At 46.2% G+C, this 70,663-nt stretch overlaps 4 protein-coding genes across 8 annotated transcripts; 2 read left to right on the top strand and 2 right to left on the bottom strand.

Annotated features, from left to right (window-relative positions):
• The first annotated feature begins 11,607 nt into the window (after positions 1-11,607).
• On the top strand, positions 11,608-20,983 carry KCNE1 (potassium voltage-gated channel subfamily E regulatory subunit 1). The gene is made up of 2 exons (XM_074929098.1): positions 11,608-11,776; positions 18,331-20,983. The coding sequence occupies exon 2, from the start codon at positions 18,379-18,381 to the stop codon at positions 18,757-18,759; it is 381 nt and encodes a 126-aa protein (XP_074785199.1). The 5' UTR covers positions 11,608-11,776; positions 18,331-18,378; the 3' UTR covers positions 18,760-20,983.
• Positions 20,984-44,294: 23,311 nt separating this feature from the next.
• Positions 44,295-45,034, top strand: C1H21orf140 (chromosome 1 C21orf140 homolog). Its single transcript, XM_074929085.1, is given in 3 exon segments — positions 44,295-44,539; positions 44,541-44,804; positions 44,806-45,034. Coding segments are annotated over 3 exon segments (738 nt in total).
• Positions 45,035-52,779: 7,745 nt separating this feature from the next.
• SMIM11 (small integral membrane protein 11) lies at positions 52,780-61,885 on the bottom strand. Of its 5 annotated transcripts, none has more exons than XM_074929044.1 (5): positions 61,549-61,585; positions 60,567-60,628; positions 56,521-56,636; positions 54,691-54,870; positions 52,780-52,949 (listed from the first exon to the last, which is right to left on the bottom strand). In XM_074929044.1, the coding sequence occupies exons 3-4, from the start codon at positions 56,539-56,541 to the stop codon at positions 54,703-54,705; spliced, it is 189 nt and encodes a 62-aa protein (XP_074785145.1). In that variant the 5' UTR covers positions 56,542-56,636; positions 60,567-60,628; positions 61,549-61,585; the 3' UTR covers positions 52,780-52,949; positions 54,691-54,702. The 5 variants fall into 5 exon arrangements, with proteins under 5 accessions (XP_074785145.1, XP_074785154.1, XP_074785171.1 ...); XM_074929053.1 differs by lacking the exon at positions 61,549-61,585 and adding an exon at positions 60,995-61,518; XM_074929070.1 differs by lacking the exons at positions 60,567-60,628; positions 61,549-61,585 and adding an exon at positions 61,848-61,885.
• Positions 61,886-63,238: 1,353 nt separating this feature from the next.
• Positions 63,239-64,303, bottom strand: KCNE2 (potassium voltage-gated channel subfamily E regulatory subunit 2). The gene has a single exon (XM_074929023.1). It carries the CDS (start codon positions 63,830-63,832, stop codon positions 63,455-63,457), a length of 378 nt encoding a protein of 125 aa, XP_074785124.1. The 5' UTR covers positions 63,833-64,303; the 3' UTR covers positions 63,239-63,454.
• Positions 64,304-70,663: the final 6,360 nt, after the last annotated feature.

The raw sequence follows: 70,663 nt of genomic DNA, 5'->3' as shown, positions 1-70,663 counted from the left end.
ATGTACAGGACAACCAGGTCACCAGGCCCAGTCAGCATGGGTTTATGAAAGGCAGGTCCTGCTTGACAAACTTGATCTCCTCCTATGACGAGGTGACCCGCTTAGTGCATGAGGGAAGGGCTGTGAATGTTGGCTACCTAGACTTTAGTAAAAGCCTTTAACACCATTTCCCACAGCATTCTCCTGTAGAAACTGGCTGCTCATGGCTTGGACAGGCATACTCTTTGCTGGCTAAAAACCTGTCTGGATGGCCAGGCCCAAAGATTTAAATCCAGTTGGTGGCCAGTCACGAGTGGTGTTCCCCAGGACTCAGTATTGGGGCCAGTTCTGTTTAACATCTTTATCAATGATCCAGACAAGGGGATCAAGTGCACCCAATACCAAGTTGGGCAGGAGTGTTGATCTGCTTGCAGGTAAGAAGGCTCTACAGAGGGATCTGAACAGGGTGGATAGATGGGCTGAGGCTAATTGTATGAGGTTCAACAAGGCAAAGTGCCAGGTCCTGCACTTGGGTCACAATAACCCTGTACAATGCTACAGGCTTGGGGAAGAGTGGCTGGAAAGCTGCCTGGCAGAAAAGGACCTGGGGGTGTTGGTTGACAGACAGCTGAATAAGAGCCAGCAGTGTGCCCAGGTGGCCAAGAAGGCCAATAGCATCCTGACTTGTATCAGAAATACTGTGACCAGCAGGACTAGGAAAGTGATTGTCCCCCTGTACTCGGCACTGGTGAGGCTGCACCGTGAATACTGTTTTCAGTTTTGGGCCCCTCACTATAATAAAGACATTGAGATGCTGGAGTATATCTGAAGAATGGCAACCAAGCTGATGAAGGGTTTAGAGAACAAGTCTTATGAGGAGCAGCTGGAGGAACTGAGATTATTTAGTCTGGAGAAAATGAGGCTGAGACCTTATCACGCTCTACAACTGCCTGAGAAGAGGTTGTACAGAGGTGGGTGTTTGGTCTCTTCTCCCAAGTAACAAGTGATAAGACAAGAGGAAACAGCCTCAAGTTGCACCAGGAGAGGTTTGGATTGGATATTAGGAAAAATTTCTTCACTGAGAAGTTGTCAAGCACTGGAACAGGCTGCCCAGGAAAGTGGTGGAGTCACCATCCCCGGAGGTACTTAGAAGACATGTAGGTGTGGTGCTTAGGGACATGATTTCGTGGTGGACTTGGCAGTGCTAGGTCAACAGTTGGACTCGATGATCTTAAAGGTCTTTTCCAACCTAAACAAGTCTATGATTGTAATTTCAGAAAGGCATAGGGAATTGTCTGAAAACATGTGGTGTTGTGCAAGGAGTGCCTATTGCAGCTGTGGCTGCTGGTAGCTGAGAAGCCCTGTCAAAGGCTGCTTAGCTTGACACTAGTTTCTTGGTGGTGTTCCCTAAACGTGCTCTGGCCACTCAAAATATTGGGCTAAATGAAATCGACCAGTTATGGCTGTTTGCCTGTAGGAAGAGCCGGTCAAGGTTTCCTGGAAGAAAAGAGGCACAGCTTGTACCTTTGCTTCAAGGCATTTCAGATGCTGAGTGCCCTGTCTGATATTCACGTCCTCTGAGTCAGCTCACAACATTTTGCTTTTTCTCCCATGAAATGTGTGTGTCAAAGCAAAGAGGAATCTGGCAGAAAATGCTGGCTCTGGGTAGAGTAAAACCACTCTTATGCTGATTTTTCTGTACATTCTGTTCCTAAGCCTCAGGATTTAATTTCCTTCTGTTTGGTTGTGATCAGAGAAAAAAGATAACCTAGGTATTAACCAAGGTATGATCCTCATGTACTAACCAAAGAATTATCTTGCCCTTTGGTTTATAAAGCTATAAGCAAGTTGTTACATAACCTGAGCAGCTATCTAATGTACAGGGCCCTGTGGCATCACTTCTGTTGAAGAAAATATGGGTAATGCAGTTCACGCTTGCCTTTGATGTCTGGTTTAATATACAAATATGGAAAGCCTTTCCTTGACCTGTGGAAGGACTGAGCAGCAGGCAATTTTTTTGCTTACCACTTCCAAATTGCAGAGATGAGGAAGGCAGAGCCACGGCGTGAGAGGTGCCAATGGGCTGTGAGATGCCAATATGGTCAAAGGCTCGGACTGTGCCCAGCATTCACCCAAGGCAGAAGAGGGCAGGACAGACACCAGAAAGCAGGTGCTATGTATTTCTGTTGTGCAGACCCTTGTTGGGATGATGGCAGCCAGGTTTTGTGCTGGCTGAACTGTTGTGGTACGGCAATGAAGAGACCTGCTTCACTGACTTGTCCTTGTCAGGCTGATCTTGTTCCTCTGCTGCTGCTCAGGAAGGTATTTCGGGAGCAACTGCAAAAGCTCTGGCTGTGCCCTCAAGCTGATACGTGAGGTCTGACTTTCCTGACACCAAACTCTGAGAAAATTTACTCACACTAACGTGGTTAAATCCATGCAAAATTGGGGTAAGGAGAGATGAGATGCTCAGAACAGTACAAATCTGTGCCAGTTCTTTGGTAAAGGCTGCAGGGGCATAGCTGCACATCCAGAGAAAGCATGTCCCAGGGGCAGCCCTGGCCCTCTCGCTCTGCTCTGGGTCAGTGGACCAGAAACACAAAGGATCTCAGAGGTTTCTGAAGGGTGGCAATTTGCTCATACTGCTTGCATCTGGTGTTTGCTCAAGGGGAAAAATAGCACAGCAGGAAGATATGTGCGGCTGCTTCTGGAGAAAAGTTTATTCTGTGCCTCACTGTAAAACATACAGCTTCCTTAGAAGAAGAAAAAAGGGGAAAAAAAAATCAGAACTAGTGCTACCTGTGAAAGACTTCCTTGATAATGCAGCCAAGGTTGGACCATACGTGATGTGCAAGCGCAGGAAGCTGTGGGTTGCATGTGTGAGAGAGTGAGCGTATAGCTTTCATTATTTTAGCTAAATTAATGGAAAGGTATTTTTCACTTTTGCTTCTCAAGATACAAGGTTTCTTTTCCCCTATGACCTGGCTCTTCTCCTGAATGGGTACATTTTTGAGATTGTCCTTCCTAGTATATGGAGAGCCCTCCTCTCCCAACCTTACCTAGTAATTTAGTAATTTAGTGCAAAATCCTGGGAGATTAGAGGGGGCATTTAGACAGCTTGCTCTTTCTGTACCATTAGGGGATCTTTGCTTTTTCTTTCTTCTGGCAATACTGCCAGTGAAATTGGTTTCTGAGCATAAAACATCTCTGCTTCTTGGTGTATTGGGAGATCTGCTGATAAAAATGTGGGTGTAAAATGCTCTTTGAGTTGGTTGGATTCAGTGGAGGAAAAGCCAAAGGTTCAATATTATCTTTGCTTAAGCAACACACTGCTAAAGGAGAACAGGAGAACAATACAAATCTGTCAGGTTTTCAGTACTTTAAACACTGGGAGAATGAATAAACGTCCAACAGCGTGACGATGCTGTGGTGGCTTCCAAAAGCCCTTCCTGTCTGATGCCATGGCTCTTCGTGGGTCATTGTGAATACAAACCCTCCACTGCCCATGCAGGTTTTGGGCAATTGGGTGGGGGTTTTTTTGGAGATCAGTACTGAGTGATCTAGTTTGATTAGATGTGCTTTGTGAATATAACCTTTAAGTTTTGTCACATGATTGAGTTGGGATTGTGGTTTGTTAGGCCCACATTTTCCCCCCCAAAGTGAGGGGAGGGGAGTGGGCACTGTAGAAGGATGGAGTAGTGAAAGGGAGCATCATCTCGGTACCCCTTGCTTAACCAGGGGTGCTGCTGTGCTTTAGGGAGAGGGGGCACAAACCACTGACTGCTGTCCTGTAGCATGGATATGCTGTGTCCTTTTGGGTGCTAAGTTTGGGTTGTGATCAGCATTGCACGATATCTGAAAACCTCCAGCTTCCTGCTTCAGCAGCAGCAGAGATTGCATGGTCAATTGCAGATATAAATATAAGCAGGAAAAGGGATTTTTTTCCTCTTTGTACTATCATGTCCTTATGTGGTTGGGTGGAACGAGTGACAATGAATCCTGCTAAGGCATATGGACTCATTTGGTACTTGGTATGTCCTGAAACCTGTATCTCTAAGGTGTGTGCTCTCTTTGGAAAAATGTCATTTTTATTTCTTAATGGAATCTGACATGGATTTTGTCTTCTGTGTACTGCAAAGAAGGAGAAAATTTATGGTATTTTCCACTCACCAGCATCAAAGTATGGAGGGGTCTGTGGTGCTTTTCCACAGCACTGTTTTCATAGACTTTTTTCTCATAATGTTTTATTTTTATGAGTTTAGCTTTTGTAATTCCACCTGGTTTAACTGAGATCCTCTGACAACATCTTTAAATCCTCACTCAAAATATGTCTGAAGTGCTGTTTTAGTTGTACTTTGTTCAAGATAATCCTTCCTTTTGAAAGATGGACCTAGTCTCACCTTTTTGTAAACTGACAGCAAACATGTACCTAATCCCCCTTAGACAACCTGGAGGAAAAGTAGATGGTTCCTTCTGGCTGTGCACAGGTGGTACAGACCTTGCTTGTCCTCACTCTCCTCCATAGCAGTACAGAACAGGGCCTTCTAGTGTGCTGAACCAAAACAGTGATCCAAGTGAGCCCTGGAGGTGCCCAGTCATGCTCAGCGGCTTCTCGAGGAGAGCTGCTGCAGGGTGCACCAGAGTGGACCAGGAGACACACTCCTGTGGAAAATATCTCTGAGCTTGGGATCCAGAGTCTTGTCCATTCTTCCTCTGCCTAAATCTTGTGTACAGTCCAAGGGGCATTTGCAGGATACACCTAACACAGGCCAGGAGGTAGGATTGAATTTATTCTAAAATATATTTTTGGCTGCTTGCATGGACAGGTTACAGCAATTATATAGGGAATGAAAGACAAGGATTTGGTTGCAACCTCAAAACATTGACAACCGTGTCACCTGCTTTCCAAGGCAGCACCTTGCAGACTGGTCTAGGTGTGCCTCAGCAGATCCACAGCATCTCAGACCTATGTCACTTTGGCTGAATGCAAAAAATTGAGACAAATGCCAGAATTCAAGTCTCTCCCCTCCCAGGACAGGGTCCTCATTCACAACTTGCAGCATAGGAGACCCTCTTTCCTCTCCTGTGGAGTCAAGGGGATGACGTGACCCAGCCTTGGGAGGAGAGAGCACCATGTGCGTGGCGAGAGCAGCAGCCTGCTCTGTGGGGCCGTGTCTGAGGAGGTGGGTGGCAAAGGCTTGAAATGCTTTGGGCCAAGGAGACACTTGCTCTGGGGCCTCCTGCACCTCTAAAGGCTTTGAGTGATGGGGGTTGGGGCAGTGGCATGGCCGACTCTCCCAGGCATCCTCAAGTGTGGTGGGCTAGTGGGCACACGGAGGACATGGGCTGGGTGCTCAGAGGTATGTGTGGCTCCAAGGGGCACTGCTGGCCAGGTGACCCTTGCTGGGAACACAGGTGGGGGGCAGCTGGGGGCTGGCAGCAGCAAGGCATCAAGCTGCTGTGGACCATTCTGGGTGCACACATGTGCCCCTGCCAGGGCATGAACAAACCCAGCGTCAATGAGCAGATTAGGTTGGGTACCTCAGCAGTTAGGCAGCAACTCATCTTTTTGTTCTGATTTGTTTGGGTTTTTTAAATGACAATTTTGGATGAGTTTGGGCAACACGCCAAGACCACCTAGGAAACCTTTGAAGGGTTAAGGGGCCCTCAGTCCCAACCCAGAGTTTTAAAAGAGCAGAATATTCTGAACAAGGCAGAACCAAAGATCTGTGCAGAGGAGTACTTTTTTTTTTTTTTTTTTTTGTCTCCCAAATGGGTGCAGAGTGAAACCAAGAAATACTTGCCTGCACACGTGTGGTGACATTTCAGGGGTGTATTTATTGTCTTGGTGGCAGGACACTGTCCCCCACCAATGCTCTGTGGTCAGAGACATGTTGCCTGTGACAGGCTAAGAGCCTGAGCCTAAAATGGGTATTCTGCAGAGAGAAGACCCAGAGACCTCCTCTGACAGATAGGTGTTGAGGGGAGATGGGCAGGGAGGCAACGCTATCTCCCCTCAGCTGTTTCTGGCTTGTTGCCCTAACTCTCCCAATGGATGAGGAGCTGATGGTACCAGCAAAAGCAGAGTGCAGGGCAGGCTGGCCTGATCTCCTAATCAGCTAAGGAGCTGCTTTGTGAGGCACCACTGGGAAACACCTGCCTCCCCCTCTGCGTCGTGTCTTCCCTCACCTTGGCACATATGGACACGCTTCTCCCAAGGAACAAGTGTGCCTCTAGAAATGAAAGTCACGCCTTTGCAGACCTTTTAGGCATCATCTATGCCCTAAATGGACGGGGAAAACAGTCCCTGTCAGCAATCACCTGGCAGTGTAAGGTGCCCTGTGAGCAGCACATGGAGGACTTGTGATGGTGCAGGATCCATGCCAAGGGAGGGATGTGGTTAGCCGTGCAGATACCTCTGTTAGTGCACCCAGGGCAGCACATGTGTCTGAGCCAGCTTCGGAGCAGACTGATTTATCCCTGCAAATCTGGAGAAGGGTGGAAAAAAGAGTCTAAGCATCCCTTGGAGCAAAAAAGCTGCCTGTATCACTGCTCTTTCTCAAGGAAACATGTGATAGTTATTCCTCTCTCTTGTTAATGCATTTTTCTAATCTGTGGAGACAGAAGCAGCAGTGTACGCAGGCAGGCTGTCTCCTTCTGGGAGCAGGAAAGAAGAAATGTGATGGCTCTGTCACTACCTGGGCTCCTGTATCACTGCTTGGGGCAAAACTTGGCCTCCTCTTGGGGATAGCTTCAGGGTGAGGGAAGGGTTGGGGGACTGTTACCCATGGAAACAGCACCTTTAAAAAAATCTTTTCATGGGACTGAATGTTTGTTGGGGGAGTGCGTTGGGTAAATTTAAAAAAAAATAAAAATCCTGTTTTTTACTTACCAGATTCATTTGAGGAAAAAAATTAACTATCATTTGTTAAAAAATGGAATTGAATATTTTTGTGAGCAATGTACCCAGCTGCTAGGTTCCAAGGGCCAGTGCTACTAGTGACTATTGAGCTGTGGCCACCTGCATACCCAGCACTGAGCCGAGACCATTTAATGTGATTACTGTGCTCCTGTCCGGGGAAGCGCTCATTCCCCAGCAGTACCGGGGCAATTGTGAAACAACATTGCTAGCCAGTAGGAATGTGCCCAGGAATTTTATGGCCATCTTTATGTACCCATGGAGCATGACTGTGATTTTTTTTTTTTTTTTTAAAGGAGGTTCTGCTTATTGTCAGGTAATCGTGCTGATTTTCACGTGTGTTTGCAGCAGTGCCTGGGTGACTGAGTGGTGGGGACAGTCGAAGTGTGTTACATGGTGGTGAGAAAAGGAGTAGGTCCTTTCCCCACAGGCACCAGTCACCACAGATCACCCAAAATGCTGTTACTGGGAAGGGGCAGAAGTCACAGCACAGGTACTGTGGGAGGTGATAATCATGGCTTGCTCTCAGGAGACATAGTCTGGCGTGAATATGAATTTGTAACTACTGGTCTAGCCTTCCCACAATGCCCAGTGAACAGTCAGAAGAATAAAATGCAGCATCAGTCACTGCTAAACTGAATTTCCCCTGTCTGGTCATTAAAGCAGTGAGTGCTTGCTGATTGGAGATGACTCATCTGAATCATCATCATAAAAATATAACACTACAGCCTTTGTGCTTCTGCCAGCTTCTATGAATTACTTTTAAGTAAGGGAATTGCATTTAACCTTGTTATGGGGGTCAGAAGCATCTCCATACAGTGTCTCTTCAAACACTGCAGGTGTCAGCACATTTTTAATTTAACATTGTGGGTTTTTTCAGTCTAAATTGTGTTTCAATGGCAGGCTGTAAACTGCAAGCCAGTTTCCCCAGCTGGTGTAAATCCACACAGCTCTGCTTACTTTGCTGCAGCTCTGCCAACTTGTGCCAGCTGAATTTCTGACCTGTGGCATCGCCCCTGGTGCTGCAGCCAAGCAAACCTTTATTTTGCAATTGCTTAATAGGAGAGGTTGTGCAAATGTAGGGGAGCAGGTGGTCCATGTCCTTGCTTTTAGGAATTGGATGTGCTTTCATTAGTGCTGGGATACCAGCAAGTCCATTAATGTCACCCTCTTGGCCAGGTTTGTTAAATGTTATGTGCAGTTCTGGCTACTTTTATTTTTGACTATCCAACTCAAGCTTCACCTGCAGAAAGCCAATGCTGTGGTTTTCCTGAAAGCCCATCCTTTGTAACATGATTTGTATAACCCCCAATCCAAGGTCACTTCTACAGCATTTGGGCTGAAGCAGCGGTCATGACCCAAAGCAGCCGGCCAAGACCTTCAGACATAGAGCCATTTTGTGGGAAGACATTCTTGGGATGGGGGCCAGAGATGGAGAAGGGCTCGAAGCCCCATTCATCTTCCCATTCCCTTGGCTCAGCCATAAGGAAGCAGAGGCAAGTGGGCAGCTGCAACCTGGTGCCTGCCATAAGCAGAGCTCAGCTCAGTTCACTGTGGGACCAGAGGAGACCAAAGGCACTTTCTGAGTTATTTCTCCCTCCCCCTGGGCTGCCCTGTGCAGCACTTTCATTTTTTGCTTGTGACAACAGCAAAGCTCTGCAAGGGTTTGCATAACTTTCTGGTGCTTTCCCCTGATTTTGAAGGATTAACATGATATGTATGGGAAAGTGCCAGAGATAATGATCTGGACAGAAACATGTTAGATTTCATCTATTTATGTGCAAGAACCACAGCAGTAACCTTTCTAAGAAAGAGCAACGATTCATTGAAAGAGTAAACTGTATTATCTACACCCCATACCTACTTCAGTATTTCTTTCCCCAAAACAAAGGTAAGATCAATTTAAAAACAAAAGACCTCCACACCTCCACCAGGACTATGGTTTCAAGAGATCTGCAAAATCCTTGTGCTTGTGAAATGTCCCTTATCACCTTCCAGAGAAAACCTGCATTTTCTTTCTGAGAGATCTCGTCACTCTACATGTCGTCATTGTTCTGAAGGAAATGAAACCTTCAGCTACTGACAGATCCATGAGGGCAAAGAAACTTCTTGCCTGGAGGGGTTTTGTAGAGTTGAACCTAGCCCTTGTATATTGCCATTGCTATGTAAAAACAATACTGTCCCTGTCTGATGCACTCTCAGGTCCCACCAAAGTCAAATAGAAGTTATACAGATGCTTCTAAAAAAAAAAAAAAAAGAATTTGCTCTTGCCTGATGATGATATAATCCTCCTATCAGCTGCAATGGAGCCATGCTGGTGTGACGGCAGCAGAAATGAGGTCCCACACAGACCCTGAGATCTCTTAAAAACAACCCTTGCTTTGGTTTGCCCAACTACACAGCTTAGTACTCCCTGGAACTGCATCACCTGGAGTGGTTTCACCAGAGGTTACTCCAGTGCTTAGTGGTGTGAGGAGGCTATGAGGTGAGGGAAAGCAGGGGTTAGTCACTGTGTTCACATTTTTCTTCTCCATCACAGGGTGTTAGTCAGTGGGATCCTGTTCACAGATCTCTTGCTGATTTTAGGAATATGACTGCAAATATCAACTTTCCATGATATAACAAAAAATAAAGCAAATCCCAGAGGTGCAACAGTGTTTATATGGGGTTGAAGGGAGACTTGCCCCTTGTTCCCCTCCAGAAGGTGTTCACTCCCTGCCCATCACACCCCTTATCGGGTTGGTAACCTCCCTGCTGCATTTGGGGTGGTAGGTTGACACCACACCCTTCACCTGCCCAGATAGTGGTCAGGGACTAACTCATCACCCACCGGCTGCTGCTCCCCATGACGCGCTCCCACCTTCCCCAGGAAAAAGTCTCTTTGCTTGTTTCAGTTGTGATGCTGCCCCAGCATGGGTTTAGGTGATGCTGCTCCAGCACAGCTCAGATCTTCTCCATGGCCTATCATCCTTCGTGCCAGTGGGGAGCCCTACCTTGAGGGGAGGTGACAAGAAATGGGGCTGCTGCCACTAAGCCTTGGCTCAAAATGCCTTCCTTGGGCACCGGTGCCCAGCCTGCCTCATGTCCCAGCAGCTCCCTTCCTATGCCTGTCCCCCTTCCAAAGGAAGGGAGTGGCTGCCAAGTCCACACCAAAGCATTCTCCTCTTCCCCAACACCTTCACAGCTATTCAGCCATGGGAAGAGGAAGGCTGGGCCAGGAAGTGATGTGATCTAATTTTGTCCCAAATTTCCCCTACAAGGAGGAAGCAGGGCCTGACTACTTGCTTTCTGCTGTCACTGACAATGCACGTTCTCCTCTCCTCCTCCTCTTCCTCTTCTTCTTCCTCCTCCTCCCTCATTCCCCTTTGGAACCTCTCCAGGTTTGAGGCAGCACCTTTCAGCATACTCAAGCTGCCCCAAAGTGGAGTGAACCTTTGCTGCCCTAACCCTATTTTTGATCCTTCTGCATTGCTGGAGGATCTAATCAATTTATTTATCAGGAAGTGCAGTTTTCCTAGTTAACCACAGCCCATCCTTACAGACGTGTCTTTTCCCAGTAATGGGAGTTATCCCATTTTGTTAACAGCCTGCTGCCTCATTTGAATGCAGCAGTGTCATGGGCAATAAAAACATGGGCTATATTCCTCACCGCATCAAAAACACAGAATGAAGCTGAAAGCAGGCATGCAAGAAAATATCAAGATACTGTTTTCATCTATTCATTTAAATACCTCAATCACTCCCTAAATTCTCCTCCCTGGCAGCCATCCCAGCAACAGCACCTGGTAAAGCTGAGGAGGGGCCAGCTCTGTCCCTGCTTGCTGCTGGCTGAGAACTGTCAGGGGCCACATGACACACCAGTGCCGGTCTGTCACAGCCCCAGGGATGCCGAGAGTATGTTATCCCACATCACCTGCATCATCTGAATGAGTTTAAATGCAGCTGCCTTGCAAATTCTTTGTATAGGTTCCAGATGGAACACTCCCTTTGGCTAAATGGTGTCTACAGACACTTTTTTCTCAAATGAAAAATAGTTTTTTTAGGGTTTGGGTTTGTTTTTTTTTCCTTTTAGGTGATGGTTAGGAGTTAACCAGGGCTCCCTGTTGCGAGTTGTTTGTGTTAGGTTTGAGGGGCAGCCCTGGAAATGGCTCCTCCCTTCCTCCTCACACCCCAAAGGTTGCAATGTCACTGTAAGACTGACCTCACCTTACATCATCACAGCTCCTAATCCCAGGGGATTTTGCTGACACTATTGCTCTTTCTAAAAATGCCTCCATATGTGCCTACCTGCACAGCTGTGGTCCCTTGTCTAGACCCAAGGACACGTGGGGCACGGTGCGTTTGTGGGTGTGAGCCTGCAGGGCAGCGGGGAGGCGAGTGTCGGGGTGCACGGGCAGCTCGCGTGGGGCCAGGGCAGCAGGACTGGTGATGCCCCGACACCCGGGCATGCCTCTCCCGCTCCCCTTGTGCTGGCCCTGCCCGCACCCCGCGGTGCTGGGGCCTGTGTCACCCCGAGGTGCCGGCGCGGGAGCCGCCCCTGTGCCCCCTCAGCGCCTCCCACCTCTGTGCCCAGGGCTGGAGCCGGCACCTGCAGCCTGCAGCGGGAGGCCGGCTGACAGCACCCACGCCACGGGCTCCTGCCCTCCCCCAGCCTGGTGAGGCTGGGTGTTTTCCTGTTTGCCTCTTACCTTTTGCACTGATCCCGGGGACAGGGGACAGTGACAGCCAGGCTGCTGTCCTTGCAGGAGCCAAGGAGCCAGCCTCTGCCTGCTCACACCCCAGGGGTATTACCCGGGAGAATTCCAGGGCTCACATCTTCCTAATTCTTTTTCCCCAGGAGGGGCTGGAGCCCTGCACCCAGCTGTCCTTAGCTGCCAGGTCTGTACCGACACTCAGCGCAGAGGGGCTGGGGACGAGAGCGGGGGGTGGCGGAGAACTGGGAGGCTGCAAGAGCCACGGAGCTGGTGAGCCACGGAGCTGAACTGATGGAGGGAGCAGGGGCTCTGCCTGCCAGGTGTTGTTTGCTGTTACAGCCGTGCCAGTGTTTGACTGCTCTTTTGGGCTGGGTGCAAGCCCAAGGCAGCTGCATCTGGGAGGATAACCTTGCTTGCATATTGTTTGGGGGGATTGCTGGGTTTTACGATTCAAAATAGTATGATACAGCATGTATAAGAGGACTAAATTTCTGTCTTACGACCAGACAAAACTAGTGCTTTTAGGAATAAATAAGTGTACTCCCCCTGCATGAGTATTGCTTTTTAAAGCGGCACAGGGACCTGAAATGTTGCTCAGGTAGGTGGGGATGGATGGCCCTAGAACTCTTTGGGAGAGGCTATAGATTTGCTGGAGAAAGGCAGCGACTGTGGAAGGTGTGTGCATCTTGTGTGTAACTGCAAATCTAATCGTACAACCCTGCTTGCTCCTGGGCTGCACTGTTGTCCCATCTCTGCTAGGATCACAGTGTCCTGGATGCTGCACTGTTGCAAAATTTCCAGGAGCTGGAGGGAGAAAATGGGTATGTCTTGTGCAATGCTCTGGTCTCCAGAAGACTGTCTGACCTACTCATCCCTGTAATGAACAGCCAGGGAAATGAGCCAGGGAGGTCAGTAGATCCATTGCTTTATGGTGGTGGAGAAGCATGTCACTGGCAAAAAATATGGGGAAGTGGGCAATGTGCTGTGCTTTCTGCCATGAGCACAGCACAGGCTTTTTTTTTTTTTTTTTTTTTTTTGTCATTGGTTCATGAGAAGTTGCTAGAGTACTGTATTTTCTACAGGTATGTATTCCTCTAGACTCCCTGGGTTTCTGGTGCTTGGTTACTGATGCTTTTGGCAGCAATATGAGAGAGAGAATGTTGAAGATGTTTGATTAGTATAAATTTGAATATAGGTCCTTTGATTTGTGAGAGCTGAGAAAATTATATTAGGAGATGAGCATCTGTAATTTAATGTCCACCTCTGTTTACATGATAAATACCACATTTTAACCTCAGCAGGGAAGGAAAGTACAGCTATCCAAAGCAAATCTCTTTGCTCACCTAACACTCGAGGACAAAACTCCCATTAAGGTCCAAAGCTGAGTGTCACATCCTCTAGGTACAACACATGACAGAAAATTGCCTCTTTTCTTTCTAAACCCTAGCAGTCAACTGGTACTTAACAACATCTCACAGCCGAATCTCAGCTGTTGGCAATAAGCCCGACTCAGACAGGGGCAGAAAGGACCGTACTAGAGCTGGCGGCAACGGCTGGGTTGGGTCCACTGCCCTGGCAGCAGCATCCAGGCTCACGGAGCAGCTCAAAAGAGCAGATAGACCAATCTGGCTTTGCCTTTGTTGGGAACCAATGAGGTGTAAGTCAGTTCTGACATTTATAATGTAGACAGAAGTTATTAAATGCCAGATGCTCTGCAGCTGCTAATCACTCTACTTGAACTCTAATGTCAATTTACAGCTCTGTAGTGATACGCCTGTCACGGTCCTACCTCCCCAGCAGCAGTGAGTGTGACTGCCTCGGCAACCAGACAGGCACAGCATGCTCTCCTGTGGCTTAGTTTGGCCTCTCTTCAGACTCAACCAGGGAGGGTCAAACTCCACATTACACAGATGGTCTCATGGACTTGCATTTTGTAGGTCCAGCACTCCATAGCTGTAAGCATTTGGTTGTTCAAGAGATTAGGAGTAAGTCTCTCATAGCATGGTCATACTGGAGAGGCATGGCCTCAGACACACTCGGGGTGATTTCTGAGATGGTAGATAGACACAATGCACGTGAAGCCTATTCACACTTGCGCATGCATCTCCATCCTCCAGCCCTACAGCATGCCCTGTTTTATAGCTCCAGAAGTAACTGGGTCTTCCCTGAGCTTGGCCATCACAGCCCTCCATCACATCCGGACATTTTTAAACAAGAGCCTTAGTGTTTTAAAGCTTTCTTCCCTAATCCCCCCTGTTAACTGTGAAAATGCAGTCTTGACAGTTGTCCTCTGCCAGAGAGACCTCAACCTTTACCTTCAGGAGGTGGCTCTCAGGGTTGATGCTGGGCCAGTTTTCCTTCCACCCCAGAGAGAAGATACCACCATGAACAAAGTGGCTGACAGAGGTTTATTTTTCACTTTTCCTTTCTAGAGACCTGCTTTCCATCTCTAGGAGGTCTCCCTTCCCTCGCTGCACCCCACAGCTCTTGCCCAAGCCGTGGAGATTCAGGGGAGCAGCAAATACTCCTACAGGGATTGTGGGAGATGTTGAAGGGTTGAGCAGTGTGAACAGACTCTGGTATGCTTAGAATTAAGAAGAGTAGGACTCGTTCTTCTCTACACAGGGGACTTTGGGGTGTATGAGGGAAGGGGGTAGTGGGTTTGATTGCTTCTTCCCCACCAGTGGAGTGTCCCCACTGCAAGGAACAGCTCACCTGTGTAAGTACACCCCTGGGGAAACTTTCGCATAGAGCAATGTCCAGGTTAAAGGCATTCCCAGCAATAACAGCCAACAGACAGAAAAAGCAAACACTGTCTAGGATCCTCAAATATTCACTGATGTTAGATTGAATGCATGGTTTTACACCTCCCGAGAACCTGTTCATTTATAAGCAATATTTTAAAATACTTTGGAAAGCGTGGTTAAGTTGACTTCAGATGCTTTTCCTCCCTCAACTGATGGTAGAATCTGTAGGCCATATCCAGCTGACCACACAGAGACATTTATGGGACAGATCTGTCTCCTACAGTCCTGCTTTTGTCAGTTCCTCAACTCCAGAAACCTGCCTGTGGCATCTTGTTTGCCATCCTAAACCCACGGTCTTCATGAAGATATCACCCAGAGGAGGTCCCTCTCCACCTCCCAGAAGAAATCTCTGGCATGAGAAAGAGGGCAAATGGCCAATGACAGTGAGAAAAGGGACAAGGCTTGGCAAGCAAGGGCCAGCTCCAGTGGTGCTGCTTGGCACCATGGACCATGGCCAATGGGGCAGTGCTTCAGGTCATTGCTGACACCTGATGGAAGATGAATTTGGGCAATGCCAGTAGTACACCGGCACTGCTGGGAAACCCATGTGTTGGAAAACAACCTGCACCGAGCCCATTGCTTTTGCTTTGAAGATCTGTCACCTGTATTTAGTGTAATGGATGGAGAAGCAGCAATGCATCTTAGAGCAGGATGTGGCCCAGGCTGCTGCCAACTTTGAGGAATTTGCTCTGAATCACTGGCCAGTGAAAAAGTTGCTGAACTGTTCAGTTTTGCCCCAGGTCATTTTTAACACGGGCAGTTCACTGTTCCCTTCCCAAGAGAGGTAGGAGGGGGTGATTCCCCGGCATGCACTGAAACCTCCTGTGAGATGGGGTGGGGTGGGAACCACCAACCCAAGTGAAGTCCCGGCTTACCAGGATGCAACCTGGGTAAACCAGGATGCTGATTTTGGGCTGAGCATGATTTTACTCAGAGCTCCTTGGGGAAGATCCGCAAGGAGACTGATCATGGTTTGGAGCCCATCAGCAGTCATCTGGGGAGACTAGTGAGGAGCAGAAAGCCACTGTGGTTATGGCCAAAAGAGAGAGCTTTTGGGACCATGAGATGTGACCATCTGTCATGGAGTAGGCCAATGATGCAAGTGGTTCTTCCCCTCCTGTGTACTGCAGCTCTAAACGAGTTCCAGAATGGATTTCACTGGAGTTGCACAGGGCTTGTTGAGATTTCAGGAGATTTAATGGAGAATGGAAGCGTGCCCCTTCCCTCCCTTAGCCTCTCCTGTTACTGCCATCTGATGTGGTTACAAAGATGAGGCTGCTCAGTTCCCTGCAGTTTCCAGCCCAACTGGTGTGCAAGCAACCCAGAAGTGGGCAATACCTTTCAACCCTCAGAAACTTCCCCAAAAAATATAGAGAGGTAGCTGAGAATATCCAGCCCTAAAATGCCAGTTCATCAGCACCTGAAGTGTCTTCAGTGCCACTGCTAATTATTATGAGAAATGATTGCCTGTCTTTCCGGAAAAAGTCAAGAGCACCAGTGTAATTCTTCTTTCATTGTCTTAAAGTTATCACAATGATTTGTTAGCAGCTTTACATTTTACAGTGTCAACACGTTCTACATGCTTAGGAGGAGTAATCTCAGATAAAGGTTTAAACTTCTTTTTCTCTTCCTTTCCTTTTTAAAGGATCTGAAAACAGCTGTGAAATGTGAATAGATTTTAACTATTAAGCCCAAGCTGCCAAGACGCTATTTCCTGTAGCTTTGACTCATGCAACTGAAGAAATAAATTGGATCAGAATATTGTTTTATACTGGCAATTTTTGTCTCCCTCTGCCACCCCCTGGGTCAGCTCTATTTAAAGTCAAAATACCAAGGCATACTTTCATCTGTGTTCATTTTTCCTGCTGGCAAGGGACCCCATCACAGGACCTGCTTGTTTGGAGCAGGGTGAGTCTGAGCCCACAGAAGCCTGACCTGGGCTTCCAATTGTCACACCCTCATCAGGGGAAGCAGGCTGATGTCATCTGGCATGGGCTGGTGCCACTCACATCCCCCAGGGTTGTCTGGTGAGAACAGGGCTTTCTCCACAGAATTTATCATCCTGGGCTGAGCATCTGACTTTCAGTGAGACTTGGCCCCAAATCCATGACTGCACAGCTGGGAGGTCTAGCAAAAGGGTTCAGACTAAAAATCAGCACATGCAGTTACATTAGCAATTAATTTATGTGACTGTGTTTCATCATATTTATGTCTGCATTAACTATTTCATTCAGCTGCCAACAGCACCTGCTTACACAGAACACACTGGGTAAATCACTGCTCTTTGTCTGAGGGGTGGCAGGTCACAAGATCAGTGTCCTCTTCTTGCTTCCTCTGTCTCAGCATCTCCTTTTGCAGCATTTATGCCATAGCAAGGTTCAGACAATTCAAAGAAGCCTCCAGATACATCTCATTACTGCAGTGACATTGCTGGCAGCTGGAGGCTGTGTGCACAGCTAAACTCCCTCTCATGCAAAGGTCCTGCACAACATCTATGCATCATTAATGTCGCCCTCACAGAGGGGTGTAATTGCTGCCTAGACCTTTTGGTGGCTTTCTGCCCAAGGGTTCATTTCGTTCTTGATGTATTATAAATGATTATAATGTAATACCTTTAAAAAAAAAAAAACCAAAAAACAAACAACAAAAGGTAAGTAAGCTGGAGGAGCTTTTGCTAACATGCTGGCCTGCTCTCACAGATTTAAAACTGTAGAAAGCACTGACAGCCATCTTATGTGATTACAAGATTGCTGTCACAGAAGTCACCTTGAATAACAGTACCTCATTCAGATGTGCTAAGGGCAAAACCAGAGGGAGACTGTTGTCTTAATTTTTCAGGAGACATTAAAATTAGGCATTGTAGCGAGATTGTCAGTCATGTTACCTGGCTGCTGAGGTTTTGGGACTGCAGTGCTGATAGGATCATTCTTACTAACTGATTTACAGCTGACATTGGAAATGGGAAAAGGACCCTTCAGCATCTTGTGTAAGACTTGTCAGTGTAGAGTACTGTGGTTAAGAGGCTTTGGACATCCAGGTGCTTCTTGGTATAACTGTCTCCTGCCCTGTTCCTGACCTGTGGTGCTGCTGGTGGAAGTCCTTCTAACCAGACAACAAAACACTGGTTGCATAGCAATTTAATTTGGAGGGGAAAGCAATAAACTACCTGGGAAAGATGCTTTTCCTTTCTACTGCCATATAGGCAGTTACTATAGACTCCATCTGTGTCCACTCCCTGGTCAAATTCCTGCTGTGAAGTTGCATTAAATTAGTGTGGGATACATTTCTGACAAGGTTTGGTTGCTCAGTTTTGCATGGTGTATGTCATGATGAGAGCTGCAGAAGAAAGGTAAGACTGATCAACACGGGTGTACAGAAGGATCTTGCTGCAGGTACTGATTTCCACTCGTTGAAGATCAGGTACAGAAGTTTTGTTTCCAAATTCAATCCTTAAGCTGAAAGTAGAGGAGAGAGGACTGAGGGCAGCCATGATCACGATCTTCAAAGCCAGAATCAGTTGCTGCAGAGTGGGAGAAAGACACTTCTCATGCCCGTGGGGGCTCCGGGGAGAAGTCACGGGCTTTAAATAACAGCATGGGAGGCCTGAGTGAGGTATCTGAGTGAGTGGCCAACAGCTGGGGCAGATGTGTACCATGACAGACCATCTGTGAAGATTGAGAAGGTTTTGTAAGGCAAGCATTTATGGGCGATGGACTCAGCCTAGCTAGCCTGGCTTGGAAACAGGGGGTTAAGGTCCCTTCAGGCCTGTCCAACTACCCTGCATCTGTGCTGGCCCTGAGGTAGCTTTCTCCCTGAGGAGGTGAACCAGTAAAGGGAGACAGAGAGAAGTGCATCTTGATCTGTGAAGTGAAGAGACAGAGAGAAGTGCATCTATCTGATTGGCATGTCCCTTATTTTTATTCTTTTCTAGCTAAACAATAATTAGGGAAAAAAGAAGTGCGAAGAACAGAAGAACAAGATGTTGGTGTTGTCTAACGACACAGCCCTGAATTCACTCCTCTCCAAGCTTCTTCAAGACTACCTGGAGCAGACAAACAGCTCTGCAGCTTCCCAGGTCAAAAGTGCCAGCAGCAACCTTGAAATCATCTACGTGCTGCTGATGGTCGGCCTCTTTGGCTTCTTCACAGTGGGAGTCATGCTGACCAACATCCGCGCCAGGAGGCTGGAGGACTCCCGCGACCCCTACAATACCTACATTGCCACAGACATTTGGCACAAGAAGGACAGGGAGTATTTTCAAGCCAAGCTCATAGAAAATTACAAGCTGTGTTGTGTCTTTGAAAACCAGTTGGCCGTGGAGCAGCCAAGCATGCAGATTCCTGAGGCAAAGTCTTCCTAGCAAAATGGGAAAGGATTGCATTTTGCACGGGGACAACCTGACTGATACCTGGTATGAACCAGGCTAGCTGCTTGCCCATCTGCAGAGCCGCAGGTGCTGGCCTTGGCCAGGCTAAATAACTGTGGACTGATGGTGAAGCTGACAGGTCTGTGATGGCCCTGGTGCAGCAAAAGTGCCTGGCCATCAGTAGCTGCATTCACTGTTGCATTCCCTGTTGCATTGTTGCAGTCACTGTAAGGTCGAGGAGGGGGGACACGCAGAGGGAGTATCATGGACTCATCAGCTTCACCTATCAAAGAAAGCAAATGTTGGCGTTGCCAGTGTGAACATTTGCAGTAGTCCATGTAATTAAAACCAAATTGGATCAAACACAAGCTAGAGGTGTGAACTGCCAAGTATGGTTTAGGCAATCAGTTGCAAGTAAAACCAGTTTCTTTCAAGAAAAAGTAGCTGAGAAATTCCATTTGCATTTTTGTCCAGCATAGAATAATAATTTTATAAATTGTACAATGCTGTGGATTATCTATTTCTTTCAGAATTATGCACCTTTTTGAGATAAAATTTTAGAAAAATATTTCAATTTTTTCCTGAAAACCATTTCTGTAGAAAAATGCAGACTTTGGGGAAAATTTTTAGTGACTGTCCCTAATTTCTAGCAGGTACCCCAGTCAGCCTTGCTGACTACTTGTGGTTTTCCTTCTCATGGATGGGGGTTGATCCTGGCAGCAATAGCCACCCTTGTACAGCACATGGGGTCTATGCCATGCAAGTGTGTTATGTTTTGAGAGTTTCGATCACATTTAATTATTGAACAAGACCTGCTAGCCCTTGGTTGGAAGATGAATTTCCACTCTGTGAAGAGCAGTTCCGCAAAGTGTCTGATATTTAATCACTGACTCAGCTTATGTCTGTGCTTAACTTAAAGCCTGTGAGCAGTTCCTCCAGCTCTCAAGAGCAGCCTGCCTCAGTATAGCTGTTTATCTATTGCAGTATCCAGTGTGAGGTCCATGCCAGTAGAGTTTTCCTGCCCTTGGCCTCCTTACTCCCTCCTTCAGCAGGCCCTGTCTGCCGAGCTGTGGGGGTATGATGGCAGCCAAAATCAGCTTCTGGGGCAGCAGCTATCATCTGTCTCTGTTAAAAGGAAGAAATAGGGCTCCCCAGGACACTGCATTACTCAAAATAGCAACTTTGCCAGTTTGAAGCCTGTTTTCGTGTTTGGGATCAAAGAAGCGATGGTCTGGGCAGGAGGGGGGGTTTTATTTCTGCTCTGCAGATACACATCCCATTTTTAGCTACTGGAGAGGAAAGAGAAGTGGGAAAGGCTTGAAAGAAAGTCATGCAGAGCAGCCGCTTGAAAGGCAAGGTGAGGGCAGATAGCTAGCCAAGTATTTGGACAGGCAAGCAATACCAGGCACAGCATATCCCTTTTCCACACATATGTATCTCTTTAGCACTGCAATTTCATTAAATATCATAGCCATATTACATTGTGTTCCCAGAATACTTAGGATAATTAAAAATGCGGAGTTTTGGAATTTTTTAAAAGGTATTTATAGGGTGCCTAACATTAAGCTGAGGACAAGATACATGTTTTCAGTGTCTTGAACAGCTTGGAAAATCTCCATCAGCTTAATTATCCAAGTCACTTTTTCCTCTAGAGGAATGTAAACCAAAGCCAAGCTTTGGAAAAATGTTGACTTCTCAGCTTGGGCACTGCTCTTTTGGGATCTCACTGTGCAGTCTGTTTATTACTTTCATTTCCCTCCCCCTGTGAGAGTGCAAATGCTCTTGCTTGCTGGTTCTCCAGAGGCAGGCCCGTGCAGCATTGCTGACAATATTTAAACTTGCATCAAAAATGGCCTTTAATTACATTAAAACCTTGGAACATTAAGCTTGTCAAAAGGGCTCCCTCCTGCAGCTCACTCTCCACGCCAGGTGTTTTCAGGTATTTTGGGTCTAGGCACTTGCTGGTCACCTTATTTTAATAACCCTGGTGTAGTTATTTACGACAAAGGTGATTGTCAGCATTAGTTGGCTTCCACCTTTTTTTTTTTTTTCTTCATCTCTGTCATTTTATTTATTTAAAAAAGGGGAACCACTGTGCCTTAGTCATAACACTTCCCCATGTCACTAGGCTGCAAATCAACCTTCAGTGGCAGTTGTGGACTCCCACTATGGGCTTTCACATTACCTTTAAGTCTTGTAGTTCTCATTTTTCCCCTAGTTCTTCACTTGTACAAAGCAATAAAATATGAATTACAAACTGTGCTTGTGGCCTCAGATGTTTTTTTCTCCTAACCTGTTTCACAAGCTCACAGAAAGAGTGCTGATACTACCTGACGGGCACCCACTCACCCGTCCCCTTTCTACACCCTATTAACCAGGGCCAGGCCTGGGTGCTGGGATATCTCTTGGTACACCTAGATCTGGAGAAATGTCAAAATGTTAGGAACAATTCCTCACCTTGAGTAAACTCCCAGGGTTTGCAATACCCCAGGCAAGCTTGTCGTGTGTTTGGCGCAGTGATCCTGGCTGCAGGCTTTGGGCACACATTGCACACAGCTGTCCACTGTGGCACCTGCCCCTGGGGAGCCTGGGTTTTGTGGCACCCTCCAGGAGAGACACTGGGCCCAGTAAAAAGGGAGAAATAACTGTAGGGTAGTAGTCCCCCCAACAAGAGAGGAAGGTTTTGTGCTCAGCTGGAGCCCAATGGCTCTGCACAAGGCATTGGGTAGCTAGCCCTCAGGGATGCTCTGTTGATGCAGATTTTTTTAAGGCTGGAAAGGATTATTCTCATCACAGGAGAGTTACAAGTACATAACAAGTGATCTTAAGGGTTCAGGTCAGCCAGGTCCCTCTGCATGCTCTCCTTGAAAAAGGCTCTGAAATCCCTTTCTATATAGCTCTGGATTATGTAATAAGAGTTTTGGAGATGTAAAGTGTGAGCCAAGCTGCAGCCTGCATTGCCGAGCATCCTCCAGGGCTTGTAAACACAGCTCCCACTTCCTCTGTCATTATCACTGACTCATGTAGGATGGCTGACACGGGACACATCTCTGATTTCATGCAATAGGAGAAAGAGCATTCACCGGCCACTGAGTGCCTAGAAATGTGTGATTAGTTCACTCGCTCATCATCTTTGCCATAGACCAAAGGCCAGCAACAAACCTGTAATATAATTACCATCACACAGAGCTCACATTTTCCAATTTCCTGCTTGTTGGGGAGATAGAAAAATCTTAAACTCATTAGTCAAGTGTTGCACTTCCTTTGGCCCAGACTTTAAGTTTTTTGCCTAAGAGACACAAAATAGTCAGGGAGACTGTCAGATTTGTTTTTCTCCAGTCCCCAGTAGCTAAAGTCTCTGGCTTCATCAGCTATGGCTTATTCTGGTTGGTAGCCTTGCTGCTGGTTGGCCTAATGAGCATACATACCTCCAGGCACAGGTATTGCTCTCTGGCTACTTATGGTTTTTATAATAGAAATCGCGCGACATAGAAATGCCAGCATTATATAGAAACAGCATTTTGAATTTAAGCCCTACATTATTCATAGCAATGTGATGGTAAAGCACCAGGGTCTCAAGCAAAAATCAAAGCCCAATATAGCAAGGTCTCTCCTGTATATATTTTGAGAGATTCTGTTTTGTACAGTTGCAGACTAATAAACTAGTTGTGTGGTACAAAGCCAACAACAAAAAAAAAAACCATTTATGAATAACTGTGGTACAGCACAAATGCAGACAAGATTCTGTGTTGCACCTCTTGGAGGGGAAAGTTAGTCCTCAGGCCTTGGAAGAAGAAGCTCCAGGGCAGTGTTTCACTGGATGGCCACTGACTCATGGGGAGATGAAGTCGTCCTCTTCTCCCCTTTCCTGCCTGCCCTGGAAACCTGTCTGGGTTGCCCAGACTCTGGGCAACTTTGTGACTACTGCAGTCCCCCCAGCCTCAGGCCATGTCTGCAAAGCTGTTGCAGGAGCATCATCTGCAATGCTTCTACTGAGAAGACTTCCCCAGCCATGCATGGAGCAGAGTGCAGCTACCCTCCTCTGGCAGCATGTAGTCATTTGCTGGAGTGGGAGTATGTTTACTTGAGGGTATGTCTGCATGGGTTCACACAGAGAGTGTATGGGTGTCCAGATGCCAGCTCTGGCTGTAGGAAAGCATGGGTGAAGTGCTGAGGTTGACACCAATACGCCCTAAGCAGTGACTAGAAGTGGTTTACATCCAGGCAGCACAGAGCTCAGGGGAGCTGGGCTGATCTGTAGCTGCTCTGTAGCCTGATGTACGCAACCTTTTCGTAGGAAGCCCAAACTGAGAGCTCACCCTCTGCCTTCACTGCAAAACCTTCACTTCTCTCTTGCCAGCCTGGAGAGCTTCAGGCCCTGGTTCTTATTTTCCATCATTATACCCAGCAGAAACCTTAGAGCTGCAAGTATGAGAGATCAAACCCTAGTATTAAGTAGTCCATTTGGAAAACACTTAACAGTCAAAGGCAGCCCAAGTGTGCAAGCCTGAAGTGAGTTCCCCCACCTCCTCACTTTATAGTTATCAGTGTTATCTTTATTTGCAGTTGGTTGGGTCAGACCTGCTATAACGGGAAACGTCACAAAGACAAGCAGAAGGAAACCGATAAAAATAGAAGATATGAGCAATCAGAAGCAAGTAGAACATTCTTTACAACCGATAACTGGAATTATCTTATATAATATTTCTATGGCATCCTGTTTCATTTTTACACGTTGTTATCACTATGCCAAACTCACTCCCTAATCTCCTTATCCAGCTGGAGCCATCAGCTATGCATGTGAAACCTCCACGAAGCCTTTCTCAAGAAATTGCTCAAGGGACCAGCAGAAATGCAATTGCTTTTCAGAGGAGGCTGTGAAAGGTCACGCTGCCTTTCACCAGTGAGGTGGGCAGGAGCCTGCTCCCTGAGACCAGACCAGTCCATGCAGCTGTCTTCATGGACATGTTCAAGCAGAGAAATGGTCCCAGTCAACTGCCTTCAAATGACTAGAAGCAAAGGCCCATAACATACTGAAAAAGCCAAGCAAAGTACTTAATTCTTGGTAGTTCTAGGGCAGGGCTTGAAAGGAGGGTTGTTTCTAAAGCAAGCTTTCAACTGTACCCACAAGTGTCCTTGAGATCAAATGAAAGATGTATAAGTATTGGTGGAAAATGCACAGATGCTAAATCCAGAAGTGAACATTATGACCATCTGATCTGATTTAGCAGAAAGCCAAAGACTCTAAAGCAATACTTTCTCTAGGCGGGCCTAGAGCTTCTGTTTGGGCTACAGAGTGTTATTTTCAGAGGCACACTCAGGCTCGCCAAAATAATTGCTCTGCTCAGTCCACAAAATCCATACACTGAACCAGGGGCCACTGATCTTCCAAGACCAAGAGCCAAACAAAATAAAACGTGACACTATAATGAGAGAGCACTTGCTTTAAAAAAAGCTTAATTTAGCATTGGTCTGATGAGTGTGATAGTTTTACAACAGGTACACCACACAACCCGAAACAGTTGACCTTTGCAGAAATACACTGATTTTGACTGATGTCCAGTAAATGGATTCTCAGTATATGATAATTCTGATTTTGTTTCTAGATGCAGTAGCTTTCATACCTTTCTACAAGAAAAGCATAGCTCGTTTCCCAGCTGTGAGCATTCATTCTAATTTAATTCTGAGGATCAGGGATTGATCGTCAGCTGCAGTTCAGCACAGCACACTGACCTGCTGGGAGGTAATGCTCATTTGGCACAGCTTCTCAGCAGTCCCTCTTCTGCCTCCACCTACTGCGATATTTATTCTTCTCCAGGTTTCCCTCCAAACCACAACCTCTAGCCTTCAGACCTTCCTCCCCAGCCTCCCCCATGAGTCTGCAGGTAGAAAGGAGCATAACCCCTCTGCCTCAGCAGAAGGGATCCCTATCAGTGGAGGATCTAACCCATTGTTCCCAAAGCCTGAGCTCCGATTTCCTTTTTCCTTGTGACCTCCAGCTTCAAGTGGCAGGGTAATTTGTCAGGGGAACAGTTGATTCAGCAGCTGTTCTGGTTCACTGTTGTGCACATAAGCCTCAAGCCTGTGGTCTTTATTCAGACCCATGGCAACAGCAGGCTTAGGGACCTCCAATCTGATGGGGCTTTTTACCCTGGCAATATTTTCTCAAGCCTTTATTATTAGCTTCCCACCTAACAATGCAAAATGAATCTGGGAAAAGAGTGCAAACAATAATCTCATACCAACTCTGCACCTGCAGGTGAGATCCCTTCTCTGGGCTGCTCAAACCAAGCTCACCCCACAGGTGACTGCAACTTCATTCTCAGCAGTCCAGCTCCTGGTGTCTCAGGGATGGATCTGACCCTGAGCCGCATGCAGAGAGCAGAGGACTAAAATATCAAAACCTCCCCATACTTGTATTTATTTTTCACCTTAATATGCAAGTGTTATGGTACAGGAATAGACAAACCAGCACACTTACCAGTTAGGCACCCTCTGCCAGCCAAGGAGCCACAGATATTTACCCTCAGGCAGCCTGTGGCAGGTCTGACACCTAAAATTAACCCTCTGCTATGCTTCTATTTATTTCCTCCCCTTTTAAAAAAGTGAGTTATCTCTCTGTAACAGCAACAGCCCAATAGTCTTTCCATCCAAATCCTGTCCTTGAGAAAGGGATTGCAACAGAATAAAATGCAATTTGAATTAAAGCAAGCAGATGAGGATCATACTGGTTCATGTTAATCCAGATTCCTGGTGGTGTTAGCTAGCTCACTGCAGAATACAGGCAATAGAGACAAGGTCTTCTTTATTTACAAGAAATTATTTAATCCTATACATGCACTTTAAACAGTCTCTTCTGGATTTCTTTATGTGTGTGCTGTTCCTTATTTCTGTTCATAGAAGTCACTGAAATGCAGAAATTGCCAGGCCCTTGGAAGCTACCACCAGGCATCTCAAGGGCAGACTACCCCGGCTCAGATTTCTGACCTATTTTTCTCTCATTTCCCACATCCCTCCAGGGTAACATGACTTTGTCCATCCAGTCTATGTGGGGCAGCTCTCCTCCCTGGAGACCCCTCTGGCTAGGCTTGGGCAGGAGTAGAGGTAATGGTAATGTCTCTACTGATGGCAGTGCTGATATTGACAGCAGTGGGAACAAGATCTTGCCCTGATTTGGACTCACCAGGGTCAAAGAAAAGGGCATCACCCTATAGTATAGGGCATCACCACATTCCAGCATGTGGCTTGTGAGGGAAATGATCTGGTCTGGTCTGATGTAAACTGTTACCCTGTGCTCTGGTAGTGTGAAAAAATGAGCTAAACTATGGTGTGTGGTTGGCATTTTGTGGCACAGCATAACTGCAATAACAGCAGAGGCAATTGTTGGTCAAGTTAACTGGCAATGAATCTATCCAGTAGCGGCTCACAGGGGCCAGCAGTCATGCCAAAACCCTAGTCCTGCTTCCCAGCTCTCCCACTAAGACACCCAGGACCTGGGATACCAGGGTCATCACAGCCACACAGATGGCGCCATCTTTTCCTTCCTTCCTTCCTTCCTTCCTTCCTTCCTTCCTTCCTTCCTTCCTTCCTTCCTTCCTTCCTTCCTTCCTTCCTCCCTCCCTCCCTCCCTCCCTCCCTCCCTCCCTTCAGTGGAAAATGACACAGGAGGTGCATTACCCTGCATCCAGATTCTCCTCTTTATTTATCCACTGAAGCAGCTGGCACTTTTGGGAATCTGCAGAGAATTAAGTAGTCTGTAAAATTTTAGAAAAGGAGAAAAGGGATGTTGCAACCTGATGTGTTTATCAGAAGTGTTTGTCGTTTTATTTCACGTTACAGTTTCCATTCAACGAGGAGGGAAAGCCTGCACCTACTGCAGGGACCAGACTGGTGTGTACCAGTTGATGGCCAGCTGTGTGTGTGGGTGCGTGCTCCTGGCCTGCTCTGAGGAAACATGTTAAACCCCAGTGCAGGTGGTTCAGGCTAACACATTTTATCTAGAAATCTTTAGGGGAGGGGGAAGAGGAAACAGGCAATTACAGTGGCAGCGACAACATGGGGCAACCTGTCAAACTGCCTGGCCCGCTGCCATCATATGTGGCCATAACCAGGTGCCTCCTTAGATCATGGCCCTACACAAATAATTCTCCTCTGCTGGCACCTCCTTCTTCCATTTTTGGGACATTATGGGCAGATCCCAGACAGCTGTTCCCAGCTGCCCAGCCTATGGTTTTAGAAATGTCCATCTCAAGGTCAATGTCTGAGAAGCTCATCACAGCGATGGTTCAGAAGTAGCACTCTGAAGGTAACCACCCTGCCACAGCTGCATCTTTGCCAGTGGCTGCAGTCACAGGGCAGCAAACACAACTTCTCTTCCAATGTTTTTAGCCCTCTCCCTACCCTCCTCTTGCACCTACTCTGATAGCTGACTGCAATCAGGAGTGAAACATGGGAGAAAATAAGGTCTTTGTGAAGTTTCATAGATATTTTCAGCACTCATCATAGATTATGCCAGTCTTCAGTGTCCCGCTGCACTTGGTTTATCTGCTCCAGCTTGCCTCCTCCTGTGGGGAGGGCACCGCTTATCCTCTGGTGTCACCAGCAGCCACTGCCGCGGGCTGGCTCAGGTTGTCCCAGGGTGATGTTGTCTCCAGCAAGAGCTCCTTAATGTGTAGCCTGTGGTGGAAACAGGATGTGAAGCACAGGATGGGAGTGGCAATTGCTTTTATTGCTGTCCTGAAGGTGATAATACTACTCAAATCGTCTTACCATGTGCTTGGACAGGAGTCAAAAACGTGAACCTCGGACCACAATAAATGTGAATCTTTTTTGCTTCACGGTTACAATTAAAGGGCAATGTCCAGAATTTTACTGTCAGTAGGTGAGTCACAAGTGGCAAAACCTGGTGTGGCTCTGAGACAATCAACTCCTGAAGCAGTTACATCTGGGGACAGCCTGCATGTGAAATGAATCAAGTGATGAAGCATGGATGAGTCTGCAGTGCTTGGCAATGCCTGTCTGAAGTGCATTCTGCTGGGAGAAGACAGGTCCCGGTGATGCTGGCTGCTACAGCTGCCTCCTGGTGATTTGGGATAGCAGCAGCACTCAGTGTTAGAAAATTAGATTTCCTGGCAAAAGGAGAGTCAGATAATGGTGAGAGAGCAGCAGAAGCTGTGGAGGTCTGCTGCACTAGAGTACTGAGATAGCTAAATGCATTTTGAAGGATCAGCCAATAAATGTTGGAAAAGCTAGAAAAAAGGAAGAAAGAAACAAAGAGCCTAAACTTAACTGCCTGAGACTTTTGTCACTCATAATACAATGTCTAATAGCATCATTTTTGCCATCTGGCTCACACTGCATATCTCACAGAAGGCAGAAGCTCTTTTCTTTCATCTGATGTATTTAATGTGCAAGTAGCTATTCAGGGTTTGCCCCTATTGCTGAGGAGTATTGGGAAGATCTAAAGATCCTATAGGAAAAAACAGTTAAGGAGAAAGCCATGTGACTGCAGTGCAGTGCATGGGCATGGAGCAGAGACTTCTGAGCAGATGTGCCAGCACCATGCTGTTTCCACTTAGTCCCAGTATAGAATCAGGGCTGCAAAAGTGTTTTGCAAAACTAGTCAAGGATTCAGGTGAGCTTTTTCTCACACCTACACTTGAGCATGGAAAGAGAGAAACAGGTCAGCAGATAACCAGGACTAGCCCAAGGCCTGTTATTGCAACAGCAAAATGAAAGCTCTGGCTCATTCGCAGCCCCAGAAACTTGGGCAATGCAATTCATTACATGGTCTGACCTGCGTGAGAGGCGACGTGTGTTGCCTTGCTCTGGGGCCATTACCTGCAGCCCTCACCCTCTGCGAGTGCCCCTTCTCAGTCTCTTCTAGGAAACCAAGATAACTCAGCCAGCACCAAGAGGAAGCTGGAAGAAGGATGTGGCAGATTATCACTCTGCCCAACCAGGGTCCTAGGAAGGGATTTTCTACATAAAATAGCTCAGTGTTCTAACAAATCTTTCCCAGCTCTTGCCTAACTCTGCAAACTCAACACATTTCTCCTCCAGCCATGGCTCCCCCAGTTCCCCGCAGAGCAGGTCTCCTGTCAGTGCTGCAGCAGCGTGCCAGCCTCCTGGGCATTGTGCCCCTGCCTCATGGTCAAGCTAGGGCCACTTCAGAGACACTTCGGGGCTCTCCAGCTAACAGCAACCCCCAGCAGGATTGCTAGGGAAGGGGCGCCTCTCAGCATCCCTGTCTTGGGGATGGCTCATTGCTGGAGAAAATGCCTGTCAGAGCATGACCTAGATTTTTTTTGAGGAAGTCACAAGGCTTAGCATGCAAGGAACCACATGGGGTTTGGGTGCTTAGTACCCAGCTGTCCCCGATGACCAGTGTGGTCTGTTTGCAGGGCTCAGTCACGTGAACAACACTCTGTCACTCATCTTAGATCCAGACATTCCTTCATCCCACTTCCTCCAAGGTAGGCAGGTTGCCCTGGCTCAACAGGAAATATCACTTGAAGACATGATCCACCTTGTATCCCATGGGGGTGAGGGCATGGAAAACAAGCCAGCACGCTGCAGAGGAAAGTGTGCATGGGAAATGCTTCAAGTCTGAAGCTCATCTGGGCTTGTCCAGGCACTTCAGTAGCACAATAAATCTTCTGTTCCTGGCTCATTCCAACCCACAGGATTTTAAAGACATGTCTGCCTGTTGTGGTCATGTCCTGCATGTGCTTCCAGGTGTCCTTGGTCCTGGAAGAGGGGAAGCATGGAGATTAGTTCAATTTCCAACAGCTCCTAAAACCCCTGCAGGGCTTTGATTTTCACTATAGAGTTGGCAGCACTCTAAAATCCAACATTTGTGAAAAAAAAAAAAAAAAAGACTAAAATAGCCTTGCTGATGTGTATTGTTTCCGTATGTTATCTTTTTTTAAAAAATGAGACTTCAGTAATAAGAGAATCTGATCCTCAGCTGATGTGCCTTGGCCTATGTCCTATAAATCTGATAGAAACTTCTCAGCTTATTCTGGGGACCATAAGCCTTCACTGAAAGACTGTCAGATTTACTTCTTCTGGCCCTGCTGTTATGTTCATGCTCCAAACCTGTTCCCTCATCCTTCATTCCTTTTTAAAAAAAAGGTGCCACCTGGCACCTGCACAGACTTCCAGGGCTGTGGGTGGAGGAAGGAGGCTGTTACCCTTAGACAGGTGCTGGGTGCTTGTTCCTGGTCAAGGGACATGGCTGAGGTTGCATGCCTCTCTCCATCCACACTGCAATGGGATCCAGTCCTGTGACACACTCCCATAATTTCTGCCCTTCCCCTCACCTGGACATGTACGTTACCCCAGCTCCTTCATTCTCATTATTTGGAATCATATCTGGATGCTTCCTCTGGGTGAGTGGGATCCTTGTCCTGCCTTGGAAGCAGGAATCCTACATCTTTTGCCTTGGTATGACTGAGGGGGGAGTCCATCTTGTAGCACTTTTACTGTCATCAGGTTAGAGGCTGACACTAATCACAGTCATTAGAAAGCAAACTCCTCTTGAGGGCTGCCTCTCCCCCTTCGAGTAGGGAAGCTCCCCATAGAGTCCCAGGCAGTGAAGCAAATCCTACCTTTGGTGTATGCTTGAGCCTGTATTGTGCAGGTGGTCAGATGGCCAACATCACCAAGGGGTTTGTTATAGGTGTTGATCCTTTTACATTTCCATTTGATTTTGTTTCCAAGAAAAAAAGACCATCAAATCTAGGGAAGAGGTGTGAAAAAAGGTGAGTTTTCCATCTCCACACTCCAAATCGGTGGGGATAGGAGCCACAAAGGAGCTATACTTGATGGGGTAAAAGGACAAGGTATGAGGGTCACCCTTCCCTAGCCCTGACCACACTTCCTCTGAAACTGAAAACAAGACCGCAACTTCTAGTCTAGTGCTGGGTCTAACCTGACAAGTCCTGCAGAGAAGCTGGCTAATTAGCCATGCTGTAGGGCCACGCCGACCCAGCCACACAGCTCCCTGGCCCTCTCTGGCATCTCTATCTGGCTCAGCGCTGTGCCCTGCTGCTCATTCACAGCCAGCCTGGGTCTCTGGCTCTGCCTGGTGCAAGGCCAGACAGACAGGCCTGCTGGCATTTTGTGCCTACTTCTGGATTTTGGCTCTTAGAGGGATGGGGACTTTAAACGAGTAATACTCTTAGCGCCACGTTTTGCTCCAAGAGCTGGAGGCTAGATGTAAAACAGCTCTGGCAGTCTGGCAGCGGTGGGGGTTATACATGAATGGGGGAAGGTACATAAGGGAGTTTACCTAACCTCTCTTTCCCCATCATTCGTGCTGCCTGGGAGTCCTCAGGTTTCCTTTCCTCTGATCAGTAGCTGCCTGCTGATTTTCTTCCTTTTTCTGTGTTTGTTAGCCAAAGGTGCAGCTTGCCTAACAAGCTGCTGATACTTTCAAAGCACTGTGTGTTATCCAGCAAAGATTAGACCTGTGAAAAAATTAGTAGTTTGAACTGAGTCCCACAGCAAGATTTATGAATCTGTCTGGCCATGATTTAATAGCAATAGCTCCTGTCGCTTTCTGAAGGCAGACATACCCTGCTGTTGTGGGGCCCTGCTTACGCTCACCTTTAACTGTCCCCCTCCCTCCTGCCTTCCACAGAAGGAAAACCAGCTGACTTTAGCCTGAGTTCTCCTCCTCCCTCAGCTGCCTTCAGTTGTTCTGGTTTCACAAACTTATCCCATGCCAGCAGTCATCTGTGGCCCCCATGGCAAAGTATGAGTTAAATTAGAGATGTTGCAAGTCACAGCTGGTGTTATGTGTTCGTCTTGAAAGGGGACTTGGCTGTCAAGAGGTACAACTCGTGCTGTTTTGCCATGGAGAGGGTGTATGAATGGAATAAAACACCCATGCCCAGCTGGCAGAACAGGATATAAGAGGTTGGGGCAGGAGGATGCAAGATGAAAGATAACAAGGTTACTTCATCCAGCATCCTCTTTCCTATTCCTGGCTACTTTCTTTCCCCATCCTTTCACCAGAAGGGTAAAGCAGGACAAGCAGGGATGTAGGTGTGCACTGAACAAGGAGGGACAACTGCATAGCCTCTTTCCTCTGGCATGATGGGGTGGCATCAGCCAAAAAGATCTAGGAGGCACTAGGACACTGATATTTTCTTACCACTTCTGAGAATCACTTTAAAAAGTGGTTTTAAAAATGACAGAGCTATGATAACAGAAATCACCCCAGGCCCACAACCTACTCTTACACAGGCTCTGTCCAGTGGCAAGCACCCTCCCAAAGCAGCCTTTATGGTTTATTTTGCTCAGTATTGAGGCAACTGAGTCCTCGTCCATGTTATTCTCATCCTCTATATGATAAGGGAACACATATGGCCACTTGCCTGGAGCCCCCATGTAGTAGGAGCCTCATAGGCCCATAGTATCCTGTTACCACATTGCTTTGCTGACACTCCCTTATGCATAATGCGCCTGTGATTACTTGCTAGAGGCAAGAAGCAGAGGCCACTCCTCTCCTATGCTCCTTAAATAGTTAAATGCATTGGTCAGCTGGGAGCAAGCCTGACAGCTGAAAGAGGTGCTGCTCCCAGGACAGAGCCAGGTCTGCATGTAAGTAAGCTGTTTGATAGGTACAATATTTCATAGCCGTTGTTATACTGCCTGGGGTGTCTGCAACTTCCTCTACATAGTGATAAGTAGGCACTGGTTTAAATGTTCATTTCTATTTTTCCATTATTTTGAATATATTTACTGGATTTTTTTTTTTCCTAAAGTGTTGTTCTCTGAAAATTATCTCTGTTTAACATTCAAGCTACCAGTAATTTAAAAAAAAAATAGCTAGGTATGGCATTATACATGTAGCTCTGTGGGTGTTTTTATATTTTAGCATATGAGTGTAGGGAGAGGAGAAGTTTATACACACATATTTGTGTGCATGGATTTATGCCTACTTATGTGACAGACAATAGTGCTGTGTATCTCTAGTTGATGTGTGTGGGACACACCTTTGCACACACAGAGAAAATGGTCAAAATAGAAAAACAATCCTTAGGTTGTGGAAAAGCAGTGGAGAGGGGAGTTGGTAGAAAGGGGAACAGATCCATCCTGGAAAAAAGGCTGATTTCTAACCTGTGTATCTAAAATGATGAGGAAAAAGTAGCAATACAGATGTTGGAAGCCTGGAGGAGTGCTGATGTGGCATCCCAGTATCTTTCCAGCATTGTCTGGGGGGGGTGAATGTGCATGTATACACAGACCTTACTTGTACAAAGCCATCTGAAGACTGTTCTCTCCTAGAGGCCTGGTGTGGCACAATGGCAGCCACCAATTCTTCCCCTAGCTGCCACTAAAGGCAGATCCTACCCTAGACTTCTTTCTCATTTTGGAGTGAACACTCAGGTTCTGCCTTTCAGTGGCGTTGCACTTGTGCTTGGACCCCACAGCCTGCTGGTTAAAAATCCTCAGTGTGCTGTGTGCCTGGCCTGAGGAAAATTAGGCAGCTGTTAAAGTTAACAGGCAATACTCTGCCCTTTCGGCTTGTTATGTCATTTGCGTGAAGCCTCTTAATACTGTTTTCTGGGGATTGGTACCTGTTGTGTTGTTTTTCTGTTTTATTTTGTATGAGAGGGAAAATTGTTAGAAAAGCATAAATGCATACTCTTCCCTCGCCGTCCCCCTCTCCCCCCATGTTTTCTGTACAGGCAAGATGTTAATGTAGTGAAGGAGCACATGGCACCGTGATACCCACACTTGCAGATATTGTAAGTGCCAGTCCAACATTTAACTAGTTTCGCTGTTCCAGAACAGAAAATACTGTATTCCTTAGAAAGCAGTGTCTGAGAAACTGTGTATCAAAGCACTGAGCTTTTGTTTTCAATTTTAAAAACCCAACAATTTTTACACATTGCTAAAGGAGCAGCCCCACTCCAGTGGTGGCAGGAATTGGAGAGCTCATGCCAAGAAATTCCAAAGGGCAGCACGGAGCTGTGGCTCCCAACTGGAGATCATCTTCCTGAACGTGAGAGGGATGGTCCGTCTAGCTGCTGTCCTATCTCCAAGGTTCTGGAGAAGAGCTTGAGTTGACCCATAAAGCAATACAGTGAGTGAAGAAGAAGGCCCTCAACAAAATGCAGGCAGTGTAGGCACTGGAAGTAATAAACATGGGTAAAAGCATTCAAAGCTTAGCCTCACTTTTATATGATAGCAAATGAGCATAGTTGTGGCAACTGGGTACAGGATAGTCTAGGGGTGGGCAGAGGGTGGGTTGTCTGGGTTTTTTTGCAGTCAGATTGCAAAAAGTTAGGAACTCCGTCTATCAAGAAGACTAAGGACCACTGGTGTATCTCTGAACTTTGGTCCTCTGCAATGTGTTGTAGCTTGTCATAGTCAATGACAATGACTAATGAGCCACAAAACCCAGGTCAGCCAGTATAGCAGAATAGGCTGGAGAGGCAGAGAAGGGAAATGTAGGTTTGGGGAACAGAGAAAATCTTGTTCTAAGGAAGTCAATTTACTTTCCGTTAATCTTTTTCAGAATAAAACTTTCACCTAGTATTCATAGATCACTTTTTTCAAGTTGGGCCCTCTGAAAGGGGAACACCAAGACAGATTTCGCTTCTGCGGAGTACTGTGATCACTGATTTTTATTGCAGACAAGTAGATGTAGCCAGACTTGGCTGGGGCACAGAGAAGAGAAGTTTTGTAATCTACAGGCGGTTTACTTGTATCTGGCTTGGAATCTGGAAGGAATCTTGCCTTTCTATTTTTCTCTATAGATCAAAAAATCCTGGTTAGCTAAAACCTATACTCTACCTGAACCATGTGGTCCCATACACCTACTGTTGATGCAATTAATTATATTCCCTGGTGTTATCTCCAGCTCCTGTGCTGCGGTTGTAAATCTCCTCACACCTCTGCGAATATATCCCATGTAAGCTCTACACTCGACTCACGCAGCCGCCTGTTGTGGTTATTTGGCTATTAATAGATTCCAGGCAGACCAGTCACAACCCAGCCAGCAGGGTAAACACATTCATTAAAAGGTAATAGTTGCAAGAAGGAGGAAACCTAACCAGGAATAGCTAACCTTAATCATCCAGGATGTTCAAGCAATTTCAGACACCCAATCGGCACTTCAGTGGTCCAGTGATGGGCTCATCCTAGCTGGAACAGAGAGGAAATGCCTGACTTCCCTGAGTCAGGTGTAGTGAACATCCCAGTGTGAGGCACAAGGAGGGAAGATAGAACATCTCCTGCCACCAGTGCCTGCAAGCAGGATGAGAAGGGGAAGAAAGCTGCCAGCTGGGGATGCCGGCTGCCCTGACCTGGGGTTCAGGCCACTATTTTTTCCAAGGGTAACCCTTGTTTTAATACTACCAAATGTCTCTGGGGTGACTGGAAGGCAGAGCTGCTCTGAGGGACCTTTCTCTAGGCTGCATCAGAAATTTTTCAGTGTTTTCTATTCTGTTATTCATACCTAGCTCTTTAAATGGTTTCTTGTATGAGATTTAAAGGGAGTGATCAAATCCTCGGGTATTTTAAATCACCAGAGCTCTTGTTGCAATATGTGGGACTGCTGCCTCAGTTTGTACAGACCCTTTGCAATGGGAGAGCTACACAGATTAATCAGTGCTGCCTAAAAAGCAAGGAAAACTGCAACAGGGAAAGTGAATGACTTTAAATTAGTAAAAGTTGCATGTTTGGGATGAAACTCTTGGCTTCTATTTACAGCTCAGCAAGACGTTATAGGCAGATTTGCACAAGGCTTTTCTAAGATTATCACATGCTTGCCAAAGAAGGGGATTTCGGAGAACCAAAAATTATCCATAGATTTGTATCAAAATTGGAAAATCATTGCTGCCAAAAGAAAAAGCTTATCTTTTTGGATGTGGGATTAGGAGATGGAGTCAAAACTTTGTATCTTGAGATTTTTCAGAATGGAAGGATTCCGTGGTTTGCTTAGTGGCAATGATTTAAGTTCCTCTTGTGCTAAAAATGACTTTGGAAAAAGCTCATAGAGAAGACAACCTCAAAAAACATAATTTGGCAGAAGATAATTTCTCTCTCAAGTTTCTTTCTCAGCAAGATAACAAACTTACACCAGTTTGGGTTCATTTAGTTCCTTCCCACAGCTCTTTTTCAATTCAGCAGGTTTTTACTGTGGATGATTTAGTGTGAACGGCCCTTCCACTCAGGAGCCAGGGCTTTAATACCATTACTATTGTCCTCTCCCCTTAACAGTGTTATTGTTTGAATTATACTGGTACCTAAGAATGAGTAATCCTGTTTCCATTGAGATAGTCGCTGGAATTGGCAGCATTATTCCTGTGTCTTGATTTTGACTCTACGTCACCAGCAAAACAAAGTCAGCCTAAGGGAGTAGTATGTGCCCGTGCATGTACATGCACGTCATTCATGCAGAGAGCAACAGCTTTTGATTCTCTGAATTCTTGTGCTAACTTGCCACCAACTTTCACCATGGCTCCCTGCATGCAAGACATGCAGCTAGATAGCTGAGTGCAGTTAGCTACACAGCAGAGGAGAGGAAACAGTGTGAAGGACCTGAACCAGAAGACACGAAAGGGCAGGTGTGCATTAACTAGCTAAGTTGGTTCTTTTGTTTTGCTTAGCTTTTGCAGACAGAGTGGAAGCGTAAGATGGCTTTCAGCAACCACACAAACAGCAGTTCAGTCTTGCCGAATTTACTCCACATGTTTGTGGAACAAAAGAAGAACCTTCGGTTCAATAATTTCAGCAACCCAGCCTTGGAGATGCAAGAGGAGATAATGGCCTCATTTTATATCCTCATCATCGTTGGGTTTTTTGGCTTTCTTCTCTTTGTCATGATGCTCAGCAATATTGTTTCCAGCAAGCCTGAAAACTACATTGACTATCTCTATTCTGGGAAGCTTAACCATCAGAGAAGCAAGGTGGAGCTTCCAGGAAAGGAGAGCAAAGACACTTTTTTTATCATCAACAGCACAGCCTTACTGGAGCTGCAAAGGCAGGACGGCAAAAACAACCCTGGATCTGAGGTGCCAAGCACAGACACAGTCCTGAGGAATGTATGAAAACGGATTCTTTTTATTATCATTCTGTTGTGCATACGGAGCCTAAACAGGGATATTTTTCATTCATGAAAGCAAGAAATGAGGAGCTGTGCCTGGACAAATGCAGACTGGTCTTGTGCAAGCTTCCCACATGCAGCTGTGAAGGTACCAGAGTGCAACCTGTGTTATTTCAGCCCCAGGCTGTTGGAGAAGAGGCTGGAAATCATGTCCTTGCTGGCCTAGCTCTTTTATGACTGTTTCTATCATGTGTTTTTTGTGGCTTGCCTCTTGGGAGAATGGAAGGCCTGCCTTTGCATGCTGTTGCTTCAAGCAGGGCCAGTACGTTTCCAGCTGGAACACTGTTGGTGTGCCTGCTTGCTGTTATTATTTATTCATTTATTTATTTGGGGGGTTGGAGCTGCCAGTGAGCCCATTGGGTGCACACCCTGCAAGCAGAAACAGCCACGACAGCCTCTGTGTTCACCCTCACCGCCGTGCTGGTCATACAGAGGTGGAGGCAGGCTGACCCATGCCCAGCCCTTCTGGAAGGAAGGTTATTTCAAGCGTCTGGAGGCACATCTCAGACTTGAACTTGTTAGCTCGCTTGGCAGGCTTGGTCTGCAGTGGGTTTTTGACAGTGGTCATGCATTTCTCAGCAGCTCTCTTCCTACATGTCAGCCTGTTACCAAAGTCCAAGACAATGAAGAGGGCCAAGACATCCTGACATCTCCTCAGGTTCCCTCCCAGGGCTCGCCTGGACAACATTGGGGCTGACAAGCCACAGCTGTAGCCCCGAAGGTTGTGCCACCATTGAGTCGATAATCCCAAACAAACTCTTTCAGTGTTTACTGCTAACCCCCTCATCATTAAAATCCACTGAGCCCTCAGCTGCTGCTGCTTCCTCAAGTGGTAGACAGCAAACAGAGGGGTGCTGTGGTAGTTTTAGGGTGTCTTCTGCAGGCCACCAAGCCTCAGCATACACAAGAAGGAGGGGTTTTCCCACCACATGGCTAAGGGGTGTTCAATCCATGTCCTGTAGAGCCTTGGCATACAAAAGTCCAGGATGGGCAGCTGTGGAGAGGCAAACGTTGGCAGTGGGCTTCAGCTTGCCATACTCGGTCCACGCATTCACTGGAAAAAGCTCTGGAGCCTGCAAATCAAAATGGTTGGAAACTGGTGGTGCAGATACTCCAAGATCTTTAAGACATTTTGTTACTGAAGCAAAATCCTATGAAAACCTATCAAATTGTATGCCTGTGGGATGGGTCTTGCTGGTTCCACTGAGCCTCCTTTATGTTGCTTTGTATGTTTGCTTTTTGTTACTGTTAGGAAAAAAGTTCTCCACAATTTTGTACCCTAGGAAGCATTATTTCTTAACTTTTCTTAAACAGCACTTTACTCTATCTGTAGCTTCATGTTTTGATACTATGATTTCTTTCTTTTGTTTTTATGTATCCTTTTCTGCCATGATACAGTAGTATTATTGTGGGATTTTGCCAGTTTGGTCCAAGCCAACTGCCTGGAAATGATTTACTTCACGTGGGTTGTATCCTGGGAGTTTCCAGAGCCTGATCTTGTAAGACATATTCCAAGGCTGATATTCCAGCTGATAGCCAAGATGAAATCCACACCACTCTCTTGGCTTTCCATGCTGCTTCTTTGAATTCCAGAGATTCAGCTTTCCAACACAGACATCTCCTTTTTTGGACAGGTACATATTCCCCAGACACTGTCTCCAGCAGAGGCCAATTAGGCAGTTGAGTTAGTTTTGGACTCCATTGCCTTTGGCTTCATTACCATGTCTGGTTTAATAACTATGCGGTTTGAGCCAGGATCCACTGTTTATGCTCACTGCTCCTGACTGCACTCAGTAGCCATGCTCCCATTGCTTCAGCTCAGCTATTCAGATCTGAAAAATGAGAGGTGTTTTAGATAAAACATTTGTAGTTTCAAGTTTGTTCCTTCTGCCCAGCACGGGTGTTTTCCAGAAGGTGGCGGGTATGACTGCCCATTTTGGAAAAGGATCAATTTCTGCCCAGTGCCTGCTTTGTAGACCCAGCTTATCATTTTTTCCAGTCATGCAAATGTGTCAGGAAGCAGAGTCAAATTCCTCTTTCTATCATGAGTGTTAGATACAGGTTTCAGACAACCATCACCCATGCCAGGTTCTGTGCAGTGAAATTTCACCTCCTGCTGCAGTGGCTGCTGCTTTTCTGATGCAAGGAAAGCACCAGGCTGGAGGGTGAACTCCACAGCCATGGGAAGTGCTCTTTGCCTCTCTGCAAACCAAGCTTCTGAAAACTAATTCACTGATGATGTATGACAGAAGTCTACTGATATCCCCTTTGGTGTCCCCTTGGGGACAAGCCCATTACTGCTCACACCCTTACAGGTAAGCAGCTCTTGCTGGCAGTCTGGGGTGGGGATGAGGTGAGCCCTCCCTCTCCCTGTGTTCACACTGCAGCAGGGGCTCTACATCCTGTATTGAGAGCTAAAGTCAGACCTCTACGACTCAGGTAATGGAGCTAATCGCTCTGTCCCTTTCCCAGACTCAGGCACACCCCTCAGCAATATGCCAACCCCTTGGCCTTGAAGCTTTCCCTTATGTTTTTCCTTCCCCACCTCAGGGACACCCATATGTGTCTACATACGCTTTCAACAACATCTGATGAAAAGCTTGAACTCCTAAAGATATCCCATTCATACAGAGTCTAGGCAATAGATGGCCGAGTATTTCTACCTGAAATAGTGGCTGTGGTTAGGCAGAAGCTGTGACTGTGATGCTACCAAGGGAATGGCTGATAAGCTCAATGCTGGCAGAGAGCCCCTAATGCTGGCAACCAAATTTCATCAGTTTTCACAAGGTGGTCTTTGGGGGAAAATGCCAGCAGTTGTACTAGCTCCGTTCTGAGAAGTTTAGGGTTCTTACTTACATATTGGCTTAATTTATTTTCGGAAGTTTACACCTTTTTCTGTTTCCATCCTGAGGCCATCTTTGATTTTGGTGAGTGCTTCTCTTACTGGTTCCATTGTGGATCAAAAGCTAAAATTACACACTTTTGGAAAGTCTCATTTGACACCAGAAATACTACTTAGCATGGGACTTCATCTGGTGTTCAGGACTTCATCAGACAGCTAGGAGGGAAAGTAGATTATTTAAATTGGGTATGGTATTTGTTAGAAAAAGGATCCTATTTTTTCTTACTCCATATAAGACTGGAAGATAACCAAATTCCCTGTAGAATAATGTTTTCAAGTGTTGGTTTTGGAAAAAGAAATAATTCAAACTTACAAAAATTTTAGATAAAAATAAAATGTAAAATTTCAAAATTAGCAACTTAATTTTATCTGCTACATGTAATATAATACAGCAGTAAAAGCATCCACTGTTTGCCCAACATCATGCATACTCTTTATGTGTATTTCATTATGTTCTCTATTTCATTACGGTTTTATCTGGCATTTTAAAATAAAGGGTTTGTGATGATTTTTAGCTTGCGTATAGAATGTGGTGACTGGTAACCTAATAACATAATTACTACTGAAATGAGTAATTGGTATGTAACTGATAATTGGTATCCTAATTGCTTCATTAATAGGGACTTTGTTCATGGTAATTGGTAAATTTGTTATTTAGCTAAAAGTGGTACAATAGAATTTGGTGAAGCACCATAAAAGTGCATGGGGGGTGTGTGTGTCACTGCTCAGCCCCCACTTGTGTACACAGGCAGTGATGGAGGAGCTGGCAGCAGGCCTGGGCTAGATCTCCCACCTCCTTCCCAGGGGGAACAGGAGGCCACTAAGCCTGGACACCCCTGTGAAACGCTCTCTGTGCTACTGAGCCCACCTCCCCACACCCACAGACAGCCTGGGGGGCAGGAACCACCCACGGCCAGTGCCCTGCGTGTGGGGTGCGGGGTTGCAATGGCTGAGTGCGCTGGGGGTGGTGGAGAAAGACAAGTGGTCCCAGCGCTGATGCCCAAACCCCACCCTTCAGGGCACTGCCTTACTGCCAGGGGCAGGTCTTGCTGGTAGGTCAGCAGGGCGAGAGCAGGAGACTCTGGTGCAACGACTGAAGGGTAAGAGAGCAATCGAAAGTGCCTTCTCCCAGATCCCAAGCGCACTTGTGGGGCAGGGCCTATGCCCAGAAATTTTGCACTGTGTGGCCTTGATAGGGAATCTCAGAAGTCTAAAATGACAAAGTTTGGAAAGGTCCCTGCCCCAGCGTGCTCACTGGCTGTGTAGACATGTGGTGGGAGGGAAAAGAAGCAAAAAGTAACACAGCAGCCTAATGGTAGCACAGGAAATAAAATACATACTTTTGCATCTCAGTCCACTGCCTTATGTCTGCTGCTCAAGTTTTTTAAACGATGTTGAGATGCTGGGACCATGAATAATAGTTTTTAAAGCAGGTTAACAGGGGAGTTTATGCCCTATATGTATGGGATAGAAGAGAATACACTTCTCAAGTAGTTATTCTGAAAAGGCTATGAAAGCAGTCCATCCCTCCCATCTCTCTACATATCAGCTGCATCACCATTGGTAATTTCGTAACCAGTTAGTCTCAGACCAATTCATGGGGGTTTAAGGAGACAGGGCCATCCAGAGACGCAGGCACAGTGATGCTACCTGACAGCATAATAGCATCACCATGTCCTTCTGGGATAGCGCCACAATACAGTAACACAGACCTCGCCTGTGCCTAAGGCCTCAGAAGCAGAAAGGCTGGTTTGCACCTCCTTCATCCACCTTGCAAAGTCCCTTCATCGGCACATGAAAGCACAGACAAGTGCTCAGCCTAAGGAACCAGGCTGTCTTTGTCACTCTGCATTTGCCTTGATGTTGCAAAACCACAAAAGCCTGGAGTGATAGAGCAACGGTTTCAGGTCTGTTCGCTATAGGGGGTCCAAACTGATGAACATCAAGCCTGATTTTCCTGAGCAGCCCCAGTGGTACCTACATGGGTGGGCCAGTTCAGAAGAGGACTGCGCTTTTGAAGCGCATCTCCTGACTGCTGCTGCTGTGCTTTGTGTTGCCTCATGGAGCAGTCTGAGACCACACAAATGGACTGGGCACCACAGCTTGCAGCCTGTGAGCAGCTCGTGGGGGATGGCAGCACAGAGCTGCTGCTCACCACTAGTGACAGGGGCAGGTCTGAGAAGGACAAGACAGGCAGTGTTAGAGCCATCCTTAGCCTGGCACAGCCAGGAGGCCTCAGGGACAAGCCTGGAGAGGCAGGAGGGAATGGGGAAGGAGAGGGGAAGCCCTACCTCACTTCTGTACTCAGGGACACTGCCTGGATGTTGTTCCCCTGCCTTGTTTCCTACTGGCATCCATTCACAATCAGAAGGTAACTTGAAAGCGAGAGTGCTAAAAGCAACATGCTCTTTTTGTGTCTATCACTTCCATCTCATGCACAATTAAGTAAATCCTTTCTGGAGAGCAGACAAGGAAAAACCACCTTCAATTTAGCTAACAGGAAATATGATTTGCAGTTCCAGTGGGTATCTTGGGTGGGATGCTTGTCACAGGCACCTCTTGATAGTTGTTTCGACACTTTACATCCAGTTCTTGAACAGTGAGGTCTCTAAATCAGCATTTTGGGGGACCTCAGGAACTAATCAGGCCTCTAAACCTGAACTTTTCAAAACTAATAAGCACCTCATAACTCCAGTAGGACTACTCATGTCAGTATACCATTATGCTCCTGTTATACATTTATTAAGGACAAAAGCTAACAAAAAGAGAAAGGTATACCACAGTGTGAAATAGTAATAGAGATGAGTCAATATTATTTCATGTTGTATTCTCATATGAATAGGTACTGCATATTCAGGAATTTTTTTTCATGTGTGTACAGTCTGAATCTGCCATAATTTTGCATCTGGCTAACAAACCATATAGGCTTCATTCTGGGGATATACCCTTCTTATATCAAATTTTCAGACTTCTGTTCTCCACATGATGATGCTAACATGGTGTGCCCCATCATTCGTCTGCCTCAGCAAGGAGAACATCCAGACAGCTGTGTTAGACCCCGCTGGCCATATTAATTTTCAGACATTTTTTGACTTCACAGTTTTCCACTGTGTTAGGGGGAAGGAAAACTAATCCAGAGGGGATAACGCAGACCGTGGGGTGTCTCAGTTTCAGAGATGGGCAAGGATGCATGCCATCATCAGAGACTGACACATTTGTGCTGTTCAGCTCCATCTGGCAGGCTGATGATGCTGCCAGCATTCACTCCCAGCCTTGTAGGTACAGCTAAGTGTGAGCAGTTTAACAGTCTTGTACTAACAAGCTTGTTCCTGCAGTAACATCCTGCATGTGCATCTGCAGGAAGGAGACACAGCTAAAAAAACCAAATGGGTCAAAATAATCTTCATTTTCTGCTGCTCCACAGCTTTCCCCAGCTGAACACTTGCTGCTGTTGGTTTGCCTGTGCACACATGCACATGCGCACACATATGCACACACACACATGCACATGCGCACACACGCACATCTTCCCCTGGCTGTTTCAATCTCCCTGGGCCAGCTGCATCCCTATTTTGCCACATGTTCCTGTGCCCCTGTTTTACTTGTCATGACAGCAGGGTCGTACCTGTCCAGCCTTCTGCTCTGACCTTCATTTCAGCCTGTATGTTCATATAAGACCACACGAGAAATTTTCTTTTTCCCCCATAATCCCTTCTGTTTCTCTTAAGGTGATGCTCACCCTTGGAGGGGGTGATGGTGTTGGTGTTGGGCTCAATGCAGATCCCTCAGGGGTTTGTCAGTAGGGCCAGCACAAAACGGAGGAGTGGTTGAACAAAGTGGGAACCTAAGAGGACTCTAGAAAGCAAATTACTCCTAAAAATGCCTCACCTCAAAGCGATGTCTGAGGCATCACTTATTTCTTTCCCCTCCAAGGCCTGGAACTGGGCAGGTTTAGCATGATGGACCTTGCACAGGCTGCTGTGCTGTGCTCTGTGGGGGTCCAGAGGTCCTCCTTCCCCCCATAACAAGACAACCAGGGTTCAAGACCCCTCCTCCACTTGGGAGGATTTCAAGGCCACATCTTCCATCAGGCAACATGCTCGGCAGGGAAAGAGGGAGTGGTTTCTACCACTGGTCTCAAAGCTCAGGCACTGGCTCACTCTCCATGCTGACTTTGGGCAGCTCTTTCCTCCACATGTCCATCCCCCTGGACCCCTTTTGGCGGTGCCTGGCTGGCCCACAGATGTACACAGAGCCCAAGCACTCACCCAGTGCTGTGAGAGAAGGAACCACGATGTTCAAGATGAGCAACGCCCCAATGCCAGAAGCCGCTAGCTGCACAGCTGCAGCCTTCCCATCCTGATGGGACCACTGTTTTCCAAGATGCCTTTGGATCAGCCACCTGAAGCCCCTGCTGATGCTGTTCTGGTTGGGTGACACCAGGGCAACAGGTGCATTGTGAACTCTGCAAGCATCCTTCATGAGCCCTGAGACATCAACATGCAGCGCTTCGCAAATCTGCTCCTCAGGCACGTAATTCATAGGGGCTGCTTTGATGCTGCTTCAAAGAGGCAGTGCCTGCAGTATTTAAGAGCTCTGAGGATACTGCAGCTTAATGGTTTCAACACCATTTTTGTAGGGGAAACAGATATTCCAGAAAGTCTTAAAACAGGAGAAATAATATCCGAGGAGGCCAGACCGTGCTGGCTGGTATGGATGCTTGTTCATGCTGGCAACAACCAAGGGCAATAGAAAACTGCTATTAAGAAGTGATCTGCCCATCCAGTAGCAAAATGGTATCTTTCAGGAGTTGTGTGAATCTCTGACCATGTCCTGTGGGAAGTGCATAATTGTGATGAGGGATAAAAATGCAGCTGATATGTATTGGAGAAAAAGGTGGCAAGGAGCCAGAGACGGGAACTCTGCCGTTCCACCAGAAGTCTACATGTCCAGCATTGAGTGTTGCCCTAAAGTTGCTAGAGCAAATAGCCATGAGCTCCTTGTGCCTTTTTCTTAGGCATCTCTACCCTATGGACATTGCCTGGTTTTCTTTGAAACAGTTTATTATAAACAGGAAAGACTTTGCCCTGAGGTCTATTGAGAGGACCCAATCCTCTAGGGATATCCTTTTCAGTGACTCATTTGTTAAAGGAATAGAGAAGATGAGCCCAAACAAATGGAAGGTAGCGATTAACAGAGTGAAGAGATCGGAGGACTACTACCTTGACACACCTTCTTAAATAGTTCTTCCTGCAAGTCAGGCTTCAAATGTGATTTGATTGGTGTTGAATGAGTTACCCTGCTTCAGCCCTGCCGAACCCTTTCCTTCAAATGGTGTAAACCAAAAAAACCCACAGGTTAATAGCATTGATAAAAGAGATAACTTTAAATCCAAATGTTTCACTTCAGGTGTATTCCATGACTAGGTTCATATGCGCAATACTTGCACTGGGAAGGGACGGTTAATTTGCCTTAACACAAAAATGGGCCAAAGTGTACCTAAGATCCAGATTAGCCAGCCTTCTGCACAAATTCCTCCATTATAGGAGTCATGAGACCATGCCTCAGATGTAAATGCCCTCAATTTCAAGAAAGACTGGGCTGCAAAAGGAATTCTGTAGGTCAAGCCTGTCTTTGACCCCAGTGGGAGATCTGCTCTTGAGCAACGAATATGCTAGACCGTGACTCACACCAGAGTCCACAGCTTAAAGAAGTCTGAAGAATTTAATGCAACTTTCCCATCATATTCACATTAAAATCTGATATCAGCTCAGTAGTTCATTATATTGAGTACCTTGCTTCCAACAGTGGTCTACAATAAACATTTCAGTGACAGGTAAAAGGAATCTTTCTAAACGGGAAGTTCCTTTCTGAGACCTAACAATTAGTAGTTGGTTCAGGCTTTAAAGCATGAAGAGTTCAGTGTCTCAGGATAAAATACAGCACTCATAAGTGGAGATTTTCTTTAACCATGACATTGATTACTGAGATATAATGATTTTTCACGGAATTGAGTTCAAAAGATTATTTATGAGTGATGCAAAGTACTATATCTCAACAGCAGTTTTTTCAAGTTCACTGAACATTTTCCTGGGTTTTTGAGAGTGGCTCCCAATTTACATTCTCTGTGTTGCTCATTACTGGGTATATGTTTATTGTGTACTTCCTAGAGAACTAAGACCATAAAACCATAAATAAGTTATGAGACAATTTGCAGGTTCACTAAAACATCTCAATACACTGAGGCAGATCTGTGCAGTTTTTCTCCTGAGTGTGGAGACCATCTAAATGAGCATTGTAATTTGGTGTGGCAGAGAGACAGCTAAAAAAGGGAGTCTCATCTACCTACCTTCAGAAGAATCCATGCATGTGATTTTCTAGAGCTGTGAATATACAAATAACTATCTTTTCTCAGCTTCATAATCATCAGCAAAAATCTGCTCATTTTCTACAAATATGGATGTAGCAGAGACTGGAAAATTAGGTGCTTCAAATGCAAGGAAGAAACAGTGGGGGAAAAAGGGGAGACTGAAGAGGGGCAGGAATGTTTTTATTGTCCTGGTATCAGGGCCCTGAACATAATTTCACATTGGCTTGAAGCAGCAATTGCTCCACTAAATATCGATGAATATGAAGTGGTGTGAAATCAAGCATGAGGAAAGAAATAGGTCTGCTGTCTCTTTACCACAAGGGTAGGCAGTAATTGCATAGTAGCTTGGTTTTCTTAAGAAACAAATGATGCACATCCCATTTTCCCAATGACTGTTTACCTTCACCCGATGACACTGCACTATACTACTGGGGAGAAGTAACAGTGCACTATAATCAAATCAGCACAAACCGCATGACTTCATTGCTGTGTTCTGGATTCACGTGAAGAAGAACGAGACCAAACCTGAATGGAGCAGAGTCCTGGACTGCTGCCTCACTGCAGCTCAGCCTTACCAGTCTCTGCTGCCATGGCTTACGCAGATGCAGGTTTAGGGCTGGACTGCAACACTTCTTCACTGGTAGGGTGTGTCTTCTGCCATCTGTAATTCACAGTGGAATCCATGGGACCAGGCACAGAATCACCTGCTTTCCATCCATTTTAGCAACAAGGAAGTATTTGTGTCACAGGAATTTATCAATCTTTCCTGTTCTGTATTCTTTGCTAAAACGAGGGTGAAGTCTCCATGAAGGGTTTCACGGAAACAAGCATGAGGAAAGAGGAAGTGTTTGGTGCCGCGTCTCCCAGAGAGCGAGGGAGACGTCCCTTTCTTGTAAAGGGCTGGGAAAGCCATGATAAACACCTTCACTCTTCCCAGCCTCCAACTGGGAGGCTGAGGGCTGTCAAAACTTTTCTACCCAGTCCTATTTAATGTGTATGGAAACCCATGGGCAGGAAAAAGAACCGAGTCTGAAATCAAATGAACTTTGGTATTTTATATAAAATCCTCTGAGATGAGTCCTCTTCTTTCTTCCTCCCTCCCCTTTGCTGCTGCATAAGGGTAATTATAACTCATGTTTTCTACAAAACGTTGTAACCCTTTGTACTGAAGAAAAATATTATGGCTCATACAGTTCTGACTCAACTAGTAATTTAGGATGACAAGCAATTCCTTTAACATATGACTAAACAAGCTAGGAGGATGTTACCAAATAGCAGGCACCTTATTCAAGAGCACTTGAAATAGCACACATGAGTCTAATATCTTCTTGGTAGGCTTTTAAATACCTATTATTTTATTAGGTTTGCTAGCAATAGCTCTTGTAGTGAGGCTCAGTACACTTGACCATTGAAGGATGTAAAAACAAATCTCTTTGCTCCCACTCACGACTCTGTGACTGAAATGTGCCACTAGAATAAAATGATTAAAGTATCTTTGCATAAAAAGGAGAGGCAGATGCAAATGCATATGTTGATGAAGAAGCTTGTCAGATGTCCCTCTGCTCGAAGCTAGCTGGAATGCAAATCACCTGAATTTTCATGATGTCTCATTGACTAATTAAATCTAAATGCTTTCCCAAGCCTCATCTTCATGGAAAAAAACATCTCTTTTCCTCCAGCACATGAAGCAGGCCTGTAATGACTGGCTCAACATTTTTTTCCCCTATTTTCAAGTCCTCCGTCTAATAGCATGCTGCAATCCCAGGGTAAAAGCCAGGGATGTAATGACGGGACACAAGGTGTGAGCTCTGTGACTGAGCAGGCGGAGTGGGGACCATTCTGTGTCATGCCTGAGAACTGGGAGAAGGCTGGCCAGGTAGTGGAAAGGCAACCACCATTGCCCAAAGCCCAGCTTCTGTCTCTGTGAACTTGTTTCTTGACATTTCCTTCTGCAGTGACCATGTGGAGGAGATATGGAGAGAAACGCACAGAGGAAAGAAGGAGGGGCACAGGAACAATATTCTATGCAACAAATGCAAAATAAGAAAAGTATTTTAGAAAACAAATACATGTAAGGCCCCATTTATATGACTCAAACTGCACTTAACTGTCAGCATCTGGCATTTCTTGTTGGCTAGCTCTAAACCTCCTCAAATTGATGAGAAACACTAAGCCAGGAAATTAGCCTGAGTTTAGGCCAGAGGAATATGAGTCACAGCAAATCAAAAGGGCCATAGGACTGGGAAAGTGCCACACCATCAGAATCTGAGGCACTGGAGAACAAAACCAACCAATATGAGGAAGTCCAAGGGAAAAAAGAGACTAGTAAGAAAGGATAGTCACCCATGCTGTGTTTCTAGTGATCAGCAGGAAGCAGCTATATACATTCTCTCCTCTGTGACAGCCATCTCAAGAGCCTTTGGATAGACTGGAAACAGTCTCGTGGTGAAGTAGCCTTTGATGCTGGTACACACAGACATATTCAATAGCTCTCTCATCAAATTCAACGTGGGATAAATCAATGCCATATGGAGATACACATGAATACATGCTTAATCACTTCTTTTTGCCCAAACAAACTTTTTCTCTATAGGAAAATATGAGGAGTCCATTGCTATGGGGATAAGTGTTCTGGTAACTACCAGCTATTTCTGTTATCAGCTGGAGAGGGGCCAGATGGTGCTCTGATTATCCCTGAGATTGGTACACACATATGCCGACCAAGGTCCAGCTAAGACTAGATGATATGCTAGGATTGCTCCAGTAGCCAAGACAAACCAGCTTCAAAAACCAAAGCCACACTGTGGCGTGATGTGGGTTGTGCGTAAACATCCAGCCCCCTCCAAGTCCCCAGACCAGGTAGTCACTTACTGGCCGCCTATCTGAAAATGGCTTTTGGCACATGTCCGGGGCGGAAACATCAACTCAGGTTTTAGAAATTTTACCTGATCTCTCTTCACATACTCACGTGGGTTGTACATTTGTTTGTTTTCCACATGATCGGGAGCATGTCAGACACAAGACTGTCACAGGGTAGTCAACTCCTTCATTTAAGGTCTATCAGCCTCTCACTAAACTTGACTTGAAGGCTGAGGTTAACACATAGTTAATAAATAGGGAGAGGATGCAACAGGCTAACGCAACTTTGGAAGAAATGTTTCAGACTGTAAAGAACTGGTGAAGGCTGAAACAAGTGAGGTTTGTTTCAGCTTATTCTACTGGTTTCTCCAATGACACAGCTGGAAAGGGGGCTTTGAGAATGTTCCGCAGTGCTCCTCTTTGGCCAGAGCTGAGGCCAGGGGTTGACAGTCTCCAGGTAGGCAGAGATGCTGACTGAGTGTCACAAGTTAGAACTGGGATCAAGGAGAACTGTGAAGGACTCTACCCCCAGACAGAACATTTGCAGGACCTTTACTGAGAAGAGCAGGAAAAAACAGCTGGAATTGCTGAGCCCCAAGAGGAAAACTGAGGAAGGAAATGTTGGAAATAGTTGTTTGCATGTGAGGCTCTTGGAAGAGCTGAAAAATACTTAGCTCCCTGACTTGCAGCAAAATGGCTGGAGAGCACTCTCTCCTGCTCTGGGGCGCTGCTCAGGGAGCTCTGCCTTCCTCCAGCACCAGTGCTGTTGAGTTTCTGGTAAAAGCCTCGTGGCCTTCAGACTGAAAGCGTTCAGTGATACTAAAACCAAGCTGAGTTCATTTCAGCCAAAGTCGAAAATGAATAATGAGAAAACAGTCCCGTATAATGCTCCTTCACTTATTTTTCACTTTAAGGACCATAGGTATCCCACAGCCACTGACCTCCTTCGAGCTGGAAGAGTCCTATTCCAACAGCCACTTAAATTGTCTCAGAACCTGTGAGAGATTATTTTCCCTTGAAATCCCAATGGCTCCTTCCTTTATTACTACACAAGGATTTTGGCTTTCGTTTAAAAACAAATGGCCTTTATATAAGTAAAAGAAAGCTTAAAGGTACAAACACTAGAAGTGTCAAAACCAGTAACCATTTCTTCAGCCTTCAACACTTGGCACTGGTGACAATGACAACATCCAACAGTGTAAGACCTGTGCAAGTGAGACACTGAGTAAGATTAAGCTGCCCATCTATACAACATGAATCTTCTTTTTGAAAAGAGTGATTTTATGCAACAGGTGAGAAGGAAAGGCTCTGTAGTTCTGTAGACACCAGAAGAGTGTGACCTGGCTTGCTTTCTGGGATGGGAACATCTACAAGAGGATTCTGCGTAGATCCCCCGTCATCTAACAAGCTGCACACTCATACGCACTGAGCATGTTAAGGTTCTATCCTTGCTGCCTACTCTCACTGGCAGAAACTCGATCAAATTGAATTCTCTATTCCTCTTTTAAACTTGCCAGGACTAATCGTATAAGCAACTCTTCTTTCAGTAAAAAAACAGACTCCGAGGTCCCCAGCTGGTTTCTAACAAGAAACTGAAACAAATCTGAGCTGCTGTCTCCCCCCAGTGTCAGCATATTTTCTAGTACAAGGCTGCAACTGTGGCACATAGGATGCCCAGGGATAAAAAATACCTGCTAACCCATGCGGTAATAGCATAGATCAAAACTCTACCCTGGTATGTCAGAGAACAGAGATTGGTTCAGCTTTGGGGATGGATAAGATCTCTTCTTATTTTGGAAATCACAAACTTAAGGGGTTATCTATGCTGTAGCACTACTCCAAAGTCACTATAGGATATCAGCCTGTGGCTGGCGAGGGGGGGGGATATAATCACAAACTTAAGGGGTTATCTATGCCGTAGCACTACTCTAAAGTTAAGGAAGAAAGCAGCCAGTTTGGACCAGACTTGCAGTCTTACACGTACAAAGGTTTTCTGGTTTGGCTGTAGAGGCAAAAAGGGGGTGAAGTGGAGGACTTCTGAGGAGACTTCTCACAGCTGCTTTCTCTCCCATGCAAGCCAGGAACAAAAAAGAGGCTCCTTGTGTTAATTCCCTTCTTGCACATGTTTGGCAGTGTGATTGCCAGTCTTGATTGCTTTGGGTGCTAAATGGTGCCCATCTGGTGCCCAATTGCTTTGATGCTAAATTACTTGCTTTGAAGTCAGATTGCGTACCTCTGATTCTGTTTACAGACCAACTGTATTAAGGTAGAGAGTACCTCTGCTTTCAGTCTAAAAAAAAACAAACAAAAAAAAGGTCATTATTACTATTGGTCTAAAAAAAATCTACTCTTGGTTGAGAGTCTAAAAAATTCTAGAGTGGGGCCAATATTCAAAGGCAACTGGTGACTGCACAGAGCAAAGACACTGCTTACTTTTGAAACTGGTGGACACTACACAGGCCTGACACTTTCCTGTTAAGGCTTGGGCGTGTGGCTTAGCTAAAGTACCTTGGTGCGTTTCCCTCTATAGCTGTTTAATGGAGGTGGTTAGCAGAGCCTGTTCTTGCTGAACACCACAGAGCCACTTAATTAAATAACCATTCAGTTCCACCTTTGCAGATGACTGCTGAGACTGTAGAGAGAAACTGCTGTTTTACAATGGCACCGAGAATTCCCTAGCCTGGCAGTCCTGAGGCTGCCGTAGCAAGAATATGGCTCTATCCCGGGAATGGGTTTCTGCAGTACTTGTATTCCTCAGTCACCAAGGTGACCGCATGAACAGCAAGATTTTAAAAATCACTGCAGGTCTCGGTGAGTAACTCCACCAGAGCGAGAGCTCTCTGAGCATCAGCCGTATCAGCTGCACACAAGCTTACGTCAGGTAGCGCCTGCGAGACGGGCTCTGCAGCAGCTGTGCTGGTGGGACCACAGCAGGCACCTCAGCCCGCAGCTGCAGGGAGAGGGCAGGAGCGAGCCATCCCAGAGGCCTCCCACATCCTGTTGGACTCCCAAGGCTTCTCCAAAGGCCCTCCACCTCTCTCCTAATCCCCCCCACCCCTCCAACACCCCCCACCCCACTGTCCGATCTCAGCTTCACCTTAACTGCCAGAAGTTACAAGGATCTAGGAAGTGCTTTATGAGGGAAACGTGAAGGCAAACGTACCTTTTGGCACTGCTACACATGCCTAAGCGTTTATTTCTGTGAAAAAAATCTATTCTGTTGATTGACCTACCATGACCAAGTTAGCTTATCCTCCAGGATTTGGTGTTATTGCACATGCAGGAACAGCAAGCAAGGGTAATGAAAACCTACTCTGCTTCGTAGGCTGAGTAGTAAACAGAGCCATGTACAGTTCTCAGATACTGTGCACAGCAATATAATAAACCTCCTAGCATGAAACATCCTCACTGTGATATGCATTAAAGGAAGTCCTAGGTGCAGAAAATGGTTTGAGAAAGACCTGCCCAGAAGAGCTCCTTTCTTTCTTCATCTGGATTCAACAAAGGGCTCACAAGTCTCAGATGTACGCCCTTGCAGGAAGCAGTTGCTCTGAAGAAGCTGCACAGAGCCCTCCCCATTTTCTTCTGTCTGTCCATGAACCTTATACACACCCATGATGGATTCAGAGTGTTTTTCCCTTTAAAACCAGCCACCTTCTTGCAGCTAATCTTTAAAAACTGCCTCCCCTGCAGCTCTGACTGTAACATCTGAGTAAGCAGCAACCAAGGCCATTACATTTTTTTTTACAAAGGATTTTTTATTGCATAGAGGCTTAGATATTTTGCTGTACGTATAAAAATTTGAGATACAGTTTAAGTGAATGTTACTCTTGAGGGTTTTATTCCTTTGACACATCCTTCATCTACAGGAAGGCTTCGTTCTCCCAGGAAAGGAATCCAATGCAAGCTGCCAAGTGTCAGAAAATCTGCAGGGTGGGGAAACAGCAGTGAGAACAGCAGGCATGATATGCTGGCAGCACATGGGCTAAATCTGCCTGCCCATGTGGCACGCTGCAATGCAGTGCTGACACAGGAGAACATTTTTAGGGTAGGAGAATTCACCCCTTCTCACAATTCCATTACAGAAAGACATGGCTGACAGCCTGAGAGATGGCAGAATTTAGGAAGGAACTGGGCCTCTGGTGAACAACACTAGGTGACTGGGCAAGTAGGGTATTTTCCACAAAACCAGAGATGCTTTAATGCCAGTCGTTCAACAAGGTCAGCGTCACATGCTGGACACAAAGGCCTTGTGAGATGAGCTCGATGAGCTCGTTGCCCTGGTGCAGCAATGCCCTGGGCTGTGGACTCTGCCAAACAGAACTCCCCGGGGCTCAGCACTGCACACACAGCACGGTATGGTCTCCTCATTACAAGTAGCAGGCTTGTCCACTCACAGGGCAGCCCATCTCTCATTTGTTTAGCAATAAAACTTCATATAACTTACTCTTACTTATTCTGCAAAACCAGGAAGAAGTGTTCTCACAGCATTTTCCAGTGGCTAGCAAAACCAATTTAAAATAAAAGTTTAAAATGGCACAAGTCTTCCCAGAGAGAATTCCTCAGTGATGTAAACAGGAGACTGAAAAACACCTTTGTTTTGTTGGTTTTACTATGTGAATGAACCACTTTGTTCCCATGGTTATTTCGAGGGCCCCATTCCTAGTCAGAATTTCCAATCCTTGTTGCACAAAATAAAAGTGACAGGTCTGAAATCAAAGCTAGTAAACATTTCTAAAAACTGAAACTCTCTTCGTATGTGAGGTGATGACCTCAAAAGGGGAAAGTAAGTTTTTTCGTTTATTAAAGAGTAACATTACATCAAACTCCCACTGAGCTTACAAAGGGCAGGCAGGAATAGAATTCCCATTTTGCTGCAGAACAGAGAGATGTGAAACGAACAGATACAAAAATCACATACCAAACAAGTCAGGGAATATAATCCTAGCACTAGGCTGTACTCACTTTGCTAATGGACTTGATCTAATAAAGCAATGATTGCTTAAACTCTGAAAAAAGGGAAGGAATTCAGCACAAGGGGAGTGAAAACCCAAAACTTTAACAAATTTTGTAAAGTTCATTTTGTTCTTTTATGCAGAAAGATGTCCATTTTTCTCAGTAGAATATGGTGGATGTTACATAGCATAACCTGTAGCATATCTGTTACCTTGGGAAGTTCCAAGGCATAAGATTTGGTGCTTCCAGCTAAACCATCTATAACTTGTCATGTATTTAACTAACATGGAATGGCTGATTCTTTTCAGTCTTCCTATCGTGTGACCCAAGGCCAAGAGGTCTTATTGTGTCATCCTGTCTGGCATGCCTCTCATGCATTTTTTTCCCAATTTAACCATCTCTTTACACATCAGGACTTCCTGTGCAATTGGTTGGGTGTAAAAATTCAGGTAGATTAAGAGCAGAGAAGGAATACTGTGCTAAGACCTCCTAAATCATGACCCATGGCTGCCAAGTTTCCTGGTGGTAACTGCAATTCCTGCAAAGAATAGGGATGATATGGGTGTGCAAATACACTGAAACATCACAGGATACAAATATTACAAGAACTCAGATAATGGTGATAGTTCAAACTGCACCCAAATCAAAACATAATGGGATTAATATGTCAATGCCATTATCGAACACCAGTATGTCAAATAAATTCTATACCTGAGAGACTCTTCAATCATCCTTCTTCTCCACTTGTGTTTTCAATTTCTCTTCACGTTCCTTCTTCAGTTTTTCTTCAATTTTTTTGCTCTGGTACATTTTTACTCCAGCAAATGCTAAGCAAAGAATCAATGTTTTAGCTGCCAAAATGTACATCAGCAATGGGAAATTCTCCAAAGCCTGAAATGCAAAATAATATATTTAAGCAGTTACTGGAACACTTGGACAATTAAAAATTAATCTACAGGGATGCTATACAGCTTCCTTGCAACAACAGCATTATTCGGAGCAATGGTAATGCTCCTCTGTTCATGCTTTTTTTTTCTCGAAGGAAACTTTAAGCCAGGCAGATCACTATATAGGGGAAAGGACAAAACGAAGTTCATTCAAGTTTGTATATGAAGCCCCTTTGAACAGGTCTTTGTGGCTTTTGCTTGTTTAACAGCAAATGGAATACTCCCATGATCTGGAGCTGAAAAGGGGGAAGAATTGAGTATCTTAGGATAATTGTAAAAGAGAAACTTTGAACAATTCTCACATGAGCCAAGGATCCATGCATATCAGATATCAGATGTGATCCCCCTAAACACTTTTGTGTTCCTAGAAATTCTAATCCATGGTATTTTTGAAATTAACTTCCCCAGATCTGCAAGGTGTAGATAAATGCCTTTAAACTGGAAGAAAAGTAAAAGACCAATGATTCAGTTTCAGGAGTTTTCAATGCCTGGAACCACTGATATTGCACAACATATTTTAATGTTATAAAAGTATGCTACTGTAAGTGCACATGGAGTGGAAAATAAAGTGCAGATGGCCAACACTGTGAACTCAGACTACAAATACAATGAGAACGGCACCAGCACTCAGTGAAAGATGTCAATTCCAGAAGGATGTTGAAGGCACATGCACTTCCCAGGCCACTGTTTCAAAAGGCCGCCTTGCCAGCAGGATTGGTCTGGTCTTTAAGGGGTGCACAGCAGGTTCGTAATGCCAGCTTCCCCTCAGCAAGCTTCCCAGTGGCCCCCCTGCGCCCTTGGCAGGCCTTCCAGCATTTCATAAAGCTGTTTGCCCATTGTCAAACTACTGAACTTAGAAAAAGCCTGGTATCCACCGTTAGCATGTCCCCTTAAAGTCCACGAATCAGAGGCACAAGTGGGGTCTTTTATAACACTGATCTCTACAAGATGCATATTACCTTTGACCTCAGGCCACTCCACTCTAATTCTGAAAAAAATCACCATGCTCTGTTAATCTCCCCACATATTAAAAGTTGCAACCTCTTTAAATCACAGCTTTGCAACACCAGAAAGGTAAAGCCAAGGCTCGGGGTTAGCACTGCTTTCTTGATAAATGGTTTGATTTAACATGTTAAAATTGTTAATGCAGGAAGTACTTGCTCAAACACTTCTGTGCCTTATACACAAACCCTGCTGAGTGTTTATGGCCCCAATACCCTAAAAGACATAGTGGAGAAAGCATCCTCCAGTAACAAAGAGCTGAACAACCAGCCTGAGAAAAGCCCAGAAAAAGGAAAGTCAGGAGGAGCAGAGGCAAGCAGAGCAGAGCCTGCCTACCAGTGGCTGTGCTCAGGTCTGAAGTGTGAGGCCCCAACAGCAAGTACTGGGGCCAGCGAACAAGGTGCAAGTACATATGGCAAGAAAAAACAACGACGAGTCCTCTGTCCCTGAGGTGCAGAGAGTGTGGTGGTTAAACAACCTTCACCTAGGCAAGGAAACCATCTTTAAACACAGGACCCACCCAACCACATCTTACATGCATCTGCTTGAAAAAGCAGAAATTCCCTCCTTTATGAATGTGAAACATCCTCACCTTCCAGTTAAATGCCACCATCTTGGCTGCGTGATGATACTGCCTGTCTTGCAGCAGGACGTGCCCCGCACCGATGAGCGTCACACTTCTAAAGGCACAGACTGGGGCAGGAGCATCTTGAATAAATGGAAATTTAAAAAGAATTAGCCAATCTGTTTCTACTCAGCATGTCCACCCTGCACCTCTCTGACAAGCTCATCTGTTGCACAGCGCCTGGCAGCCTACCAGTGCCACACAGTTTAGGAATGACCTACATGGGCCTTTTTGGAGTTGAGTGACAGGAGCAATGTCCGTGCTGCTGAAGATCAGGAGTTTGACAGGCCCCGGGCAGGTGCCACGCTTGCGCAGAGCAGAGGCTGGGCTTCCACCACACGCAGCACGTCCCAGCAGCTGCCCAACCAAAAACACAGTGCTGGCTGCTTTCAAAAGCTTGACACGTGTGTGCAGCACACCCCCTCACTGATGTTTGAGATCAAGCAGACAGAAGTGCACCCAGAAGAGCTGTCTTGTGGTTTTTAAGCCCAACTGCTCTGTTTGGAGCCTGAATGCCTAATGAATTCTAGTATGTAGTATAATTTACCAGTTCTCTCTGATTTACCAATAAACTAAGTTCTCCACACAGCCCACAATAACACAGAAACAAACCAACCAGTTGTATGTTTGGTGATCGACCTACGTTTCGAGCTGAACTTCAGGGCCAAGAAATGCCCGAGGGGATGCTGAAGGCTGCAGTGTGCAGCCACAACACTGCCATCCAGTCTCTGCTTGGTGCTCCACCAGCACTGACACTGTTTCAGCTGCTGGATTTCAACTTAGGCATGTTTCCCTGCCTGACCCCCTCGAGGCGTCTCCTGTATGTTTAACAACAGAGTCACTGTCAAAAGGCAGGAGGAAGCCCTACAGCTTAGTCCAAACCTCCACCAGCAGCTGGGCTGAATAAATCACCACCACACCACAATAGCTGCTGCTGACCTTTCTTCAGAAACAAGAAGTCAAGTTAAATGTTCTCGCAGCTCCTGTGCTGCTCAGCCAGCTTCTTCAGAGATGCCCTTATTTCTCCTCCTAGGGCATCCTCTTCTCTCCTCTAACCCCAGCTGCGAAATCCTCACCCTACAGAGACTCTGGAAACATCCTCACGGAGAGACACCACCGGAGATCTCTGTTACCAAGATCGAAGTATATGGAAGCAGTGGCATGGCCAACTTGTTTGTTATTCAGTGTTTACTTTGTTGATCCGGAGTTGTGCAGCTCCCTTCTGCTGTTGATAAAATGTCAGGGCAGCTGTGAACGAATGAATCAGTAGTGTTACACCTCCAATAAGAAAGTCATTTTAACTTCTGATGTTTCCTCCAGAATTTCAGTGACCATTATGATTTGAAGGCCCCTGCCAGATGGTTGCAGCAAAAACCCCAAATCAGAGCAGAATCTGGTTCTCAGTGCATGGTTCAGACAGCTACATGCTTCTCAATGAAACCCCAGTTACACAAGCCTGATCTGAATGGACTGCACTGCCCAACTGGGGTGTCCTCAGAATGCTGACTTGGGTGGGAGCTGCATGAGACACAGTCTTCACTCTTCTCCTAAATTGCCATAAATCCTGCGCTTCAGTCAGAATCAATTTTGCAACATGTTGTAAAAAGGCAAGAATTCAGCCATTCAGACAGGCTAGCATCTGGCGTATGATGCTGAAAATGGTGTTTTAGTCATTTTTTACATACAGAAAAAGTTTTAGACTCAGCAAACGTTATGTGAGCCCATCTGTGGGGTGTGATTGCAGGGTACTGTCCCACCAGCAAGAAGTGGCATATAATGTGTATCACAGTGTGCACTCCTGCAAATGCTCTTGGTTGCAAGTTGATTATTTAAGCATTCAGCGCAACACTTCTGTAACATTTCCGCTCTGCTGAGACACCAGCCTGAATTGTATCCACTAGGAGTAGCTGCACTGAAGTCACAAAGGACGGGAAGTAAAGAAATTCTCCCTTTGTTCTGAAGAGTGGTGTTTTGATGCAAAACGTTTCCTGTGAGAGCTGACACTTTTGATGGTCTGTCCTCACAGTGTCTTTTGCGGTTGGAACTGAGCTCTCCATGTTGCATTCCCACATCCTGTGCCACCAGCCTCCAGTGGTCAAGCAGTTCTATCCATTTCAGCTCTTGACTCTTCTGGTCTCCATCTCTATCCAGACCTTATTAAATACAGCTGAAACCCCAGAGCAGGAAAAAATGGGTGGAGCTGGGGCACAGGGCAAAGAGAAGTGAGTGGGAGGAGGATAGAAAAAGGCGGGATTCGCTTCACATTTGAAAAGCACCATTTGTTAGCACTGAGGTTGTCAGTTCAAAAGCAAAAAGCTCAGACACTGTACTTTCAAGGTTGTGATATCTTAAAAGCATGCAGGCAAATAAATATCTGAATGTTCATGTTTGCCTTTTCAGAGGCAGATAAGGCACAGATAGGAGTACAGAACACACCTACAGTCAGGCATTGTTTGTTCCCCAAGAAAATGCAAGCTCCCTTAACAAACACAGCACAGGGAACACAGGGAACAGAGACTGGGCCCCACGGAAGGTCGCTATTACCTTCACTCACAAGCAAGGAGGTTTCGTGTTGAGCCACATGAGAAAGAAACAGGAGCACTAGGCTCTGCCTGAAGCTCTGATGGAGACTCTGTGACAGACGCTCCATAAGCTGTCTATCACCTACTTGTAGACTCCTATGCAGAGTAGGGATAAAACGGCATCACTCTCACACGTATCAGTGGCCTTCACTGTGACTGCACCTCAATCACGAGCCTATTTACACTCAAACCTCCCCTGTGAAGCAAATCAAACTACTACAGATGGAAAAGGAAGAGGGGGTCTGACCGTATCGCACATCTTAGCGCTGTACTAGCAATCCGCTGTTAGCTCCAAATGCTTTGAGGTCTTCTGCGTCCAGAGCAAGCAGACAGGGTCACCAATGTAGCCCTAGAGGCTTGTGTCCTCAGCAGGGCTAAAGAGCTTCCAGGGTGAGCTGCACCAAGTCGCAGAGCTTTAGCTGATAACAGCCCCAGGATCTCTGTACAACGCTGTGTTGTGCAACACAGACCACCCCAGACAGACTAAGGAGTTGGGCCCCAGTCAGATGGGAAGTCTGTGGTGGAGCACAGAATTGAATCCAGGTCTCTCAGCCACTGAATTACAGCTTCAGTCCACCACAGCAACCACATCACAGCCCAGCCACTCACGCCATTGTTTGCTTATGCAGCGGCAGAACATCGACTCGCCTGCATGCACCAGAAAACATCTACACAGGCATCTGGGTACTCACAAACCCACTTGAGTTGTCTTGGCTGCACATTTCACTCAGCTTGCCAGTAACTCCATCTACTCAACAAAATGGGACTTGAGTTATTGTCTACTGGGGATTTCTGAGCAACTCCATTTTATCCACTTTCTGAAAAGCTGTAAAAGTCACCAGCCACAAGGCCTCAGAAAGCAGTGAGCTACTAGGATTATCTGACTGCATTTAAAATGGAGTTGATGGCTGAATGCATCCTGAGCTTAGAAATGGGGTTTCACTCCACGCGTCTCTTGGTGCTGCTTTAGCACACATATTTCAGGAAGCAAAATGCATGCTTCCCACACGGACAGTCATTGGAGGTCCCACCATTACATGGGACCTGCTGCGTGACGCATCAGGCTGAGCATCTGCAAGACAGGATCCGGCCTCCTCAAAAAAAAAGAAAAAGGCTACAGGGTCATGGAAAAACATAGTAATATGGCAAAACGCAAAGGCTGCAGAGAAACACAGTAGAAACAACTGTGAGCCAGAGCTGCTGCACTAACAATACATCACAAACCACTGCCACAAAACTCAGTGCTTATTAAGTCAGAAGCACTCGGACCTGTGCACATTTACAGCCTCTATGTGCAGGTGGGTCAAGACATCACTCCACAAAAAGACCTGGGTAATCACTTGTTTTATTCTAGTGTCACCGATACATAATCCTAAACTAACACCAACTCAAGGCACATCAAAAATATAAAGCTGTATAAGATCTTCATACCTGAAAAAGCAGAAATTAAAAAATTAGTGATTCCTCTGGCAGCTCCTCACATGTTTCAAACTCTGGAAAATAACAACAGAGCAGATGGGATGTATCAGTCGTGGTATCTGGATTAAAATCAAATCACAACTAAAAACGTCAGTGGCACATCAGACTGTTCCACCGCGGCATCATTCCAGGCATGTCCTAGGGCTCCTGCAATCTGCAGGGACTCACCTGCTGCCACCACCTTGCCCCAGGAGGGTCTGATGGGCCGGCAGCCTCCCCTGACTCCATCCCTTCGCTTCCCTTACCCAGCCCTGCCCTGCCCTGGGCACCTTTCCTGGTCCCTGCAGCACCGGGAGACCAGCACAGCCAGCAACCCACACACACACTTGAGGTAACCAAACTTTGTCAATAAATGATAACTTCAGGTCGCTCCTTCTTACTTATTTGCCTCATTTTTTCTTAAGAAGACATCAAGACTCGGCAGATTCCTAGGCGGTAAGGCGCCCTTCCAGTCGGCCGTTGTGCATCGCGCCTGCGGCCACACGCCGGGAGGCGGCCGCAGCGGGCCTGCCCGCGGCTTCGGGCCAGCTAGCGCCTCCCCAGCTACTCTTAAACCGCACGCTGCCTCCTCCGGGAGGCGGCCGGGAGGCCGCGGGCTACGGCGGGGCAGGTCCTGCTCTGCGGCCGCCGGGCCCACCGGCTGGCGCCAGGGCGGGAACCGGGGCCCTGCCGGGGTCAGGCGGGCAGGGCGGCCGGCAGGCAGCCGGGGGAGGGCGCGGGGACAGGCAGAAGGCTGGGGATCTGCGGGTGCCGGGACGGGCAGGGCGGGGAGCGGGCCGGGGGTGCGGGCAGCAATGCAGGCAGAGCAGGCCGGGCGGGTCGGGGGCCGGGGGGACCGACCTCTGCCCGCCTGCCCGCCGCCCGGCGCCGCGGGTGCCCGCGCCACAGAGGGCGGGGAGGGGGGGGCGGAAGGCGCCGGAATCGCGTCTCCTACCTCACGGGGCGGCCATGGCGCTGGGCGGGGGGGCGCGACAAACTACATCTCCCAGGAGCGGCAGCGGCAGGGCCCGGCGGGGCAGGGCCCGGCAGCGCGGACGGGTCCCCTCGCCCTGCCTCCTCCCTGGCGCCTCGCCCGCCAGCCCGCCGTACCCCGGCAGCCGCCTGAGGCCGGAGCGGAGAGCAGCCCACCCCCGCTTCTTCCCCCCCAAAAATAACAGTTCTGAGGCAAAGCAATCCCCACATGTCCCAGGGGTGTAGTTCCCAGGGCAAAGCAGTCCGGGTCCCCGTCCTCACCTCCGCCGAGCGGCCTCACAGCCCGCCACCGGGTGCAGGGCCGGGCCAGAGCCGGGACCTGCCGCCGGGTATCGGCGGGGAGCGTGGCCCGAGCCGGTCTGGCAGTGCTGGGGCAGCTGGGGCACCGGCCGAGGTCTGCAGGGGCGCTCCTCCGCCTGCGCCCTGCCCGAAGGGGGGGCCTCTCCCTGGCTGGAGGGGGAGCGGGGGAGCCGGCACACACCCGCAGGCCGGCTGGGGAGGTGGGGGAAGAAGGGCACCCTGCGGCGAGGGAGGCTCACCAAAAGGTTGCAGGGGCCTGAGGAGCCTCCCCCAGCGCTCATGGACCGACATGGATCAAAGTCTTATTACTGTGCCAGCAAAAGGCACATCTGGGGCATGGCAGCAGCTGCTGTGCCAAATCTCAGGACCAGTCTCCGAAACAAGCCAAAGCTTCCCAACAAAACAAGCCCTTTTTATTTCTCTTTAAGGTGAGAAAAACAAAATTGTCGGAAATGCAGCGCCAGACGTGACTTGTTTCAGCCAAAACTTTATAAAAACAAACAAGCTCACACGATACGACAGCCAGCACGGGAACTTTTAGCTTAAGCGTTTTAAGTCTGGCAACATGAATAGGAGCTAACCCCAAAGTCTTACAAGTGAAGCACGTTTTAATACTAGAAGTGTCACTGGTTCTGCTTCCAAGTATTCCCTGAGAGCCAGCATTGTGATATATCAGCAGCATGGGAGAGGACAAACCATCTTGAAAACTACTTCCCAGCCAGTGGAAACCAGCACCCAACATGGGAATCTCTTAGAAAGCACAGCAATGGGACAGCCTTGATAGCTGGGTATAGAAATCCCTCCTCTGAAAGCCAGAAGGCAGGATCTCAGTGGTTTACACTGAGCCCTGACTGATGGGATGTAACCAGTGCCTCCATCACCCAGCTTGCATCCCAGGTAGGCAGATTGCTCTGGAGCACCAAGGAGCAGCAGAAGAGACAGCTTGGCCAGCAATGAATTTGAGATTATGAACTTCTGGAAGCTGCCCTAGACAACCAGAACATGCTCCTAGATGAGGCTGCTAGTTTAGCAGCTCTTCTGCTATAAAACAGGCCTTGTCAGAAGGCTGTGAGTCAATCTTTGCTGCCATTGAATAATGAAATAAAAATGGAAGCCAGATGATTAAAAAAAAAACAGTTTGGAAGGAATGTGTGCAGGTATAGGTTACCTCCTATGATTCATACCATAACACATTGTTCAGTCAATAGATTGAGATTTTGATATTTTACTGTATGACCACTAATTCATGATTATTCTGAGGTGGGAACATCCAGATCTGCTTCTGGATTTTAAAAAAGCTAAAAATAAATCAAGTTATTTATTCTCTTGGGTTTTATTTTCCTGAAGAACAGAATATCAAAGCAAAGCACAATCATGCCTTTTTCTTGGGTATTCCCCAAGCAGCTGTGCCAAAGTCTTCATGGGAAACAGTAATGTTGATTTCCTCAGCACTCTCTTCCACATTGACCTGTCTGTTAATTTAATGAACAGTTTCCCAGCTGTTTGTAATTCCAGTGAGTTCCCTGCACGTGGCTGTATAATTAATCATTGCTGATGTTTCCAAAAAGTCAAGGTGATCCAGGGCTTGTTTTGTCCCTTGCACCCAAGTTTTCATGGATCACACACTTGAGGTCTTCTCGATTCAGAACCTGGCTTTTGTACTTCTCACCCCAGTCCTCAACGATGTACTGATGGTAGGGATCATTGGAGTGCTCTCGCCTCTTTGATTTCACAGTACTCACCAAGATCGCCACAATAATGAAGGAGAACATCCCAATCATCACCATCAAATAAAGGATAACATAGTCAAAGTTTTCAGCATCAACCTTGGCTTGCAATTTATCTGCCGCTTCTGTCATGTTTTTCCTCCAACCGTTCATGTAAGTGAGAAAGGTTTCCTTGAAAATATCTTCCACAGCCCGAGTGAAGTTTTGCATTTCAGCCATCCTTGCAAGGTACAGCAACTAAAGACAACATGATACTTATTTTAATCAAATATCTATATGAAGACAAAAGTTACATTGGTTTCTCTTGTCTGCATTAGGACGATTAATTAATAACACCTGCCACTTGGAAGTGCAGTACCAATTTTAGATCAGCTGAGGATCCCCATCTCTGAGTGGTTCAACATGTTCAGACACCCAAGGAGGTTTTACTTCTCTCCTTACTCAGGTCACTTTGGGTCTGTGGGAAGCCAAATACACCTTGGTGAAGACCAGTGAGTGTGGGCCCCCGTGACCCATGTTACAGGGGTCAAGGCACACTGCCTTCCCTGCTGAGGCAAAATACGGAGTGAAGTAGCATTTTGCCCAGGAGAAGACAAAGTACATATCAGGTCCTTTGAAGGCTGGCACAGTGCCACTCCACGCAGCTGCCCGGGATCTCTCAGGGAGGGGTATGACCTGCCCCCTTTCCTGTTTGGTCTCAGACTTTACATCTGGTGTAAAGGCTGGTGTACCCGTGTAAGACAAAATGGGTCCGTGGGAGCATAACAGCCAGACAGTTTACTCTAAATGGTAGCCCGATAGAGAGAGGCGGGACAAGGAGGCAGAGCCCCCATACCTTGGTTGGTCGTTAGAGCCGGCCTCCCCAAAGGGGCATGGGCGCTGAGGAGTGCTGCAAAGCCACGTCTGTCCTGCCCTTCTCCCAGCTTTCCCAAAGCTTGCCACAGCCAGACCCAGCTGCTGCTCAGAAAACCGTGAGTCAGGTCTCCATCCCACAGGAGACATCCCCTTCCAGCACGCTCCTGCCGCAGAGCTCACTCCCACACAGGGACAAGGCTGGCCCGGTTTCATATGGACGTGGTGCAGATACCCCTGCTCCAGGACCTGTTGGGAGCTGTTACTTTCAATGGTCTTTCTCGAAGGCTGGATTTTAGTGTTGCTAGCAGAGGGGAAAAGGGTGGGAGAGGGACCCTGCTGAGGCTCCCAGACTGTTAATGCTTGAGCAGAGTGATAGGGAGGTGTGGGAGAGATAATGGAAAGATACCTGCTCAGCAACTGATTATTTGTCAGTCCAAATAGTCTCCTGATCCAGTCACTTTGTGCTGATCCATCTGGTCCTGCTTGATCTGAGCTAGGTCAGGGACAGAAACTATCACATACTGACTTCAATGAAGGAGCTCTCAAGAAGCTCTGAGAAAAGCCACTGTCCTTTTCTGCCTTTCCTACATAAAGAGGAGGGTGTGACTGGATTGCAGCCTGCTAGCCTGCAAAAAGCAAAGGGTGTGGAACAGCATTTCAGTCTGATGCTCCTGTGTAACATGTCTTTCAATGCTTCAGGCCAACCAAGCCCTACAACATGAGGCCAAGCTTCCAAAAGTCACTTGATCTCAGTGCAGTCTTCAAGCAATGATGAGCTTATTGCAGCCTGTGGTAAGAGGCGGTGAGTTTTCATCACTAATAAGAAATTGAGGTGTCTTTTGAACTGGAGTTCAGCAATCTGTCTACATTCCTCTGGTTGTTGGACTAGCCTTGCAGTATCAGTGTGCACAGAGCAGGCACACACAGAAGGACACAGGCACACATATGTGTAGGTCTCTGCAGTTATACTCTGTTACTCACACACACTCAAACATAGGGGATAAAGGTAATCTAATGAAAGTAAGCGAGCTAATACAAAATGCCTTGAAACTTTTTTGTGTGTAAAATCTCTCTGCTTTTTCTTTTGATTCAGAACAGAAATTACTATGCTTTTTCAATAGGAAATAAAGAATTACCAGCAGAAACTTACCTTTCTTGTGCCCTTCTCTAACGAAATTCACGATAGCACTCAGGATTTTAAAACTTCACTGGATAATATGATGATACTCTCAAAAGAAGCAGAGATATCTTAAACGTGAAGTAGCCTCCAGCCTGCACAAGGCTATAAGCAATTGTCTGTTAAGTAAGTGCCTTGTACTGCACGCTTTATGTTTATATTAATTTAAATGCTAAATCTAATCTCACCTGGAAAGTCAAATATTGGCTGATAGCTTACATCAGTCATCCTGTCAGATGCTGAGTATTTATGGTTATTACTGCAATTTCATGTATTGTAAAAGAGCAGTGCCATGCTTTCCTAGGGGTAAACATTGATGCAGCTCGATCTTTGTTGACCCAGACAGAAGAAGAGTAAAGATGAGGTCTGTAAAATAATAATAATAATAATAATACCAACAACAATAATTCCCTTGGCTGAAATGGGCACGTAGAAGCTGAGCACTGAGCAGGCAGTGCAAAAGGCCTGTCAGCCTGTAAGGCTGCTTAGCGCCCACGGTTTGCCTTTCCTTTTCTTTTACCAGGATCATGCTTGTTAGTGACCAACCCCTTGGTGAAGCCCTTGCTGCGAGAAGCAGGTCCTCATACACAGCCAGGATGAGCCTCTCTGAGCTCGGCTCTCTGTACGCCTCACTCATGATCTGGAGCAGAAAAAGACAAAAAATTACTAAAAAAAAAAAAAAAAAAAGCAGAATTAGTTAATGTTGATTTTATTTCTAGCAAATAGCAATTGCTGACACCTAACTGAAAGGCTCTGAGTCACACCTTAGAAAATAAGTGTGCTCAGTGAAATGAGACAACTTTGTTTTCTGTCAGCAGCAGCTCCTGGCCTTGATGGTGATGTCCAAGGCAGGGCGATTAGGGTGGGATTGTGGTGCAAAGTGATCCACAAGCACATGGGCTGGGACAGACTTTCTGTAAAAAATATTTTCATTTTGCAGGTAGTCCTGCCTAAGCAATTTGCAGAGAAAGCAATTTCTCAGGTAGCTCTGCTTTGAGGAAGATAAAGCAAACATGGACTACCCCTGAATCAAGAACACACATGAGAAAAAGGGAGATACACTCTTGGTACGGAAAAGTGTTAATCTCTGAGGAAGTGCTGCTAGTGCTGTGCTGCTGACATTGTCATGGTTACAGCTATCATTTCTTCTGGATGATTTTCTGTGCATGAACACCTCCCAGCACGGGGGCGAGCTGCTGGCAGCATTTCCTCTCTGATCCCCCGCTTCTCTCTGGCAGTTTCCCGCGTGCCCTCAGCTCGGCCCCTTGAAGTTGAGGTAGCTGGCAAGCTGCTTCTGTTTGCTTTTACAAAACCCATAAGCCAGTGGCACCGTGGCAAGTCCAGCCCTTTGCATTGAACAGCTGGAGACACACCCTCATTGGTCCTGGCTGGATAAAGTCACCTGGAGGCACCAAGACGCTGTTAGAGGAGCTCCCAAATGCCGGGCTGTGAGCCTGCCTCTGGAGTTAAGAGAGGAGTCATAGCCACGGAGGTCCCCAAGCAGAGTAGCTGCCCTAGACTCCTGATAACCTGGTGAAAGTATTTATCCCTCCTCCAACCAACTTCTTCTACCATCTGTTTCTGGCCGGTCCTGTTTGGCCAATACTTGCAGGAGTACACTCACACACATGCACAGGCATACCTACATATATAAGACACATATGTTATCAAGCAGACATGAAATTTAACTGCCAACTCTGTTCTCAACAAAACCAGAAGAGTCCTTGAATAATCCTGTTCTGCTGTGTCCCCCCCGAAGGTCACATTTGCTCAGGGTTTGCTCAGTCTCTACAGCAATGAGGTGATCAAGGACAGAGAGCATAGAACTGTTTAAAAAGAAGGAGGGGCAGCCAAATGTCTTAGGCAGGAAAGGTGAGTGCCTTAATATTAGTCTCCCAGATGGAGACCAGTATTAAGCAAAATGCTCCTGATCTCAATGGAGAGAGGTAGGAACAGCTGGTTGAGCCTCCTGTCGCTACCCCAACAATGGCTAGGTCATGGCAGTCAGGAAGAGTCCTTGGTGACTGGAAAAAGGGAAATGTCATGCTCATCCTTGAGAAGGGCAATGAAGGCCCAGGGAGCTGAAGGATGATCAACCACACCTCAAACCATGTGATGATTAAGGGACAAATTCTTCTGGAAGCCAGTATCAGGCATGTGAAGAACAAAAAGTGATTGAAAATAGCCAGCATAGATTTACCAAGGGCAAATTGTTCCTGGTCAAGCTGATTGCTTTCTATTGCAAGATGATGGGAGGCCTATTTCAGTGCATGAAGGCAAAGTGGTAGTGATGATTTACCTTTGCTCTAGCAAGGTTTCAGCATGGTCTCATAATATCCTTGTAGCCAGACTGGGGAGATATAGACCAGGTGTGTGGACTCCAGAACTAGCTCGACCACTGTCATGGGCAAGATAAATAACAACCCGTAGCAGATCTGGATGTTGGGCTTTATGTAAGAAACAGGGAGATTAGTGCTTTTACACACATCTGCCAGCTCCATTGAAGCAATTGACCGTTCCCTGATGAGGCAGTGGTGTGGCAACATGTTCTTGCCTCCCAGGTGTTGTACAGCAGATGCATCCATCCCATGACAGGGTACTGTCATCAGCAGGAGGTACACCACATGTAAACGTGCATAATATTTATCAATTAATATAAACAACAGTACAACTGGATGTATTTTCACATGTAGCAGCTCTGTGGTCTTGAAGGCACCATTCAAGGAAAACATTTTCTTTTTAGATGTACAGTAGGCTCAGAACTGAATGATATTCAATTGTTTGTAAGCTTCATGACTGATAACCTTTATGTGACTGTGTAGTAATGTATTCGTTGACTATTTTACAAATCCTTTGTTAGTCTTACTGGTGAGACAGTGAGGAAAGTAGCAGACATACTGAAGATTGTGTGATTACACCCAGATAGGGGTGTTTATGTGAATTCATTAGCAATTCATCTCTCCCAACATTTTGCAATATCTGTTGTAAAAACGTAAAGGGATACTCATAAATAAACACAAACATGCATACACCTAACATACGTAGATCAGTATCTATAGGATTGGAATGGGGTGCTCAATTTTCTGTTTCCTGTAGAAGCTAAGATTAATAGAAGATTGTTATTAATAGTGGTCTTTGTTCCCCAGACATGTCCCTTCATAGGAGCTTCCAGTATACTCGGTGACTTTTTTCCAATCCTCAGTCAGTTGTTTCCCCATATTCTCTACGATAAACAGACAAACTTCACACTTCATTTTAAATCAGCAGCTGATATATTTATACACAGCTTTTGCCATCTTCTTTTTCCTTCCTTTTCTTTAAAGTAAGGATATTAACCATACGTAATTCATTAATTATAGGGTTCATTACTTAGGATCATGAATTTTATAGTCTTAATTCATAGAAACAAAAGAACGTAACTGTTAAGTGTGGTTATTGGAGAGGTAGAGTATCCTCTCATATGTACCTATGTATTTATCTTTTGGTATTTCTTCTGTTCTGGTTAAATCATAATATTGTACTATTCACTGTGCCTTTCAGACCTCAAACCTTTGCATACACAGACTTAACCCACAATCTTCTCAGCCTTTAACTACTGATATGCTATACTGCTAACTACTGATACTTAGAGTGCTGATAACATTTAATGAGTTTCCCCACTGCTTTCAACTTTTTACCTTCTTGATAGCCCTCCTAGATTCCTTCTGGTATTTACACATTTGCTAAAAGAACATTAGTGAAATCGACAGTTCTGTCCCTGGATCTGGCTGCTGCATTTCAAGTTGTTTTCTGTCAGTTAATCACCCTGTAAAACAAAAAGACCTACCAAGGCCACTAGGTTTTTATAGTTTGGCTTTAACTGTGACTGCTGAAACCTTTCCTCTTAAGATTACATCTATTAAATTTGAACTGTTTATTTCTGTTGAATTTTCATCATAATCCAATTTTTACTACATCTTAGGGCACTTGTCAACTCCCTCTGGTTTCTCGTGACAGTGTCGGTAATTAAAGATGCTACCTCTTTATTTCTTGTTTTGCAGCTGTGCTTCTAGGTCTTTTACCCGTTTATTGCATTTTTGTGTGTGGTCTCTGCAGTGGGTCAGCATGTATAAGCTACCACCTCTCCAGGAGCTTTGACTTCCACCTCTCAAACATTTAACTCTTCTGCCTCTGTTTGCCATTCTTCTAAGAAGAATGCAAATGCAAATCATTATGGTTTCATTTTTTTCTGCATTCACCCCATACATGGTGGATGTTATTTTCTCTCCCAGAGTAGGGGAGTTAGGATTTGTACATTATTTTCTCCCAAGGGTATGGTTTTTAGCACAACTGGGAATTTTGATGTCATGCCCTGTACAGGTTGGGTTTTCTTTTGAAGTGAGTAAATCCTTCTACAATTGTTTATTTCTTATGTAACTGTTCTTCCATCTTTCAGGGAGCAGTGTTCAGAGGTTTCATCCTTAGCCTATTTTCTGGGGCCTTTGTCTGCTCCATGGTAAATACATTTGCTGGTTCAATGGTTGGGGTATTCTGGTTTTTTTGAGAGACCCTGAGACCTAATTGTGTGTTACGCAGTTTGATCACCTGTTATAACACACTTGGTATGTTTGCAAAATATTAACCCCCATCCTTTCACATAGGATCTGGCATGGGTGCCAGCCAGGAGAAACAGCTGATCTGCAGGAAGATTGTCTACTGTTTAGAGGGATCTTGACAGGCTGTCCCTAAATGTTCATAGCAAGTAAAAACATATATCTGTGTTAGAACAACTCCATGCCTGAAGATTGCTCCCTCATCACATCAGGGACCCACATCAGGATGCACTGTCCTTAATACCCTGTATTAAAACAATGAAAAGAGTGCAGACATTGGAGAGGGACACCTGGAAATGTCCTTTGTGGCTAAATAAAAATATGTTTGACAAAGCAACATTTTCCAGTCATCAAAGAAGTGAGAGGAAAAACATTCAGAAGGAAAGTTAATTTTAACCATATTTTGTTATGTGGGACAAGTGTAAG

The sequence above is a fragment of the Athene noctua genome, chromosome 1, assembly GCF_965140245.1.
Source record: "Athene noctua chromosome 1, bAthNoc1.hap1.1, whole genome shotgun sequence".
Classification (NCBI taxonomy): domain Eukaryota; kingdom Metazoa; phylum Chordata; class Aves; order Strigiformes; family Strigidae; genus Athene; species Athene noctua.
Note: the sequence above shows the minus strand (reverse complement) of the source record. Positions and strands in the feature narration are given on the sequence as shown.

What these genes read in the sequence shown, in the direction of transcription:
- KCNE1 (XM_074929098.1), top strand. Translation starts at nt 18,379, where the DNA reads ATGTTGGTGTTGTCTAACGACACAGCCCTGAATTCACTCCTCTCCAAG.
- KCNE2 (XM_074929023.1), bottom strand. Translation starts at nt 63,832, where the DNA reads ATGGCTGAAATGCAAAACTTCACTCGGGCTGTGGAAGATATTTTCAAG.
- SMIM11 (XM_074929035.1), bottom strand. An exon ending in TGGTGGCATTTAACTGGAAG is followed by an intron (nt 54,871 to 56,520) that starts GTGAGGATGTTT and finishes TTTGCATTTCAG; the next exon opens with GCTTTGGAGAATTTCCCATT.